At 40.5% G+C, this 72089-nt stretch overlaps 1 pseudogene; it reads right to left on the reverse strand.

Annotated features, from left to right (window-relative positions):
* Positions 1 to 2612: 2612 nt before the first annotated feature.
* Positions 2613 to 17697, reverse strand: LOC130844361 (acireductone dioxygenase-like; annotated as a pseudogene).
* Positions 17698 to 72089: the final 54392 nt, after the last annotated feature.

Here is a 72089-nt window from a genome sequence, read left to right on the forward strand (position 1 = left end):
AACCCGTGTGCCCTGCATTAGCAGGCAGATTCTTTACCACTGCGCCACCTAGGAAGTCCAAGAGTTCTTCTTAATCCTATTCTTTATTATCATTTCACATGGTAATTCCGTTTCCATTTACTTTATCATTATACAAACCCATTGTCTTCAAAGATTCACCCTCAAGGACTCATGTTAACATTTTTTTTTACAGAAATGCTGACCTGTTCCAAACATTGTTTCCTCCATCATTTTCTCAGTGTCCTTCCAGACTCTGTCCTTGGCTCCTGGACAGATGTTCGCACTTGGGTGTCCTGAGTGTGTGACTTTGGCCCCCAGGTTCTGCTGGCCCAGTCTCACCACCATGCTGAGTGGGGTTTCTAAGGAAGGAGCACCTCAGGGCCCAGGAGAAGAGGCCACTGATCACTTGCCTGGATTGTATATCTCAGAGGCCTCAAATAGGTCAGCACAACATAGTAAAATTAAATTACTACCATCAGTAATTTGTGCTCTATTAAACATGTGCTGCCTATTTCCTTCCCCCATGAAAAGGAGTATTCTCTGAGGGAAGAATGTCAAGGTCATAGCACGACATATGCTGATCTTCAAAGCAAAGGAATCATAGGAAACGAAGGCAGTGGCCAGTGAAGTTACTCGTGAGATAGACTAACCAGATAAAGACTTTAAAAATCAGTCCAGCTGCTTTTCTGGTATTGAGTACACCTATTATGTGATTCTGCAGGTGATTCTTTTGGTTTTTAGAAACCAAAACTGTATGTACGGTTTAATATCTATAATTAATCATTGTAAAAACATACAAAGGCATGTACAGTACCTTTATATTTAATATCATAAATAAATACTGTACCTACTTTTATTTTCTCTTACCATCATTTCTTACTGAGAAGGAGGGTAAAGTCAGTTTCCATGGAATTACTAACAATTATAATGAAGTTTAGGCAATCATCAAGCACTGACTTGAATGGAAAAACCAAAACTAATTGAAGAGATCTTTCTTTAATAGCCTTTGAAAATATTTTCTGAAATCCACTGTCTTCTCTCTGGCAACTGATAATAATATAACAATCTAACTGTTATCATCATTAATCAAAACAATATTTATTAAACGTCTATAACTTACTGAGCTGTGGTAGTAAGCATCAGTATGAGCAAAATATAAATTCTCATGTCTCTGTCATCAATTTTACCAAAAAAGTCATGAATAAAATGAAAATATGAAAATGCAATGTAAATATATTTTGATCACATTTTATTGATATTTACCTGTAAATGTCAATGGAATTCAACTCTTGGCTCCTTCTTACTACGTATCAATATTTTTCCAAAATATTCCCTAAAAAATGATTCATGTCAAAAACCCTGAAACAGTAAAAATTAAAGCCAGATCAGTAAAATAGTATTCAGTGAGGGTTTATTGTGCACATAAGAACAGTTCACATGCAAACTGGGAGCTCTCAAATTGAAAACTGCTTTAGAGCTCAGAGGCCTGGCATTGCAGGATGGCTTATAAAGTGAAAATGAGGAAGTTTTTCTCTTTTAGAATGATTAGTTATTAAGATGGAGGTTTCCATATGGCAGGGGATTGGTTAAAAGTGATTATCTGATACTATTTTTAGGATGATGGCCTAAGCTTCTTTTATGATTATCACAGGCATTTACAACAAATAATCTAAGTTAAGTTTCACTTATGTTCATGAAATAAGCTAGATTTTGTTTTGCTAATGTATGTTAAATGGTTTTGCCTGCTTGAGCAATTTCCAATTCTGATCTCCATCTTATTTTATTTCAACATTAATAAATCATTACCATCTTCATATACACAATGGAGAAAATATTCTTAGTATTTTCTACAAATAACCCACTAGATGCTCAAATTCTCTATAATAAATGGAATTCCCACATTCAGATTCATAAAGACCAATCAGTTAAATAATAAAAAATACTTTTTTTCCTTTGTCAAAGGAAAAAATAAATCTATTATGATTAAATAGGAACATATATTACACAACCCGTTAACAGTGAGCTGTGGACCTCACATTCTATAATTACCATATAGACTCTAACCCTTTGTTTTGTTTTTTTAACATTAAGGCAGCTACTTTATTTTGTACAAGAAGGTGGCATAATCCAGCGAGTGTTCCCCTAACACGCCAGCTCGTCCCCACAGCACCCCCCCCATCCAGCTTCCCCCTTGTTTTGGAAGAAAAGCATCTTCTCTCTGGCCAGTCCTGTCATCCACTGTCACCCCTCCACACAGGGCAGGCCTGAACTCGCCTTGGTATCTGCTTAAAGTCCAAGAATCGGGTCCAGGTGAGGCAGCTAAATGGCTGCATTTGGGGAGTTGAAACTCACTGGGTCAGAGCTGAAGGCATGAGTGACACAGAGCCAGTGACCACTGATCCTGAATCAGAGAACATGAACCATCTGCCCAGATTTCCACAGGTGCTTCCATGTACAAACCAGTCCTACAGCTACTTCCATTAAATCATATTTTTATCAAACAATCTTGCAGAGGGAACCTCACCTAGTCTGAAGTCTACAACACAAAAGCAAGGAGAAAAAAACAGGTTTTCTGCTGACATCACGTCTGGGACCTTCGCAAGGGGGCACTGCTAGGCCCCCTGGGCCAGAAACTCCAGGTACTACCCCCTGGGCCTTGAAGTGTTCAGCCGGCTGGTTGTACGCTATCCACACCGGGTTCGGCACAAACAGCCACATGGCCTTCACGTAGTTCTTCTCGTCCAGCGTGAAGCAGTGGTAAATCCCTGCGGGGAGAGTGATCATGTCTCCTTTCTCCGTGAAGATCCGGATCCACCTGTCCTCTTGTTACCGAGTCCAAGCTTGCTCTGCTCGTTGCACGACAGGCCAATGAATCGCAGACAAGGTGTTGAGGCAAGGAATATGACTTTATTTGGCAATCCGGCAGACCAAGAAGATGGCAAACTCGTGTCTGTCAAAAACCCATCTTGCCTGAGTTAGAATTCAGGCTTCTTTTACACTAAAAAGGGAAAGGGGTATTGTTGGTTATTGCAGACTTCCTGGTGCCAGAATCCTTTGTTCTTGCAGCTGTCCACGTAGGTCAGATCACAATGTTCCTGTAAACCTCCAACAAGGCTAATGTTATTCTTTGTTCTGCAACTTTAATGAATGGAAGTGTTATGCCTTTAAAGGTCAGAGGTTCGAGAATGGGCTCTCCTGTATATTTCAGGCTATACAGCAACATTCTAAACTTGTAGCCAAAGCAATAAAATACAAATGTTAATATAAAACAAACAGATCTAACATGGAGTCTGATTAGCTCTTCCCTGTAACACTGAGTCCCTCACTTGGAAGTACCCACTGTCATCTAGGATGTAGCGAATCTCATCATCCAGGTGTAAATGCTGCTCATAAAACATCTTAATCTTTTCTACTCAATGTGGAAGTTTGTCTTTACATATGGTTATGATGTCCACCCAGGAGTAGTTTCTCTCTTTCCTGAAATTTTCTAATTCTGGATCATTCCCATATTGTCATCATCCAGCTTCCAGTAAAGGACTCCGAGCCCGCGCAGCTGCTGCAGGCCTTCCGGGTGCGCAGGGGCTCTGCGTGGTGGGGCCGCCATGGGTCTTGGCGGACTCATCCACGTACCAGGCCTGCCCAACGGCCAGGCTGGGGGTGCTGCCGCCTGACTGCGGACCTGCGCCGTGGCCTGCTCAGGCCTGTGTGAGCACGGGGAGACTAACCCTTTGAATTACATGAAATCTTTTTCTAATTCTCTATTATATACTTATTACTTTAAATGACAATAAAATGAGACTTGCTTTGTAAAAATCTAATCAGTTTGCTCAATTTTTCTCTATTGGCAAAGGCTATCTAACACTAAACTTTAACCACAAAAATAGAGAAACAACACAGACATAAATGTGTGAGGAAATAACAATTCTTTTGGCTAGGGTATGTATAAATGCATACTATGTGAACACATGATAAATTCTGTCTTAATTCTTCATTTTGCAAATATAAATTCCAAAGAGCTCTTAGCTCTGTCCACCTCTCAAGTTTGTCCAAAGGATGAAATGAGAAGTATTAAAGAATATAAAGCATAAAATATTATTGTTAGCAAATCAGAAATCCATTCCAACTTTGATCCTAGAGAAAGAGATGCAGGTATAAGAAAGGGGAGAGGAGAAGGAAGGTCCTTGAACTAGAATCTGAGGTCACCTACTTAAAATGGTTTAAAAAGGCAAAAAAGCAAACCAGGGAAGGGACAACATCACCCCAAAATGATAACCGTGTAAAGTCAGTAATATCACAACTGGATTACCCCCACAGAAATTGGTCTTGAGTGATTGCGATTTTTAGAAAACACAGTTGAGAAACCTTTGTTCTACGCATTCTCCCTCTTTTTATGTGAAGCCACAGATTTCAGGTTTATTGAAAAGTTTCTTGTAACTTTCCAAGAAGCGACATCTCAACCCTCACTCCCGTAGAGCAACTGCCTGGAGTTGGCGCACGCGTGGATGCTCATGGCTCTCCCTGGATGGGTGGAGGGCATCTCATAGCACAGTTCTCATTTGCACACCAGGGCTTTTCTCAATGATGGCATCAGCAATCGGTTATTGAAAGAGTTCACTTGAAATGCAGTCTCCTATTTCTCTTAGTTCATTAGGAGATTTCTCGTTTTGCTGAATAGAAAACTGAGCCTCTGTCAGCTCCAAGTGCTCCCCATGCAAATGGAGTCTCGGTGCTTCCACAGAGAACTCGGGATTACCTGGGCAGACGCTTGGGGACTGGGAACAGCAATCTGCCCTGGGTAGCTCCTGCAGGAAGGCCTTGACACCACCTGTTAGTGGCTGACAACCGCGGCTCCGCTGATCAGAGTGGGGTCGGCTCCGGAAGGCCCCCAGGAACACAGCGGGTTCTGCTGTGTATGAATGAAGCGGGGCACAGAGGGGAGCTGGGGGGTGAGTGCATGTTTGCAGGACCGAGTGGTCTTTTTACACACACCCCCACTCGGGGCTCAAAAATCAAGACAGAGTCTGGAGTCAAGGGGTCAAACAGATTTGAACACTGTGACTCCCCAGGTAGGCAGCTCAGGGCAGGTCCCTCAGTTTCCATACCTGTGTCCTGGGGACACAGTTATTCACTTAATTCACGTACAATACTCAGGACAGGGTCTGACTGTTTAGCGAAGGTGATCCCTCATTACTACCTCAGCCTCTGGCTCACAGTCAGTGAATTACTGTCACTGATGGTGTGAGTCAGACGTGTGCCTCCACCAGGTGTTAGAGTGAAAAGGCCCCAAGTGTCACTGCCTAAGGTGGTACCTCGGTGGATTTCAGAATTTAGTCTCCATCTGTGATGCTCCCCAGCCTTGATGTGCAGAGTAATCTGTGTACCCACAGTCATGGTTCATGGAACGGGAAGATTCCATGATGCGTCTAAGGGCAGCAGTGAGCTCTGCAGTATAACAGCTTCTGTGGGCTGGAGGCGGTGCTGCTTTTAGGGACTTTTCCAGGACCAAAGAGTCAGTGGTCTGTGGGCCGTCTCTCCAGAAGGATCTCCAAAACTTTTGATCTCCAAAACTGTGATTGCTTACTTAATTAGAAACAAAACACACCCTCATATATGTACATCGATTTAGGTGTGTATTACATAAACCAGAGTACAATGTACAAAAGGAAATGCCAAGTATGTATTAGATACAGATGAAAGGATCTGCTGCTAATTACTCGGGCTGTGTACCTAGGTGTACAACAGGCCCTGGGAACGCAGTTCATGGTTTCTGGAATGTTTGTAAATCCATATTTCAGAAATGTTCTTGGCAATGTCTAATTTTTGCTGATCCTAATTGGTCATTGGTTTCACCAGTAACGTGAAGCCCTCGTGGGGGAGCAAGCACTGTCAGCACTGCCGTCCCCTTGTTGCCACCCCCTCCCCTATGTTTGCATCATTGGCCTCTTCCGCCGGCTGGTCCTTGACAGGAAGCTTAAGCCCTGTGTGCATTATGTGAGAGCCCTTTGGTTATAACCGGACACTGTCACCTGTAAATCCACGTAGATGGACACCTGAGACTGGTCGCCGCATACTGAGGGGGTAATTGGAGACCCCACTGTCAGCCTCTCTGAGTTGGGGACACTCCCCACCCCTGGGAACCCTGGTGAGCCACACGGAACTGGTCTGCCAAGGGCCATGGGAGGGGACCACTGTCGTTCTGCCCACTAACACTGAGGAAAGTCAGCAGCGCTGCTTCTTTAATGCACAGAGACAAGTTCCAACCGTCTGCCCCCACCTAAATTGTCTTTATTGCCAGCTCCTGGGGTTTGCACGTGCCTCACAGGAACGACCTCAGGCTTTCTGTTTATCAGGTCAGTAAACAAAACCCTTGGTGCTCCAAAATTATCATGATATATTTTTGTTTTTGGCCAAGTAGAGTCATAAAAATATTTAAAATAAAAGCAAAATATAAAATATTAAACTGTCTTTATTTTGATTTCTTAAAGGAAAGTGAATTTGAATGCAAAATATAAGAAGGGCATCATGCTAGAATTAAGGACAGGCCTTTTTAATTGAACAAATTTGGTTTTGTGAGAAACATATCATATCATCCTTCCTGTTCTCATTTCCCTGAGTCCCAAGACCCACACTACACTGGGACAGGCATCTGGGAACCACTGGGTAGACAGTGTAGCCAGCACCCGCTGGGAGCTGGCTGGGAGCATGTCCTATGTCACATTCTTCATACTCTCCTTCCTGAGATCCCTGTAGCGTCTTCAGGACTTTTGACAGCTGATTGAGGAGTCGAGGACCCTGAAGGGATGAAACACCAGAGATTTCATGAAACCTCCAGGCTTGAGCAGTATGGACGGGGTTAGCTGGGATCACTAGGGATCAGTAGGTGGTACATTGGGCTGCAAGGACCCAATAATGAGTGGAGCAGTAGTCCCAGCCATAGGAGCAGTTACCATCGATTGCTCACCTCTGTCTGCCTGCACTGCCCTCTTTATTTCATACGCTAGCATTTTCCTCCAAATATCCAAATATAATCTCTTTTAACTTACTTGAAGTGAACCAGATACAGAATAGACTATGAGGTATATAGTAACATATCAGAGTCATCAAAGTGACCAAGTCTCATTCACTGTTTGGAAACTCCTTTAAACAATTTGAGTAAGATAGGGCTTTTTTGTGATTTTTTTTTTTTTTTGGCTGGCTGAAAATAGAGAACAGAATTATCCAGCATCATCTGAGTGCATCAGTGATAAATAGCAATAGAGTAATGACACATTTGACAGTCTAACTTACTTTGTATGTTTGCACATAATGTACAATTCTGCAAAATGGACGTCTTTGTTGAACACCGCACATCCCCCCCACCATCACCATGCCACCCGGTCCGCAGGGACGTAATTAATGCTGGTGTTGGATATACTTCAAAGAATAGTGATTTCATTTTCTTACAAAGTCAGAGGAAACTGCATCAATATTTTAAATAAGTGAATCCTTGAGGCATTTTTATTAATTGATAAAATTTTCCTGGAGTGGAAATATTATAATAAATGTAATTGAGTTGGGGGATATAATAAAAATGTTGAGTCCAGGCCTAATTCATTTCACTCTGTGTTGATAAAAGTTCATGATTAAACTTAAAAGTTATAGAAAAATGTACAAAGGACCATGTTTGAAAGCTCAGTGTTTTCTCAGAGAATGTCATTTGTTGCCTTTCCAAGTTTCATAGAAAAAGGAAGAAGATTATTCAAATTTGAATCAGTATCATATCAGGGTGGAAACAGAGAGTGCACATAAAGTGCTTACTGAGGGACCTTTATCAAGGGCTCATGGGGGAGGGGCAGGTCTATGGGGACCCCTGAGGGGTGTGGGCACCCAGGAACCTGGGGACCAGCAACAACAGGAAGACAGCTTACCCCCAAGTCTGCAGGGGCCAGGGAGGGGAAGTCCCAAAGCTTGATCAGAGCCTAATGTGGAAGACTCCTGCTCCACCCAAGTTGTGCGTGTAGAAGAATCCAGCCACTGCCAAGACTGCATCCAAAGAAGACAATGGAAGACAGGGAGTAAGTCCCCTGGGCTCTCCCTGCTCCTGCCCTCCTGTTCCCAACAGCATCTCTCACTGGCCGAAGCTGCATGTAGGATTACTGAGGGGTGGAGCACAGAGAATAGTCAGTCAAACGTCTCGTGCAGAAATATCACAGAGTCCTCAATGTCATATGTGTTCACAAATTAACCTTCTAGTGACTTTCAAATGCTTCCCATTTAACCAAGAAAACTGTAGTATATATCGGTAAGGAAGGCGCTTAGAAACTTTGATGGGGTGCCTTTCTGCAATACAAAGCTTTGCCAGTTTTTCTCCATTTATAGTGCTTTTTTGTGTTTAGAATTTTACCAAGCTCAAGGAGATGAAAACAAACAAACCAACAAACAAAAACTCACCAAGGACAAGAGGAAGCATCTGATGTGGAGACACTGAAAGTTTATGAAAATGAAATGTCATCAAAAGAAGTAAGAAAATTATGCCTGAAAGGAGCAGATTGTCTAGCAGATCAGAAAGATTAAGATGGAGAATTGTTCCTTAGCAAAGTCATTGAAGGGAATTATAAAAAACTAAAAAAGAAGAAAAAAGACAAGAGAAGAAAAACATTCTCATTGACAAAGTCAGTAGAGATAGCAACTAGAACATAGCAAGGAAGGTCTTTCCAATATATGACAAAATTAAACATTAGATCAATAAACTATTTGTTATGGTTGAATTGTGTCCCCCTAAAGATGCTGAAATCCTAATTCAGTACCTGTGAATTGATCTTATTTGGAAACAAGATCTTTGCAGATGATCAAGTTAAGATGGTGGTCATTAAGATAGGCTCTAATCCAATATGGCTGTGTCCTTATTAAAAGAGGATATTTGGATACAGAAACAGACAACCACATGTGAAAATGAAGGTAGAGATCAGAGTGATGCATCTACAAACCAAGCCACACCAAAAATCATGAGCAAAACAGAAGAAAGTAGGAGAGAGGCCTGGAACAGATTCTCCCTCATAGCCCTCACCTTGATCTTAGACTTCCAGCCTCCAGAACTGTGAGACAATGAAATTCTGTTGCTTACTCCACTTAGCCTGAGGTATCTTGTTACAGCAGCCCTAGAAAATGAATTCTCTGCCTTTCCTGAAAAAGAGTCATAGCTAGCAGATGAAATAGCACTCAGCCACTGAAGCACTGGTAGATCTGAAATACCTTTTCTGCCATTCTGTTGCTTTGAAGGTAAAGTTGTAAGACACCCGAGAGAAGTGTTCAATCAGTAGTTAAGTTCCTGGTGAAAACATCCTCTTCACCTGTCAGTACTTGCCAAAATGAAGGATGATGTGTGAAGAACCAGCCAAGACAGAAGACTAACTTAATTTTAATGCTAAAATCCATCTCTTTTGAGCATTGATAATGGTTTGATGTAAGAGTCTACTGATTACTGTCTGCAACAGCCAGTAATCTTTTGCAATAGACACGTCATTATTTCACATACTCTGTGATTACTAACACAGTCGGGGAGTGGGGTCATGGAAACCTTTCAGGGTGAAGCTGGATGTCAGGAAAAGACTCAGTGAAGGTGTGAAAATCTCACAACTTGCTCTCAAAAACACAGCCATGGCAAAAGAAAAATAGTATATTAGTCCAGGTACTAGCTTCATTGACAAACAAGAAATGGTGGGAAAGACTGTGAATTTGAATAAAGTGTCTGATGGTTTTGAAATAATATTCTATTTTCGAGAGCATGCCATTAGTTATTTGGATTACCATGTTTATATTATTTTATTAGTGTTAACACTTTCTTTTTCCTTTATAAACATATGGATAATTTAGCATTGGTAAAATACTTGCTTATTAAAACTTTGTATTCAAATTCTGGGCAGACTTTATACAAAATGTATTGATAATGGCATACACGTAAATTTGTTGGCGTTAGTACAACGTAAAAATGCACAATTGTCATGCAAATGTCTAGCAGAGGAAAGAAAGATTATCACACTATAATGTAATCATATTGATAGTGTATAAAATGAATGAAGCCGAAATTGTTTTAAAAAGAGCTATTTAAGACATGACCTCCATTACAGTGAACTTTAATATGCAGAAACATTTGGTTGTAAACAGTGCTTCAGAAGTTATTCGTCCTGTAACTTTGGGCACAGTAATTAAAACCACACTCAGTCTTACTTCCTTCATCTGTTAATTAGTGACAACATGCAGAATGTATATATGTAAAACCACAAGTCATCATGAGAAAGGAATAAAGCAAATAGCAATAGTGAAAACAGAAAGTAATAGAAAATAGAAAATAATGTCAATTAATATACGACAAATATGTTCTATATTACTAATAATCAGTAAAATTCAAACTAAAACCATGTGATATGATATCTTATTCAGAAAGTGAGCAAGATTTCTAAAATCTGATAATATCAGGATTTGATTTAGACAGAGAAACAGAAACGCTCATATACTGCCCCTTCGGAAGTTAATTGAACAATGCCTATTAAAACTAAAACTACGCGTATGTTACTTCCAGCAATTGTATCTCTGAGTATCTACTTCAGAAGAATTATTTTTGAGAAAAATAATTCTTCGAAGACCTAACAATGTGCTTGTAGATCTTTCTCAAAAAATTAATTTTATACTATTGCAACAAATGGAATGTTTAGTGCCTGGGAAGCATTGCAAGAAATTTCCATCCAAAGAATCATGCTACCTTGCTGATTAATGTTGCTACCAAGCATCCAGCCTGATAGCAAATATAGAAAGCAAAGAATGCATAAAAGAAGCATTAAGAAAGAGAAAATATAATTGACCCTTTGTGGTGTTGAGTTCCAAGCATTTTGACAAATACTTTCAGTCACATATCCAACATCAAAATTATCATAGAGAACAGTTCCATCACCCCCAAAATCTCCTCCTGTTGCCCTTCACACTCTCCTCTTCCCACTCCCAACCCTTGTCAACCACCAAGTTCTCCAACCTAATAATTTCTCAGAATGTCGTATAATTGGAATTCTATGGTATGTAGTTTGGGGGGTTTGGCTTCTTTTGCTTAGCAAATGCTTTCAAGATTCAACCATGTTGCCTGTGTGAGTCAAATCTGTTCTTTTTTAGGGTCAAGTGGCATTATAGTATATGCATGTACCACAGTTTGTTTACATTCATCTACTGAAAGACATTTGGGTTTTCTCCAATTTTTAACAATTATGAATAAAGTTGTTATAAACATTTAGATTCTTTTAAATGACAGAAATAAATCCAAACACATTTAGTATGACACTCAATATTTTGTGGCAAACTCCTCTAGCAGAATATAAGAGTCTGAAGTTGATTTTCACAATTAGGTATAGCCATGAAGTTTTTAAAGGGACTCAGAAGAAAAGAGGTCAAAAAGTTAGAAGTGCTTTGGGATGCAGACAAACGAGAAATCAGTCCTCCCGCATATTTCCCTGCCACAGTCTACTTTGACTTAAAAATGAGTTTTGTTTTCCTGCTTCTTACATATATATGTGCTTTCTATCTTAAAATTTGCACTGCAAGATTTTGTAAAAGATATTCAAATAAGTTCATTGCAGCCTTGAGATAAGACACTAATTAGTAAGAAAAATGCATCTTTGATATCAGAAAAAGGTTATTTCATATGATGAATTTTTATTTGATTTTTCAAGAAAGGTAATAAATTGGAGTCATGGAAATAATCAATGTTAATAGACTCTCATTTTTCATTATCAAGAGGAGAAAAATAATTTTTCTCAAGTTATTAATGGGATTTACTTTAGCATAACTATTGTAATATTAAGGAAGCGTTTGCTTTTTAAAGAGGCTCTGGTAACACTAACAGAAATGTGAAGTATTCAGTAAAAACAGGATGAACAAAGAAGAAAGTCTAGACTGAGTGAATGTAAGTGGACAGTGGGGGAGGTCGGTGTCAGCTAAAGAGCAGAGGGAGGCCTGTGGTATGGGGGAGGGGACAAATAACTCTCATTTTAGGGCAATAGCTCACTCACCCCACAAACTATTTTCTTACTAGAGAAGGGATTCTAACTTCTAACTCTAAACTCACTTCAAACTCTTCACCTCATTTACTTCCACTAATTCTAAATCTCAGTGAGTGACCTGTGTTGATGAAGCTCTTATAACCCAGTCATGTGCAGACACTACAACCTGTTAGAATGGCTGTCAACAAAAGACAAGAGATGGCAAAGGCTGGCAAGGCTGTGGAGAGAGGAGAATCCTTGTGCATCTTCAGACGGGAATGTAAACTGGTGTCACCACTATGGAAAACAGTATGGAGTGTCCTCAAAAAATTAAAAATAGAACTGATTGATCCAGCAATTCCATTTCTGGGTATATAGTCAAAGGAAACAAAAACACTATGTAAAGAAGATATCTGCACCCCTATGTTCATAGCAGCTTTATCCACAACAACCAACATGTAAAAACAACTTTAGTATCGATCAGTAGATGAATAAAGAAAGAAAGAAAATGTGGTGTGTGTGTGTGTATGTGTATGTGTGCGTATATATATATATGGATATATGTATGGATGGATATACATACACACACACACATGTATATACACATCTACCTACGTACATACATACATACACACAATGGAATATTATTCCGCCATTAAAAAAAGGAAATCCTGCTGGTTGCAACAATATGGACGGACCTTGAGGGCATTATGCTAAGTAATAAGTCAGAGAGAGAAAGACAAATACTGTTTAATCTCACTTATATTTGGAATCTAAAAAAAAAAATTTTTTTTAAACAAACTCATAGAAAATGAGATCAGATTTGTTACCAGACTCAAGGGTTGCAGAATTAGATGAAGGTGGTCAAAAGGTACAAACTTCCAGTTGTAAGATAAATAAGTACTGGTTAGTACTGGGGATCTAAGGTACAACATGATGACTATAGTTAACACTTCTGCATGGCAGTTTGAAAGTTGCTGGCAAAACAGATCCTAAATGTTCTATATGAGATTATGGATGTTAACTCAACTTACCATGGTAATCATTTTGAAATATATGTAAGACAAGCCATTGTATTGTACACCTTAAACTTACACAGTGCTGTATGTCAATTATATCTCAATAAAACTGAAGTAAATTTTTAAAATAAAAGAAAGGTAAAAAGGGGTCAAAATGTTGCTTTCACGCATATTTCTAGGTACTTTTTAGGTCCTAGAAATCATTGTGAGTAGATAACTGAAATACTGACAAGTCCTAGCTTGTGATGACTCCATTATGATAGACTTAATAAAAACCCCTCTTTGGACAGTGCAGATACTGTCCACTTAATTCATTCACTCCCTGGTTGAGCTAGAAATATCAGAACGTGTGTTATGTGTCTTATTGAATTTCAAAATGCCTTCTCTTCTTTCCCTGTTTCAACTATCCTACTTGTTGTGTTCTCATTTATTAATTTATGAGGGAAAATAAGTTCACCTAGTAATTCTGGTTATAACTATGGTTTTCCACTTATTACCTTTGTGGGGAAAATAAATTTTCATCAGAAACAAAATGACATCTACTATGCACTAAATCTTCTATCATTTGTTTGTGGCACATGGTCAGAAGAAGCCTCCATGCTCAATGCTCACTGAAGTCAGGTGAGGATCTGGGGGAGTCTGGGGAGATCTGACCACCTCAGTTGTCTCTGTTGGGTCCCTGGGGTGCTCTCCCCTGTAGCTGCCGTCAGAGGCCCCCAACCCTCAGCTCCTTTTTGGGTGGGATGGTGAGAAGGCGCTTGCTCCAGTCCTCTCTGCTCTTACATTTTATTATTTAATTGGTATTTTCTCTCTTGTAGACCCTTTCTCAGTGGTACCACAACCTACTTATACTCACTATTTAATCTGTCCAATATTTATTGAATGCTTACTTTGTGCAAGACAGTGTGTTAAATGCTGTGAATACTAGAGCGAGCAAAATAGACTCACTTCCCTTCTCCCCTCCAGAGGGCTTCATCTAGTGAGGGACTAAGACAGGAATTAGATAGCTGCTCAAGCACAAAGCAACCAACCAGGCTTAGTGTAATAGAGGAAAAGCACCAGATGCAGTAAGAACTTACAGCAAAAGCACCTGATGCAGCCAGTTTGGGGGGAGGGGTGTCAGGAAAGGCCCTGATGGTAGAACAAGTGAAAGGAGATGTGGAGGAGCAGGAGGGAAGGATGGAGGGGACTCTCCCCAGGCAGTACCTCGAATAATAGTATTAGCAACTGACAAAATATTAGTCCGGCTCAACTGGTTCAGTGGCAATCCACAAAGAGTTAAGAACTATGCAAACAGGGGAAGTAGGTTGTGCAGAGTCCCACAGCACATGGGCCCTGAAGTTGTGCATCCTTCCTGGTGTTTATCCTTCTTCCAGCTCCCCCAAAACAGATTGAGCTGATCTTTGGTCCATGTAGCTGCTCCACTGCCGTCTCTGCTTTGCTGATGCTGGCAGTGGCCTCTATTGGTCGTGTCAGGTCAGCATTGCCCATTTCTTGGCCAGCTGGTGTCTTCAGTGTGTCTCTGGCATCCATAGCTCTGGGCAGGAACCACCTTGGGTGACCCAGTGTAACAGAGTCCTTCAGAGAAACAGAACCGATAGGATGTGTGTATATGTACATAAATAGAGAAAATGACTTATTATAAGGAAGTAGCGCATGCAGTCATGGAGGCTCAGAGTCCAAACTGCAGAGGGCCAGCAGGCTTGAAATCCAAGAAAGCCAGTGTTTCAGTTCCAGTCCAAAAGCAGTCTGCTCCAAACCCAGGAGAGCCAATGGTGCAGATGAAATCTGAATGTAGTCTGTTGGAGAATTTCTGAAATTTGGGGAGGCCATTCGTTTTGTTCTATTCTGGCCTTCAACTGATTGGATGAGGCCCACGGACTTTATGGCTAGCAACCAGCTTTACCCACAGTTCACCAATTTAACGTCAGTCTCATCCAAAAATGCCCTCCAAATTGACACATAAAATTAACCATCACACTCAAGATCACATTCTGATTCTTACTCTGGGTCCCTAGAAGAAGAGGCTCTTCTTCCTGAACCAGAAGTGACCACACTCCAGTGCTTGTGGATGAGCTAGCCTTGCAGAGAAGGCAGAACTATCACCAGGGAACAGGGAGCCTGTGCTGTCACATAGTCATTTCTTCCCTCAAGCATGGTTGGGTTTGAAGAAGTCATCATTACTGCATCTCTCAGGTCGAATAACCTATTCTTCCAGCAAAGGGTAGCCTTCGAACATCTCTACTCCTCCTTACCCATGGGATGATGTTCTTGTCTAGAGGCTGGGCGATCATCACAGTTGTTCTCCAGTCATTCTTTATTAAAAGACCCTGCAGAACAGACATAAATTTGTTAGAACTAACCCTGCCAAGAGTGTCATAATTAAAATATTTCCTGCGCACATAAAAATGTAGAGAAAATATCAGAGGAATGTACTCTGTTTCCTCAAATCTAAGAAGTTATCAATTTTAAGACATTCAAACAATTTTATCACAGGGTTGAAGGAGAGAAATGAAACATTACAGTAAATAGATCCTTCCAGTTTAAAACTCATACTGATTGTAGAAAACAGTATAATAGATATGCCTAGCCATTGAAGGTACATGGTAATGGGCTCAACATACAGAACTAATTTAGTAGCATCATAATCAGAGTAGGCTGCACATTTTTAGAACACTTATGAACATGTAGCTCCAGAGGAAAAAAGTAGAGAGAGAAGAATCTGAAATCCCTGTCTCCACAGGAGAATCAGAGGGGATAGATATGATTAGCTGAAGGCATGAGACCTGGGTGTCATATGGAAGTGAGGCCAACCTTGCTCAAGGACACACGTCTAGAACAAGGGGCTGTGGGTTACAAAGTGGGATGTTTGACTCTTCCTCTGCACGTGGGCTTCCCTGAGCCCCTCTCTGCAGGTCTGGGTGGCAGCTGGGGGAAAGGGGACATTATTCACAAGATCCTCTAATGGAAGGAATTAGATGGAGATGCATGAGGAGAAAGGAAATGTGTTTGGAGGGGACTTTGAGGATAGCTTATCTGACACTCTAATATTATAGATGAGGAAGCTGGAGCCCAAGGAGTAGATTCACCACGCAGTTGATATGTGTGGGGCTCTGCTGAAACCCCCAAAAGCCCAAGACAGGACTCGTGTCTGTGCTAGCTAGTGTTCCCAAGGGTCACCACCCCTCCCAGGAGCCTGGATTTCCAGACACAACTTTGCTTTCTCTCAAAAGTGTGTTTTTTGGGAAGCTGGTTCTTGCTCACCGTTCTAGAAATGTCCTCACTGACACATGAGTGTCATTCCTTATTGATTTCGCTGGCACAGAAAATCCACTTTTCATGTTTGTAGGCTCCAGAAAATCCTGCGATCCATGGAATCTTGTTGATTCACATTAACAAAACTTCCTCTAGAAGTTTTATCATTTTCTAGAGGATTTCCCACAAAATGTTATATTCTGTGGAGCATGTAACTTGGCAAGCTAACGCATTTATTTCCATTCCAAACGCCTCCTGGATAGTCATGGAAGCTAATGTCTTTCATACCAAAAGGGACATTTACCTACTGGTTTTCAATTGTGGTGATAATCTCCAAAAAACTCTTTTCTGAATTGCTTATTTCCAGAAGACATTCATTTCTTTAACAATAAATGTGAGCAGTCAGAACATAAAAGAATTCTGGCCTCATGAACAGACGTTATACCCCTGAGCTACTTCACATGCCCACATGGTCAGTACAAAGAAGTCTGGACTATTTATGTCACCTCAGGGTCAGACCAGAATAAACGCTAAAGCAATGGGAAGTTTCAGTCAGTAAAAATGCCCTCTAACAGAATGGGACATGCACACAATATATTTAACAAAGTAGAGGTTCTGGTCTTCTAATATAAGGAAGAAAATGTGCTTAACGTAATTGTGCTTTATTATGAAATTACCCCCTTAGCTTCCTTAAAGTACACTTTAAAAAAGTAACATCACATATTTCAGAAATGAAAACCCACAAGAAATGTATAAAATAAGAGTTTTCTTTGTATTAAAATTTAAAGGAAGTTTTTCTTATATAGACCTATCAATAGAAAATTATTCGCATAACAAATGTCTTCAAAAGCAGCTTCCTAAAAGTCAGAAAAACATTTCTCAAGTAAATGTTTCTCATTGTCCTTGCCATTTACTTAGCTTCCTCTGTCTTGAGTGCCATTAGACAGTTGGACTTGATGTCAACTTAGGAGAAGGGAACCTAAGTAAGATAAATACTCTGAGGTAGGGTAGGCAGGATCAGAGGCCAATTTGGTTTATTTCCTAGTTGCTTCTAAGCCCTTCTGAAAGAAGAGCTTCATAGATGCTTCATTAAGGAGGGTTTGAATGAAGGAAGCAGGGGCTTCAAGCCCCCACCTGGGCCCCAAGGCAGGAAGAGCATCAGCCCCATTTTTGCTCTGGAGTAGCAGAGCTTCAGAGCTGCAAAATGCAGTCCCCAGTCTCTAGAAAGAAGGGATGGGAGCATATAAGAGTTATCGAGGACATTTAATAGGGATGAATCCAAGCTCTTCAAAGTGGCATCATTTGGGTCTTGACTGTAGTTTTTTCAATCATCCCTCAACTAGTTAAACCTCAGCCAGGCTTAGCAGCCTTTTTACCACTGTTATGCTCAGCACGAGATCCTCCTTACTGGCATCTCTCATTGTGCCTTGTGATTTTACACAGATATGAGGGATATTTGACGGGTATCACTCTGCCCACGATGCTCTAATGTGTCAACTTCTGCTAGGTGCCTGGCATCTGAAAATACTTCATAAATATTTCTCTGTAAGGAATAAATGAATCAACTACACATTATCAGCCCTCGTACTTGTGTATCCTTCCTGCCTTTCAAATCCCATGGTCCTTCCCTCACTCTCTTTCTCCTCATAACTGTGCTTCCCCTTCCCATCTTCTCAGTGCTCAAAGCCTCCTAGACATTGCTAGAAGATGAGCTTTCCCAAAACACAGTTCTGTCAGGTCCCTCTTGCGCTCAAAATCTTCCAGAACTCCTCCAAATCTGGAGCTGACTCCCCAGCTTTTAGGTCCTGCAATCCCTGCCCAGCCCTTTCTCCCACATTCTTCTTCCCACACTCCTAGGTGGGCCAGACTGGACCATTCACAGGAACCTCCACACGTGACTGGTGGCGCCTGCACTGCCCACTGGTCATGGCATTCTCGCTCCCTTCAGTCCTCTTCACTGCATGTTACAATTCTATCCAGAGTCAACACCAAATTCTTCTTCCTCCAATAAGCTTTCCTCTACGGCTCCAGCTGCAAATGTGTTTCCTTCTTTGCATTTCCTTGGTGTGTTGTCATTTCTTATTTGCTGCTGCAACAAATTATCACAAGAGGTTTCTTGAAATAACACAAATGTTTTCTACTTGGATCTGGAGATCAGAAGACCAAAATGGGTCTTATTAAACTAAAATCAAGATATTGGCAGGGCTGAGTTCCTTCTGGAGGCTCTGGAGGCAAACATTTCCTCACTTAGTACAACTCCTGAAGATGCTTCTCTTCCTTGGCTTGTGGCCCCTTCCTTCATCTTCAGAATCAAGTCACCAGCATAGCATCTTCAAATCTCTCTGACTCTGATAATTGACTCTCTTTCCTTTCTCTTTCACTTTTAGGGGCTCTTATGATTACATTGAGCCCTCTCAAATAACCCAAGATAATTTTCTCCTCTGAAAATCCTTAACTTAATCACAGCTGTAAAATGCCTTTGCCATGTAAGGTAACATAGGTTGCTTGTATTGGGATGCAGAAATCTTTGGGGGACCACTCGATATCATAGTAATACCTTTCTTATGACTCATAGAACATTCCATTTTCTATTATAGTTACTTTTGTGCATGTTTTACCTCTCCTACAAATTCTTGGAGGACAAGAACCAGGCTGTAGTTCTCTTTATGCTCATGGCAAAGCATGCAGTGTGGAAACTAAACTCCCGGGGCAGAGAGGCTCACAGCCAAGTGAAAGTCTCCTTGCACTGACCTGGAGAATCACGAGTAAATGCAGGACCTGTCTGATGGGTCCTTTGATCCAAAGGCCTGTGCAAGCATCTTTTCTTCATTAGCCACAATTTTCCACCACTGCCATCAACAACCAATGCGTTTAACATGTAATATCTCACAAGAACTAAATAGCTGTAGGAAAGCACATCGTTTTGTAGATTTATCCTCTCAGTTAAACTTTAAGGAGCACCAAACAGGTTTTTCTGCGGTATAGAAAATGTTGACCTTAATGTGCACAGATTATTGTGCACACTGTGGAATATGTAACACAAATGAAAATAAAAAGTGCTTTCTCAAAAAATTTAGAAATAATACTCTTTCAAAATTCAAGAAGTTTCCCTCTCTACGTTTGATTTGCACCCAATTTCTTGGGTACATTAAATGACTCTTCAACATCTAAATTTGTATTCTTTTGATCACAGTGTTTCATTCATAACAAAGATCTTCCTCTGAAAATATGTACTCAGTTGACTCTAAATTATCATGTCATATATTAAAATTTATACCTGGTTACATATTTACATATGAACTTAAAAATAATTTCAGCTTCTTACGGCCAATAGCTAAACATGTTTGATAAACTATTATTTTAATATACTCCCTGTTTTTACACAATTTTATTGCAATTGTGTTCTCTGCTACTTTCATATTTATGGTATTTTGTTCACAATTGCATTAAATACTACTCTAGTGGCTTCTAAAGTCAAATAGGCCTTTTCAATTTTCTAACTTGGAATCAAAGGGTAAATTTTTACTAGATAAATATAATAAATTGTTTTTTGTTTGTACAAGGTGTTTTCCTTTAAGTTAGCAGGTCTTTATTGAGCATTTTAAAAGCCTCTGTTAATTAAAAACAGATTAATTTGTCTAATTTCAAGTGTATGCTATAGAAATTAAAATTATCAAGAAAGTCAAATATTGCATACTTCAAAAGGTAACCAAAGAAATGTACTGCACTGGCACAGAATATACCTGCAGAAAGAGGGCCATCTGCCATCGGCTCTGCCAGAGAGGTCTGTCTACTTCAAAGACAATACTCTTTTCACAGTCTGTTACTTTCCATAGCCCCTAATCAAATACCATATCATTAATGCCATTTTCCCTCAAACAAAGGGCATAAATCAAGAAATCAGTAAATACAGTTTTATGTCCATATCTACCATATATACTTAAAATGTATATACTTAAACCTTATAAAAGCTAATCCCCAGAATAGCCAAAAATATGTTCACTAAACCTTAAAATTATTAGAATGAACTATAAAAACAAAGAAGAAAAACATAGAAATATGTAGAAAATAAAGGAAGACTTTAAACAGAAACCATCAAACAGATAACAGGAATAAAACCAATACATCTGTCATATTAGTACATAAAATAGGATAAATTTGCCTCAAAAGAAAAATTTCTCCAAAGAGATCATAAAGCAAAACCCAACTATACCTGCATAAAACTACCTAAAAGCTATGTGAGTTGGATGATGTCAAAAATAAAAGTACGGGAAATGGTACACCAGAAGGAGGTAAATGGTGACAAATAGAAAACAAACAAAAAACAAAATAAAAATAAACAGCTGTATTAATGTATTAATAATAATACAAGGCACGGTTATAGTCAAGGTAAAAACCAGTCATGAGATAAAGAGGAAAATTTCTTAAAGAAAACCATCACAAGTGGATGCCTAACCAAATCACCCTGAGATCAAATGCTAAACGTGAACAGTAGAGGCAATGTTAGCATTTGTGGGGGTGGATCCAGGATGTCTCCTGGGGCTGCTGGTTGTGAGATCACGAGTGTGTAGTTCCTTGTTGTCCCTTTCTAGGAAATCTGTAGACATCCCATACCCAAGGCTCTTGCTGGAACATTTCAGTTCCCTTATATTTTCTGGCTGCTGCAGTGAAAGTGTTAGAAGAAATCACTTCACAATGCCTTGGTTTCAGGCTCTTGCTGTGAGGACCTGTGACATCTGAGATGGCCTGGAAATTACTAACAAACAGCAACTGGCCTTCCTTGAGCAGAATATTTTGGACTTTCTTCCTTATGATTTTCCTATATTAGTTCCTTTCTTTCTCTACATTCTTTTTGAATGAATTGCTGTGTTAAATTCTGGTTTCTCCTCTATGACATTGAAAGCTATATCCTCTAATTTTGTTCTATTATTGATTACTAGAGGATTTTAACATACTTAAAAATACATACTTAAAAGTCCAAAGGTTAACAATATTTCTACACTCTCCTTAAAAATTATAAAATGCTGAACATAATCCTTTTTCCTTTTATATATTTATAAAAGCTCAAAATTTTAGTTCTTTCTCTTTAAACCTAAACATTCCATTTTTCTAAGCAGTCAATTATTTGCATTTGGATTTCCTTAGTTATACTGGTTCATTTTTCAGGATTATTTCTTGTGTCATATCTCTTCCTTTAGGAATCTTTCCTTCCCCTCCTCTCCAAACCCCCTCCCATCCTTCTTCTTCTTCTTCTTCTCATACTTCCTTTAGAACTTCAATGATGGATTATTGGCACTAAAATCAATTTTTTCCACTCAAATGTTAGCTGTGGATACATTTGTGGGTTTTCAAAATTCTCTGTGGCATTCTGGCCTCTATTGTTGTAAGATGTCTGCCATCAATTTATTTTCTTTGTAGTTAATCTATGTTCTCTTTATGGATACTTTTAAGATGTGTGTTTTACCTTTATTGTTCTCTGAGGCATACCCAGGAGATACTGTAGGTTCAGTTCCAAACCACCTAAATAAGGTGAGTATCACAATAAAGTGAGTAACACAAATTTTCTGCTTTCCCAGGATATATAAAAGTTATGTTTATACTATAGTATAGTCTAAGTGTGTCATAGCATTATGTCTAAAAATATATATACATGCTTTCATTTAAAACTACTTTATTGCCAAAAAATGCTGAAACATTTAAAATAGTAACATTAAAGCTTACTGATCACAGATCACCATAATAAATATAATAATAATGAAAAAATTTGAAATAATGCAAGAAATACCAAAATGATGTGACATAGAGACATGAAGTGAGAAATGCTCTTGGAAAAATGGTACTTGACACAGGTTTGTCACAAAACTTCAATTTGTATTAAAAAAAATAAAAAGCAATATCTGCAAAGCACAACAAGCATAGAGCAATAAAATCAGGCATGCCTATAGTTTCACTATTATATGCCTAGTTGTGACTTCTTTTTGTTTTATCCTGTTTTCATTTCATCATACTTCCAGAATCTAAGGTTATCAAGACTGGGATTGCAGGCTATTGTGCTTAGCATCAGATTATTACAAACAAAGCAATAAAAGAACTTTGCTCTGAACAGACTCAAATATTCATGACAAATCACATGGGAGGTCATCACCAAAACCTCCCACAAGAAGATGAAGAATTTGACTCAATAGTATGTGGAACTTCAATTGATATTTTGTTCCTGATTGTTCAACAGCCTTGTGAAAGTCCCTTAGTAATTCTGATAAGTTTTCTATAGATTCTGTGAGTTATCTTTTTATACAATGACATCATTTTCACAATTCTGAGTAGAAGTGGGAATAGTGGTCATTGTTGTTTCATTCCAAATTTCATATAAAAAATTTTAATATATCACCATTAAATACAACGTTTGCCATGGACTTTTTTTTTTAAGCTCTTTATTGGAATATAATTGCTTTACACTCTTGTACCAGCTTTTGAGGTACACCAAAGTGAATCAGCTGTATTTACACATATATCCCCATATCCCCTCCCTCCCATGACCCCCTCCCACCCTCCCTGTCCTGGCCTTCTAAGACATCACCCATCATAGAGTTGATCTCCCTTTGTTATACAGCAACGTCCTACTAGCTATCTATTTTACAGTTGGTAGTGTATATATGTCTATGCTACTCTCTCACTTCATCCCAGCTTCCCCTTCGCCCCCCGCCCCCCCCAACCCCGTGTCCTCCAGTCCATTCTTTGCATCTGCATCCTTATTCTTGCCCTGTCGCTGGGTTCATCAGTACCATTTTTCTTTTTTCAGATTCCGTATATATGAGTTAGCATACAGTGTTTGATTCTCTCTTTCTGGCTTACTTTGCTTTGTATGACAGACTCTAGGTCTATCCACCTCATTACATATAGCTCAATTTCATTCCTTTTTATGGCTGAGTAATATTCCATTGTATATATATGCCACATCTTCTTTATCCATTCATCTGTTGATAGGCATTTAGGTTGTTTCCATGTCCTGGCTATTGTAAATAGTGCTGCAATGAACAGAATGTTGTGGTACATGTATCTTTTTGAATTATGGTTTTCTCAGGGTATGTGCCCAATGCTGGGATTTCTGGGTCATATGGTACTTCTATTTTTAGTCTTTTAAGGGAGCTCAAGACTATTATCCATAGTGCCTGTATCAATTTACATTCCCACCAACAGTGCAGGAGGGTTTCCTTTTCTCCACAACCTCTCCAGCACTTACTGTTTCTAGATATTTTGATGATGGCCATTTTGACCGATGTGAGGTAGTACCTCATTGTGGTTTTAATTTGCATTTCTCTAATGATTAGTGATGTTGAGCATCTTTTCATGGGTTTGTTGGCAATGTGTATGTCTTCCTTGGAGAAATGTCTATTTAGGTCTTCTGCAAATTTTTGAATTGGGTTTGTTTTTTTGATATTGAGCTGCATGAGCTGCTTGTATATTTTGGAGATTAATCCTTTGTCAGTTGCTTCATTGGCAAATATTTTCTCCCATTCTGAGGGTTGTCTTTTCATCATGTTTGTGGTTTCCTTTGCTGTGCAAAAGCTTTTAAGTTTCATTAGGTACCATTTGTTTATTTTTTATTTCATTGCCATTATTCTGGGAGGTGGGTCAAAAAGGATCTTACTATGGTTTATGCCACAGAGTGTTCTGCCTATGTTTTCCTCTGAGAATTTTATAGTGTCTGGTCTTACATTTAGGTCTTTAATCCATTTTGAGTTTATTTTTGCGTATGGTATTCAGAAGTGTCCTAATTTCATTCTTTTACATGTAGCTGTCCCAGTTTCCCAGTACCACTTATGGAAGAGGCTGTCTTTTCTCCATTGTATATTCTTGCCTCCTTTGTCATAAATTAGGTGACCATATGTGTGTGGGTTTATCTCTGGGCTTTCTATCCTGTACCATTGATCAATATTTCTCCATCTGCTTATATCATCTTTGATTTGTTTCATCAGTGTTTTATACTCTTCTGTGTATAAGTCTTTCATCTCCTTAAGTAGGTTTATGCCTAGGTATTTTATTCTTTTTGTTGCAATGGTAAATGGGATTATTTCCTTAATTTCTCTTTCTGGTTTTTCATTGTTAAGGTGTAGGAATGCAAGATATTTCTGTGCATTAATTTTGTATCCTATAACCTTACCAAATTCACTGATGAGTTCAAGTAATTTTCTGGTGGCATCTTCAGGATTTTCTATATATAGTATCATATCATCTGCAAACAGTGAGGATTTTACTTCTTTTCCAATTTGTATTTCTTTTATTTCTTTTTCTTCTCTGATTGCTGTGGCTAGGACCTCCAAAACTATGTTGAATAAGAGTGGTAAGAGTGGACATCTTTGTCTTGTTCCTGATCTTAGTGGAAATGCTTTCAGTTTTTCACCATTGAGAATAATGTCTGCTGTAGATTTGTAATATATGGCCTTTATTATGTTGAGGTAGGTCCCCTCATGCCCATTTTCTGGAGAGTTTTAATCATAAATGAGTATTAAATTTTGTCAAAAGCTTTTTCTGCATCTGAGATGATCATATGGTTTTTATTCCTTAATTTGTTAATATAGTGTATCACATGGATTTATTTGCATATATTGAAGAATCTTTGCATTCCAGGGAGAAATCCCACTTGATCATGGTGTATGATCCTTTTAATGTGCGGTTGCATTCTGTTTGCTAGTATATGTTGAGGATTTTTGCATCTATAGTCATCAGTGATATTGGTATATAATGTTCCTTTTTTGTGATATCTTTGTCTGGTTTTGGTATCAAGGTGATAGTGGTCTCATAGAATGAATTTGAGAGTGTTCCTCCCTCTGAAATTTTTTGGAAGACTTTGAGAAGGATAGGTGTTAGTATTTTCTAAATGTTTGATAGAATTCACCTGTGAAGCCATCTGGTCCTGGACTTTGGTTTGTAGGAAGATTTTTTATTACAGTTTCAATTTCATTACTTGTGAAAGGTCTGTTTATATTTTCTAATTCTTCCTGTTTCAGTCTTGGAAAATTGTACCTTTCCAAGAATTTGTCTCTTTCTTCAAGGTTGCCCATTTTATTGGCATATACTTGTTTTTAGTAGTCTCTTACAATCCTTTGTATTTCTGTGGTGTCAGTTGTGATTTCTCCTTTTTCATTTCTCATTTTATTGATCTGGGTCCTCTCCCTTTTTTTCTTGATGAGTCTGGCTAAAGATTTATCAATTTTGTTTATCTTCCCAAAGAACCAACTTTTAGTTGTATTCACCTTTGCTATTGTTTTCTTCATTTCTATTTCATTTATTCTTCATCTGATCTTTACAATTTCTTTTCTCCTACTGACTTTGGGTTTTCTTTGTTCTTCTTTCTCTATTGTTTCAGGTGTAAAGTTAGATTGTTTATTTGAGATTTTTCTTGAGGTGAGGTTGAATTGCTATAAACTTCCCTCTTAGAACTGCTTTTGCTGCATCCCATAGGTTTTGGGTCATCTTGTTTTCATTGTCATTTGTTTCTATGTATTTTTTAATTTCTTCTTTGATTTCTTCAGTGACCTCTTGGTTATTTAGTAGTGTACAGTTTAGCCTCCCTGTATGTGTGTTTTTTAGTTTTTTTCCTGTTATTGATTTCTAATCTCATAACATTGTGGTCAGAGAAGATGCTTGATACAATTTCAATTTTCTTAAATTTTCCAAGGCTTGATTTGTGACCCAAAATGTGATCTGTCCTGGAGAATGTTTGTGTGCACTTGAGAAGAAAGTGTATTCTGCCACTTTTGGGTGGAAAGTCCTATAAATATCAATTAAATTTATTTGGTCTATTGCATACTTTAAAGCTTGTATTTCCTTATTTATTTTCACTTTGGAGAATCTGTCCATTAGTGTAAGAGGGTGTTAAAGTCCTCTACTATTATTGTGTTACTGTCAATTTCCGCTTTTATTGCTGTTAGCATTTGCCTTATATATTGAGGTGCTCCTATGTTGGGTGCATAAATATTTATGTAGTTGTTGTATCTTCTTCTTGGATTGACACCTCGATCATTATGTAGTGTCCTTCCTTATCTCTTGTAACAGTCTTTATTTTAAAGTCTATTTTATCTGATATGAATATTGCTACTCCAGCTTTCTTTTGATTTCCACTTGCATGGAATATCTTTTTCCATCCCTTCACTTTCAGTCTGTATGTGTCCCTAGGTCTGAAGTGGGTCTCTAGTAGACAACATATATGTGTGTCTTGTTTTTGTATCCTTTCAGCCAGTCTGTGTCTTTTGGTTGGAGCATTTTTGAATGTCTCAACCTATTTTTATATCTTTTAACACATCTTCCTATTCTTATATTTTTACCTAATTTAATTCTTCTAGATTATCTTTTTTATTGTGTTGATTATTGAATATATTTTGATTATTATTTTTCACATACTATACATTTTAAAATGTTATCTTTTTTATTGGTACTTGTTATGTTAGCCTATTCTTATTTCACATCTGCTTCTTTATGTTTCATATTTTTTCATTTGCATTAGACTTCTTTATAAGTTTAGTAATTTAATTTATAGGCTCATTTGAGCAGAGATCTTCAACCTATGAGCTCTGTGTGTGTGGTGTGTGATATGATTTGTGGGTGTGTGTGTGTGTGTGTGTGTAGAGTGTATGTGGTGTGTGTGTATATGTGTATGTGATGTGAGTATACGTCTGTATATGACTGAGAGTGTGGCTTGAGTGTTTATGGTGTGTGTGTGTGTTTATGTATTGCTGGTTTTTTTGGTTGTTGCCCCAAGGTTTCCAGCCCTCTCAGTCCAGAATCAGGTTCTATAGTGATTCAGAGCTCATGCCCCCTGGGGACATTGGGGACATGGCAGACCAGCTACTCACATCTGTTGTTCCATACAAGCTGTAGGCTCAGATGGCATCAGTAACTGGTCCTTTTCATCTTGTCCCAGGAGTGAAAAGTCCCATCCCATGCTCTGGTTTCAAGTGCTGATCTTTGTCTTATAAAAACCATTCCCCTGTTCCCTGCATGAGTTGACCTGTTGACCAGAAGCTGGCAGGCATTAGCTCCATTACTTTAAGCTCACTCTCTGCTTTTTATCCCCATTCTTTTCCATGGTATTGCAAATTTTGTTTAAGAGTTTATTTATTTCTCTTTGTTTTCTCTTATATATTTTATCCATTAGTGGCATATTGGGAGCCAAGGAGTTGCATCTATGTGTTAATCTATTGTATCTTTTTTCCCTTGGAATTTCCTCTAAACTGTCTAAAAAAATACATCATTATAGTTATAACCTTGCTTAAAATCTCTCAGTGAGTCTGTGTTGTTTTGAATATAAAGATTACATTCAATATAATGTTATAAAAGGGTTTTATGGTTTTATTTTTCAAGAATCTCCTCTAAACTTTTTGTGTCTCATGCTTTAGAAAGCTATTTAAAACAATTAAATCTTTTGAGTATATATAACACATGGCTAGACATAGGAAAATATCTAGAACAATTTCTGGTACATAGTGATCAGTCAATATATGTTAGTGGCTGTTGCTGTTTTCACACCTAGCCAAATTGTATACTCCATCATTTAATCCTAAAGACCTCTCTATTAGCTATAAATCATTATTTTCATTTTGTACCTGATGAAATTGAACTGCCATTTGAAGGGTTTAAATAAATTGCCAATATCCAGAGATAGTATAAGAAAGTTAAGATTTGAATTCGTGTCACTCCTTTTCTTTTTTTCCCACAAAGTACTAGGATATTCTTCTAAATCTGTAAGCAATGATGGTCATAGTATAAATAGATTTCAGCCCCATTTTCAGATACTGGTAGAAAAGTCTCAGTGTTAAATGTTCTTACTTAAGTGCTAGCATTCTTTTCACCTGTCCTCCTGGCAGACATGACTACTCAATCATTGCATTCTTCTCCTTTGAGTTGAAGCTTTAAACAACCACAATGAATCAATCAGATTTTATAAAAGGGATGAAAGAAATTTTCTATCTCTGTCCCAAATATACTACCAAGGACTGACTTCTTTGAAGAAAACAAATGACTTCTTTTCAAGAATTTCTCGCTTTCAGAAAGTTTAAACCTACAGCCTACTTTTAAAAGAACAAACCCTGGAATAATAGATTTTACCAATCAAATTAAAAGTTATACAGTTCAATCATAAATTCTTACTTTGAAAAAATGTCATGTCTAATTTACTGTGTAAAGTTGCCAATTATTTTAAACGTATTTGAAGTGAGTTAATTGGTTCCATTGTCTCCTAAATAATTGTTGAGTGGGAAGCATTGCTTAAGAACAAAAAGTATCCAGATTACTTGGTAATAATGCATCATGAGAAATCAGCACAACCAAAGAACATGTGCAGGTCAGGAGGATCTTTTAGAAAATCAGAATTTTAAGGAAGAGGACACTGCAGAAGGGCAAAACTTTTTTGTTTTTGTGATCACATCAGAAATGTGACCCAGCAGCATGGTATAAATCTCAGCAACAGCTGGCTTACCCAGCTACTCTTAGGACTTTCACCCCTAACTTACATGTGTCCCTTGAATTCATTGAATTACACTTCCTACTAACACAGCTTTATACATTTTGTCTACTTCTAACCCAATATATTCTTTTCTTATAAGTGCTTGCCACTCAGTAGTGATAGAGAGAAATCAGGGAAACATAGAGTATAAAATATGGTTATTACCATCTGAAGCTAAGAAAGTATTCATGCTGTAAATATAAAATAATGTTATTTACAGAAAAGCCAGAAAGTACTCCAGAAGTTAAAAAGAGAAACAGATGCCACTGGCATTAGGAGAGAGTGTTCATGGAGCAGAAAGAATTTGAGGGAGGTGGATAAATTGAGAGATTGGGATTGATATACACACACTGCTATGCATAAAATAGATAACTAATAAGAACCTATGGTATAGCACAAGGAACTCTACTGAATACTCTGTAGTGACCTATATGGGAAAAGAATCTAAAAAAGAGTGGATATATGTATATGTATAACTGAATCACTTTGCTGCACACCTGAAACTAATACAACATTGTAAATCAACTATATGCCAATAAAATTAATTGTAAAAGAAAAAAGAAGAAATCAATAGCAATGAATAAAAATTTTTTTAAAAATATAAGGAATCTGAACTCAGTAACATTGTCTCACTATTATTTTTGTCAGGTCACTAGAGGTGGTCCATGAAGGAGAAGGTCACAGCTCACATCTCTGTACCTCACCTAATACAAAGTAGGTATTATCAGTAAAACTTGGTCATATCTGGAGCACCATTGATGGCTAGACAAGGAGACCAAATGGACACACAAGTGTGGCAGGAGAAGAAACCCAATGTCCATGGACAGATGGAGGAAGACCTCTCATGGCCTTCTAAGCCCTGGCTTGAATTTGTTTTGCTGAGTGTTTCCAGGAGAATCAGTACAAAGGAAATAAGGATATTGATCATTCAGTGGAAAGAAAGGGAGACAGGGAGATGGAATGTCGCTGGAGACAGGTCGCTACACTTTTACTGCCATCCAGAGATTCTTTGTTGACTCTGAACATTACATTTTCACTCTTAATGACTCACATTTTCTTCATGAATTATGGCTCAGGAAGGACTACAGCTTCAAAAAATTCTGGGAATACAGCTGTACAATGCAGATCTTATTATCTGCTTCCGATCTTTCAGTGATTCTTTCTTGTCCACACTTCTTAAAATGTCATCAGAAATTTGCAGAATCTGGCCCCACCTCTCTTTCGGGTCCCTCTGTCTGTCATTGTTCCAATAAATCCCATGCATAGCTTCCAACTGCTCTGGACACACTAGTTTCCCTGTGTTCTGTTTTGCTTGCTCACTTGATTGATTTTTTATGTCCATTTTCCTGAAACGCCACTCCTTACCACCTGGGGTCTCCCACTGCATCTTCATGACTAAGCATCTCCTCTTACCTGAGATGCCTTCTCCAGCCCCTTCAATCAGAGTAAGTGGCTACTTCTTCTGGGGACACTCAGGACTCTGCGGAGAGCTGGGCTTCACCCCTCAGCACATCGTCTGTTCCTGATACCCCAGTTGACTTTGTTCTCACCTCCCATCTCCTCAGCAAATACCATGGGCCAAGCCTATGGGAGTCACCCATTAAATGCACTAAATGAATCAATAAAGGAAGAGATGGACACTTAAATGATATCATGGATCACTTCTAAAATCGTACATTATTTGTGGTCTATCAAAATATCTCTTTCACATCTCTTCTATAACAGTGAAATAAGGTAGATTCCCTGCTCAGCACACCTTTGATCTAGCTTTTAATTTGCATCAAAGGCCCTGAGGAGTGCTCTAAATCCTCCATTCAGAATAGCCAAGTCTTTGTCATTCAGTAATAACTCTTTGATGGTCCTGAAAGTCAGCCTTTAAAACACAACCTGAGCTGGACCTTTACAAGAACACTGTAAAAGCTAAATTTTTTAAAGTGATATAAACCTTAAAATAGATTTGATTTTCTTTTTTTGGAAGACGGTGATATGCACAACAGAATCACATTACAAACAGCATGAACAAATCAGGAGTCAGTGAACTGAAGACATGAAAAATTTGATTAGCCATTTCAACCCAAAATGTCCAAAATGAAATATTATGATATGAAATATTATTTCACTATGTTTGAATATGCTTGAACTTTTTAAAGAAATAACAGTCCTTTGCAGTTTTAGAGAGAATGACTTAAAATAGAATTGTGCAGTGCCATAGTTCTGATTTTGTTATGCTAATAATGAAAATAATAAACCCCCAAATCACAAGTTAGAGAAAAAAAAATTCAGTTCACATTATTACTGTTTTACTTCTTCAAAATATGTTCTCTCAGTTTTGTAAGTCAGAGGTTCAGGAGGACTTGACTGGGCTCTGCTCTCAGTGTCATGAGCTAGAATCAAGGTTTTTTTTTTTATTATTTTTTATTGGCTGTGTTGGGTCTTCATTGCTGTGTGCAGGCTTTCTCTAGTTGCGATGTGGGGGTGCTAACTTTTCATGGTGCGCAGGCCTCTCATTGTGCTGGCTTGTCTTGTTGTGGAGCACCGGCTCTAGGCACACGAGCTTCAGTAGTTGTGGCACACAGGCTCAGTAGTTGTGGATCGCGAGCTCTAGAGCTCAGCCTCAGTAGCTGTGGCGCCTGGGCTTTGTTGCTCCATGGCATGTTGGATCTTCCTGGACCAGGACTCCAACCCGTGTCCCCTGCATTGGCAGGTGGATTCTTAACCACTGTGCCACCAGGGAAGCCCCTAGAATCAAGGTTTTGATGGGTGGGTGCTTACAGGGAGATTCTGGGGAACCATAGGCTTCTAGGCTTATTCAGATTGTTAACAGAACTGGGTTCCTTGTGGTTGTAGGTCTGAGTTCCCCAGCACCTTGCTGGTTGTCAGCTGGCAATCAGACTGCTCTTAGAGTCACTCATATTCCTTCTCATGGGGTTTCCTTCATGTTCAAGGCCAGGGATTGTGAGTCATATCTTTCCAGTTCTTTGAATCTCTAACTTCTCCTTTTGCCTCCTTCTGCTGTGACCAGTTGGAAGAAGTTCTCTGCTTCTAGGGGCTCATGTGATTCAAGCAGGACCACCCAGATAAGCTCCCTATTTTAAGGGTAATTGTACCACACAACAGCATGATCACAGGGCTGCTATCCCATCATGCTCACAGTTTCCAGGGCTTAACATGGAACCTGAGGCCTTTTGCAGACTTCTGCCTACATGTTTAAGTCTCGGGATTAGACCCACAGCAGATCACAGAATGCCAGAATTGAAGGGAAACTTGGAAAATAGTAGCTTCACTTTTCAACTAAAGCATAAATCCTGCACATGTAGCAAAGAGCCTTCATTTAAATATCTAATGACAGAAGACACTTTTTCTCATTTTTTTGGACTCATTTGATGATTAAAAAGCAAGAATTCCTGTGATGACATTTGCTACCAATAATTTTTTAGGATTTATTTTTTATTGACGTATAGTTGATTTAATAATGTTTAATTTTTAAATTTAATCCAATTTTCTTTCTGATATAGAGCAGTTTTTTAAGTTTTCAGTGTTTCAATACCCCTGTGATTTTGTTTATAGACAGTTCACTGTGTTGTTTCAACCTAAAAATACTCAATATCTCTTGCAAAATACAGGCTGACAAGGAATACAATCCTGTATGTGTGGCCTCATTTTATGTAATGTATAGACATCTGTCCAGGTGGTTTTCTCTGCTACTAAGATATTTTTCTTTTTAAGATTGTACTTACTTCAATTTCAGACTTACGTGTTTTCATGAGGAACTTACTTTTCTAAATAGGCTTCTAGAAATTTGAAAAGTCCACTAAGAGTGAAATAAGAAAAAGTATAATTTCTTTTAAAATGGCTTCCTGTGATTGAGTACCACCTTATTATATCATTATTTGAAGAATCATTAACTATTCCAGACAGCATTCAAAGTTCCACAAGGATCCCCTATATTTCAGGCTGTCTTGACACCCTTAAAAGGATACATATATAAGGAAGCAAGCAGAAAGAAAGATGCTGCTTGAGAGAAGGCTGTGAGTCCACATGTGCATGTATGGTTTAAACATCAGCTTACCCAACCATCCAGGAGGCCCTTTGTGGTGATCCCGTGGTGAGCAAAGTGGATTTCTGTGGGCTTGCTGATTTCCCAAAGCAAGAGACAATAACAAAAAGAAAAGGACTGACTACTACTGAAGGACTAATAATCCAGGAAGCTTAAAAGCCTTGAGCACATTTTACCTTTGTTCCTTTGTTCATTCTGGTCATGAGAAAATCTTAAAGTTCATCAGAAATAGTTTTGTCAGGTAAATTATGAGTTGAAATGCCACAGGACAAAATCAGCTTTCTGCTGAAGCCGTGTTCCCCAGCCTGGCAGCTTGCTGGTCTGTGTTGTTGTTTTGGTTACTCACTCAAATACTAGATTACAGTCCTTTTCATAAAAGTTTACTTTTTATAAAATAATGATGATATAGCATCATCATCTGGGGTATTATGACAAATAATTAGTGCCCTATGAACAGCACAATCTTTTTTGGTGAAATCTTTGCAGCACTTAAATAATATTCACCTGAAACGTCCAAACCTGCTTCTAAAATAAATAGCTTTTTCTCTTCATGGAGTTTTTTTGTGATGGAACTGCCTCTGCACAAATGTACTATCTTATATTATGTGAATATGTTAAATCTATTGTAATCTATAATACTTCTAATTCTGGGTTTAATGGGTTATCAAGAAACCTATGTGGGAGACAAAAAGGTATAATTTATTGTCATGTAGGTGAACTTCCTAGAAAGTATAAAAGTTTATGACTCTGGTGATTGGGTATTATACCCTCTCCCAAATCAAGTTGCTCTGAATTCTGCTGTTTTAAACAAATGTCAGCTGATAGGCCATTGATTTTCAACACTGAAGCTGGGAATGAATTAAAACCAATGGAGGGCCCTTGCCATGACAAAATCCTCCTGTCTCATCTGGGTTCTTTAAGTGAATGAAAATTCACTGCACTTAAAGTATTAGGCTGAAAAATATGAAGGGAGTCAATCCTGAACCTTGTCTCGTCCCAGCTGTGAGTGGTATTTATTCACAGTTACATTGACAAACTGAAAAATAAGCCCCAGCCCTTCCATCATATCATGAGATGAATTTTCAGTGAGTTTCACTTTTGTTTCATGCTCCTTTGCGCTATACACTTCACTACTGGATTGGTGGAGCTTGATGTAGTTTTTAAAATAGAAACCTCTCAACCAGCAAGGAAGAGAGACAGACTGCCCAAGGATTGGTCCCTGGGCTTCCTTTTCCACCAACACTGCCACACAGACACCAGGGAGAAAAAGGACAAGATCATTATTAACATGACCACAAAGTACTTTATATGTTAGTAGAAAGGCATCAGCGACTCATTTTGGAAAAGGGATTTGTTTTGTTTTGTTTTCTGTTCTTTTTCAGAGCTTTATTTGAGTATAATTGCTTCACAATGATGTGTTGGTTTCTGCTGTACAATAAAGTGAATCAGCTATATGTATACATATATCCCCATGTCCCCTCCCTCTTAAGCCTTCCTCCCACCCTCCCTATCCCACCCCTCTAGGTCATCACCATGCATCGAGTTGATCTTCCTGTGCTATGCAGCAGCTTCCCACTAGCCATCCATTTTACATTTGGTAGTGTATATGTCAATGCTACACTGTCACTTCGTCCCAATTTCCCCTTCCCTCCCTGTGTCCTCAAGTCCGTTCTCTATGTCTGCATCTTTATTCTTGCCCTGCCACTAGGTTCATCAGTACTGTTTTTTTTAGATTCCATATATATGCATTAGCATACGGCACTTATTTTTCTCTTTCTGGCTTACTTCACTCTGTGTGACAAGACTCTATGTCCATCCACCTCACTACAAATAACTCAATTTCATTCCTTTTTATGGCTGAGTAATATTCCATTGTATATATGTGCCACATTTTCTTTCTCCATTCATCTATTGATGGACATTTAGGTTGCTTCTATGTCCTAGCTATTGTAAATAGTGCTGCAGTGAACATTTTGGTGCATATATCTTTTTGAATTATGGTTTTCTCAGGGTATATGCCAAGTAGTGGGATTGCTGGGTCATATGGTAGTTCTATTTTTAGTTATTAAGGACCCTCCATACTGTTTTCCATAGTCTAAATATCAATTTTCACTCCAACCAACAGTGCACAAAGTTTCCCCTTTCTCCACACCCACTCCAGCATTTATTGTTTTTGGATTTTATGATGATGGTCATTCTGATGGTGTGAGGTGATACCTCATTGTGGTTTTGATTTGCATTTCTCTAATGATTAGTGACGTGAGCATATATTCATATGTTTGCTGGCCATCTGTGTGTCTTCTTTGGAAAAATGTCTGTTTAGGTCTTCTGCCCATTTTTGGATTACGTTGTTTGTTTCTTTGATATTGAGCTGCATAAGCTGCTTGTATATTTTGGAGATTAATCCTTTCTCAGTTGCTTCATTGGCAAATATTTTCTCCCCTTCTGAGGGTTATCTTTGTGTCTTGCTTATGGTTTCCTTTGCTGTGCAAAACTTTTAAGTTTTATTAGGTACCATTTGTTTATTTTTGTTTTTATTTCCATTACTCTAGGAGGTGGGTCAAAAAGGGTTTTGCTGTGATTTATGTCATACAGTGTTCTGCCTATGTTTTCCTCTGAGAATTTTATAGTGTCTGGCCTTACATTTAGGTCTTTAATCCATTTTGAGTTTATTTTTGTGTATAGTGTTCGGAAGTTTTCTAATTTCATCCTTTTACATGTAGTTGGCCAATTTTTTCAGCATCACTTATTGAAGAGTCTGTCTTTTCTCCATAGTATATTCTTGCCTCCTTTGTCAAAGATAAGGTGCCTATATGTGCATGGGTTTATCTCTGGGCTTTCTATCCTGTTCTATTGATCTATATTTCTATTTTTGTGCCAGTACCATACTGTCTTGATTACTGTAGCTTTCTAGTATAGGCTGAAGTCAGGGAGCCAGATTCCTCCAGCTCTGTTTTTCTTTCTCAAGATTGTTTTGGCTATTCGGGGCCTTTTGTGTTTCCATACAAATTGTAAAATTTCTTGTTCTAGTTCTGTGAAAAATGCCATTGGTAATTTGATAGGGATTGCATTGAATCTGTAAATTGCTTTGGATAGGATAGTCATTTTCACAATATTGATTCTTACAATCCAAGAATATGGTATGTCTCTCCATCAGTTTGTATCATCTTTGGTTTCTTTCATCAGTCTCTTATACTGTTTTGCAGACAGGTCTTTTACCTCCTTAGGTAGGTTTGTTCCTAAGTCTTTAATTATTTTTGTTGCAATAGTAAATGAGATTGTTTCATTAATTTCTCTTTCTGATTTTTCACTATTAGTGTATAGGAATGCAAGTGATTTCTGTGCATTAATTTTGTATTGTGCTACTTTACTAAATTCATTGATTAGATCTAGTAGTTTTCTGATGGCATCTTTAGGATTTTCTATGCGTAGTATCATGTCATCTGCAAATAGTGACAGTTTTACTTCTTCTCTTCCAATTTGGATTCCTTTTATTTCTTTTCTTCTCTGATTGCCATGGCTAAAACTTCCAAAACTATGTTGAATAATAGTGGTGACAGTGGGCACCCTCATCTTGTTTCTATTCTTACAGGAAATGCTTTGTTTTCCACCATTGAGAATGATGTTTGCTGTGGGATTGTCATATATGGCTTTTATTTTGTTGAGGTAGGTTCATTCTATGCCCACTTTCTGGAGAGTTTTTATCATAAATGGGTGTTGAATTTTGTCAGAAGCTTTTCCTGCATCTATTGAGATTATCATATGGTTTTTATCCTTCAACTTGTTAATATGGTGTATCACATGGGTTTGTTTACATACATTGAAGAATCCTTGCATTCCAGGGATAAACCCCACTTGATCATGGCCTATGATCTTTTTAATGTGTTGTTGGATTCAGTTTGCTAGTATTTTGTTAAGGATTTTTTGCATCCAAATTCATCAGTGATATTGGTCTATAATTTTCTTTTTTTGTAGTATCTTTGTCTGGTTTTGGTATCAGGGTGATGGTGGCTTCATAGAACGAATTTGGGGGTGTTCCTTCAATAGAAAGATTTTTGATCCTCTTCCTTAGTTCTTCCTTCATTGGGGTTCAGCTTTAGTTTTATCCCCACCTCTGCGTGTGGTCCACCCACAGGAGTCTGGTCCTGAGGCTGCCCTGGAGCTCTTGGGTCTGCCTCAGTGAGCACAGGGCACAGAGGTGGTATGACTGCTTGGATCACAGGCGCCCCAGGAGTGCCAAATGTGCACGGAAGCTGGCAGCCACGGGTGCAAGAGCTGCAGCCCTAGTAAGGACATTTCCTGGCACCCAGTGTAAGTCACGTGAAGGCCAGCCCTGAGGCGGATTTTTCTATTGCTCAGCAACCAGCGTGTGAGAGCCAGCCCTGAGAGGGCTTATTTTATTGTTCATCAGCAGGTGCCAGCGTGTGCAGAAAGAGAGGCTACAATAGTGTCTCCTCCCCCTTCGTGTGACTCAGCAGTGGTGCCCTGCTTCTATGGCAGTCCGGTCTTCCTCTGTAGACATTCCCTGCTGTGGATTTCCTCCCTCCAGTCCCCTCAGTCTGCCTCCCTGCAGCCAACAGCTGTTCCTAGCCATGGCCTATTCTCCAGTCCCCACACACCAACTCCCAGCCCACTTGCACACCTGTGAACACACATCTCAGTTTGGGGCACATAGGGCCATGGCACAGACTGTCTGTTTCTTTCTCACTCTATCCCATCTGCCACAGATTGGCCGCTTCACCCTCTTCCAACAGCCTCAAATGCTTCTCTTCTGTCCCAATTGACTTCCCCATCAGAGAGCAGGTTTCTTCATCAAATAGGGGGTTTCCCCAAGTTCTGGAATTTCTATCCTGCTTCAGCTACCCGACCCCAGGGTGCAACTCCCTTCCTGTTTCCTCTCCTCTGCCTTTTCCCTTCTTTTTTTTTGTCCTAACCAGTTATGCAGAGATCTTTATAGTCCTTTCCATTGTCCACAGTCTTCTGTTAGTGTTCATTGGGTTTTCTGTGAGAATTGTTGCATCTATAGATGTATTCCTAATGCATCCATGGAAAGAGATGAACTCCACATCCTTCTACTCTGCCACCATCTTAAATCCCTGGAAAAGGGATGTTTAATTTAGGTAGTGGGCATATGCTAATATCTTCTCTGCTAATTCCCTTACTGGGAGACTGGATATTGGCCTTGCAAGGACTTAGGAAAGGGCCACCTCTCACCTGGAGGCAATGTATGAAAACTTGGGGCAGAATGTCTAAGTGGACACAAAAATACCTGCTGTCTTGAGGAGCTGTGACAAAATATCATAGACTGATGACTTAAATAACAAACTCTTTTTTATCACAGTTCCAAAGGCTGAGAAGTCCCAGATCAAGGCAGATCTGGTGTTTGGTGAGAAAGCCCACTTTCTTGTTCATAGACTGTCACTTTCTAATTGTGTCCTCACAAAGGGGGGAGAGAAACAAATACCATATGATATTATTTATATGTGGAATCTACAATATGACACAAATGAACCTATCTATGAAACAGAAACACACTCACAGACATAGAGAACAGACTTGTGGTTGCCAAGAGGGATGGGGTTAGGGGAGGGGTCCAGTGGGAGGTTGGGGTTAGCAGATATAAGCTATTATATATAGAATGGATAAGCAAGAAGGTCCTACTGTGTAGCACAGGGAACTATATTCAATATCCTATGATAAACCATAATGGAAAAGAATATAAAAAAGAATGTGTGTATATATATATATATATATATATATATATATATATATGTATAACTGAAACTCTTGGCTGTATAGCAGAAATTAACAAAACATATACTTAAAGAAAGGTACAGAGAGGGAACTCCTGTCCCTTCCCATTTTTTTAAGGCACTAATTACATTATGAGGGCCTCACCCTGATGATCTAATCCAACCCTATCTCCCAAAGAATATCATCGCATCAACATATGTATTTGGGGAGAGGGAGAAGCAAGCATTAGGTCCATAGCTCCTGCCAATATAAACCATAGAGAGATGAGCATCACAGCCTCTGAGTTTCGGCAGCAGTGTCTCCTGGGGGAAGTGGAGCATGTCCTATCATCGTGGATGGCCCCATGAGCCTAGGTAGTTCTATGCTCTTCCCTTCCTCAAAGTCATTCTGGGCTATAAGCTGAGGAAGAACTTTTCTCATGTAGGTTCCACATTCATAACTCAACACCCAAACATTTCAGCCACATCAGCTTCTATGGATGCTCTCCATACACACTGATTCCCCACACTGACTTTTCTCTGTAGCATAGAGGTTTAACAAGAATATGTGTCCTCACCACTATGTTTACCCCTTTTGTTATCTTCATAACGCAATTCACCCTCAAACCTGTGGGATCCCCTTGCTAAACTCTGGGTCGTTGGAGATGTGGGAGGAGAGGGTGGTCAGTCTTTATTGCTCAAGTTGGAGAAGCGAATAAATATAGATGAAAATTACTTTTTAAAAATGTCCTAGGAGGTAAATAAGAGTAACACATGCAAGACATAAATATACTGTGGTCAGTATATTTATCCACACTTTTTTCAATGTATCTACCAGGAGAGAATGCCCTTCAAGTGTCAGCTGCTCGTGGGCTAGTGGCCTACCTCCAAGACAGCATGGAGTTGTGTTTATTGTCATGGCGTGCACAGTACACAAGCATTTAGCACACACACTAAAATCACAGGTTCAGGTCCCAGGTTTTGCAAAATACTTCAAAGTCAATGTGTCTTTCAACTGAAAACAACTGACCGTGTCATTTGTTTCATTACTTCCTCTTGTCAGTGGGTCCTTTTCTAAATTCCAGGAAAGAGGCACTGGTGCTAGATAGATGATGAGAGAAGAGGAAAAGTAAACAGAGGAAATGCAATTTTTTCAGGGAAAATGGGTTTATTTTAAGGTAGGATAAAATCAGACAAAGAAAAGCAGCATTTCTAAAGTGAATGTCTATGACTTCCTTCCATGAGTGTTACAAATACACCCGAAATTATAACATGTCACGTTTTCAAGCACAGGCTGTTTCTGATCTTCTCAAAATAATGTGTGAAATATTTTGACCAGCATGTTTAATTCAAGCAGCCAAACCAGTCATGAGTATGGACAGTGCATCACTCACTGGTATCCATCATCATTGCTGACTTGGGAGGGTCAGTCTTGGGTGTGTTGGAACTGGGAGGGAAGAAGAGCAGGTATGACTTAGGAAGACTCATGCTTTCATTCACTCATTTGATAAATACTTCTGGGTTCCTTTCACCCACTCATAGGCTCTACCAATGTATGCCAAGTAGTAACAGAGAGACCTGGTTGGCACATAGGTGGTGCTCAGAAAATACTTGCTCCTAATGACAAATGGAAATTATAATGAAGTAGTCATAGTCAAGGCATACTAAAGAGTTAGACAGCCATAGAGGATCTGGTCTCAGACACTTCCCTGCACCAAGAGAACTTGAATTCCAAAGTGGAACAAAAGAGAAATGTCAACATTTGGAACACTGACACCAATGGCAGATGCTCCCAGAAAGATCCATCTGATGGAGCAGTTAGAACATTGCCACTCCTTTTTCCACAAGACTGTGGAATGGACATTGACAGTGAGGAATTGTAACAGGGAAGAGTTAAATCAGACACCATGTTCAATCTGTTTCTTTGACTTTAACATTTGCTTTTCATTGCTTTTGTTATTATAATCATACATGATGGCCTGCCCCAGGGAACCCTGCCCCTCTGCCTGAATGTTAAACTAAAGTGCCTCTGTACAGCTCACAGGGAGACAATCTGACCCTCCTCACCTGTAAATGGCTGCAGTAAAGAAGAAATTAGCACATCCCCTCACTGAGGCTGGAGATATTTTGCAAGAATGATAGCTCTTTTTACTTTACTTCCCCATCACCTCTCCCTCTTTATTCTGCCTTTTTAGTTTACTTCCTCACTACCTCTCCCTCTCTGATTCTATAAAAGAAACTGGCATCCAGACCCCAAGAAGATCATTTTTCAGAGACACTAGTGTGCCATCTTCTTGGTCTGCTGGCTTTCCAAATAAAGTTGTATTCCTTGCCTCAACACCTCGTCTCCGATTCATTGGCCTGTCCTGCAGCGAGCAGAGCAAGCTTAGACTCAGTAACATCATCTCATATAGATACATAATTAAAGAAACAGAAAAAAAATTTTTTCCTTGTGATGAGAACTCTTAGGATTTACTCTGTTAACAACTTTCACATATCACATAGAGCAGTGTTAATTATATTTATCACGTTGTACATTGCACCTGTAGTACTTATTTATCTTATAACTGGAAATTTGCACCTTTCGACTGCCTTCATCGATTTTCCCCTCCCCCAACCCCCATCTAAGGTGACCACAAATCTGATCTTTTTTTTAATTTGTTTGTTTTTGAAGTATAATTGACCTATAACATTATGTTAGTTCCTGTTGTACAATATAGTGGTTAAATATTTCTATACATTCCAAACTAATCACCACAACAAGTCAAGTCATGATATGTCACCAAAGATATTACACAGTTATTGACTGTATTCCCCACACTATACATTTCACACCCATGAATCATTTGTTCTGCAACTGGAAATTTGAACCCCTTAATCGCCCTCACCTATTCCTTTCCTTTTTAATTCCAAGTTGTAACACTTGCTTCTTTTATGATCAAAACTCATGGTGGTCCCCAAGTCATCTGGAGGTGGAGGCATTTTATTGGTGAGCATGTCAGGCACCATGGGTCTAGGTTTCTGGGACTGTCCTGGTCTTGGCAAGGAAAATCCTGAAGCCCTCCCTGGGATGTGGAAGTGCTGTTTTTTGGTAATGGGTGGTTGTGGATGTTGGGGGAAAGCTCAAAAGAGAAGGATTGGAAGTATCACTGTGTTTGGTGTCAAATGAAATGGTTGCAGCAAAGATTACGCCCCTGACCACTGGCTGATATCGCCACCATGGTTTGCAGTTCAGGACAGTAGATGGTGTATCACTGCTTTGACCTAAGTGTGCAGCCTCAGTGCTGTAATCCAGAGCACTATGGTTCCTCTGTTTTTCATGTGGATTCATTATTGTGCTTTGATAGTGCTAGTTTAATTTTTAACCTTATGAATAGTGTAAATGTGTTTGCTTCTTCTATTGAAGTCCCCCTAGTAGAATTTTATATTTTATTATTTATAATACAGTGACCTTCAACCTCTAATTGAATCCAGCCCTCTTTAACCTCAATGCCAACAGAAACAGCAAAAAAAAAAATGGATTAAAGCTAAAAATTTGTAAATAAGGGTGTAATAGGTATGCAAATCTGGTAAAAAATAAAATGAAAATGACACACATATTCTCTCATTTAAGAATAAACTCTCCCTACCTCCTGGGAAGGAATATAAAGGAGTCTCATGGGACTGAGCCCTTAACCTGTGGGAGCTGAAACTATCTCTGGGTTAACAGTGTCCGAACTGAACTGAATTGAATTGAAGTGAAGTGAAGTGAAGTGAAGTGAAGTGAAGTGAACTGAATTGAAGAACACCCAGCTGGTGTTAGAGAATTGCTTGGTGGTGTATAAAATACACATACACACACACACACACACACACACAATGAGAGGCTGAGCTATAGATAGAATTATTGACCTTAATACTCAACCTTCTTTATGACCATGCTCTTTCACATTTAAGTTTGCAATTCCTCCCATCAAAGATGGCATGCAGGGACTTCCCTGGTGGTGCAGTGGTTAAGAATCTGCCTGCCAATGCAAGGGACACAGGTTCGAGCCCTGGTCCCAGAAGATCCCACATGCCAAGAAGCAAGTAAGCCCACACGCCACAACTACTGAGCACACATGCTGCAACTATTGAAGCCCAAGTACCTAGAGCCTGTGCTCTGCAATAAGAACAGCCACCACAGTGAGAAGCCCACGCACCACAGCAAGGAGTAGCCCCCACTGGCTTCAACTAGAGAAAGCCCATGTGCAGCAATGAAGACCCAGTACGGCCAAAAAAATAAATACAATACATAAATTATTTTTTAAAAAAGATGGAATGCTTTTCCCCATTTGTCAATGGTTGCTTCAGCCAGGTGACTTGCTTTGATTCCTTCTAGGTCCAGACTCAGTGGTCCCCCATTTTCTGCTTGCCCTCTTGTGTCTCTGCAATAGCCAGATGAAGAGCATGCCCAGACCAGCCTACTAATCAGAGTAAGAAGGCAGATTCTTGGAGGAGATCTTGATACAACCCACAAGTTGCCAAGCAGAGCTAAGCCTGACCTAAATGTGAGAACTCTGGCCAATCTGCTGGAATAGAGGACATGCATGCTTCCTATCTACCCTGAGAGTTGATCCTCCAAAAGAATGATCCTCTGCATTATTTTGCCAGCAGCAAACTGATGTAGGGTAGACTGTGCCAGTCTTCACACAGATTGCCTTCAGATTATTCCTCATCTTTCCTCTGCTCTGCCTCTGGACTGCAGGGGACTGGCTCCTGCAGGCTGCATTTCCCAGATTTAGCCTCTGGATGCTTCCCAGAGTGAAGGCTGAGAAGCAGGAGGAAAGGAGAAGCAGGGGTCCTCCGGCTACTCCTCCAGTGCTCCAGGTCCTGGTGAAGAAGCCCACCTGTAGCTCCAGCTCCCAGCAGTGGTCCTGGTCATCGGGAACACTCCCTCCTGCCTGGGCCCTGCAATCTAGGGGCCAGTAATCCCCTGTTACACATTTCTGCGTGGCCTCAGGATTCCATCTGGTTTTTCAATTTCATCTGTACCCTACCCCTGCAATGACATCTTTTATTTTTTTCTTGCCATGTTTACAAAATGTATTTTATTAATGTCATGCTATATGTTGGGTTTTTGCTTTGGATTTTCTGTTGCTATTATTTTGCAATTATATACAATACTGTTATCTCCCCCATACAACTTAAAATTCTTCTGTGCTAAAGCTGAGTTGGTTTCTAGTTCCTAGTTAGGGCCTTGTTAGGCAGGGTGTGGTGGTATTGGTTGGCATGCAAACAGTCCCTGGAGAGAAAAATAAGGTGCATTATGACGAGCCCAGGTAATTTAGAAAGATAGCCTCAGAATAGGAAAGGAACTGTTGTCCCAGCCTGTTACCCAGAATAGAATTCCCCTGCAGCCTCTATGTACAGGGCCATCAAATGTGGCCTGGGTCCTCGTGGAGACTGAGTGCTTGTGGAGGCAGCACATTTTCTGGTTCTGCTTTCTCAGTCCCTGGTGAGATCTTCCTTAGAGCAGTCAAACCCTTCCCCCTTCTTGCTGCTCTGCACAGGTTCACAGCAGGAAGTTTTGCACTTTCCCTTCTCCTCCCTGCCCCAGTATCTTTTTTTCTTCTCCAACTTTTTATGGAAAGCATACATACCTTCAGCATCATGGTGCAAAGAGCATCTGGAAGTATCTCTTAGATGATTCTTAAGGCCATCTTCCCCTGCCAATGGACTGGTGCAGATTGCAGGGGCCAGGACTTACCTTGACGAATACTTTCATTGGCTGGAGTCTCAGGTTACATTAATGTTTGATGCAGCCACGTTGGCTCACTGGTTTATATGTAAGTATTCAGTTCAACAAAACCCTCGCAGCTTTGGGAAGCCATGAGAGCTTGTCACGTGCAACGCTCAGTAAAATGTTTCCAGGTTGTTGACTTGAAACAAATAGACTGCCAGATATTTCTGCAGCAAAGATGGGCTTATTTGGGATCCACAGAAAATTGCAATTCAGGTTTTGCAGCCATGGTATACCATGTACAAGTCCCCATGCAGCAAAGGAAGGATAACAATGTTTTAGAGATGAAAAGGAATACAAGCAGAGTCCATGGCTTTTCATTGGCTGAGTCCTTGCCAAGAAGAAAGAGGAGTCTTTCTCCTTCCTGTTAAGCTCTGCTAGCTTCACAGGGCATGAGATTCCTCTTCTGGTCTCCCAATTCTATTTAACTGAGGTTTCTATTTATTAATTTTTTATGAAACTTTGGTGTCTCTGATGTGTGTGCAATTTTCTCAACAGAAGGTGTTAGAGCTTCAGTGGTCAGAAGTCATTTGGGGCTGACTTTTCCACTGATCGTTACATCTTTCAAGTCTACCCTCTTTGTGACCACTGTTTCTTTCGGGGGTCTGCATTTTTGTCAATAAATGAATTGCTTTGATGTAGGAGCTCTTAAATTTCCAACATTACATCATCTGGAAGCTTGGACACCTGGCCAGGGTAGTAATGGTCATTAAGTGGACTAACCTTTACAAAGGGTTCCCAAAGAGGCAGGCAAGGTCCCAAACACTGTACAGACATGAGTTGATCCTCTTCATACACCTGTAATGCAGGAAGTATTATTATCTCCACTGTACATGTGAAGAAACTGGCCACTGGAAAATTAATTGGAGTGAGGGCAAGGCTACAGACGAGTTCTGAAGCAGGACTCACCTGAGGCTTCGTCTTGTAACCACTACAGCGAGTGCCTTCCCCCAGTTTTACCAACTCAACAAATGAGTATTGTGCTAAACTGAAGCCAGCTGATAACGTTATCTAAACCTGTGGACAAGCTCATTACTTATGGAATTACATCAACAATGCAATCTAGAAACCTAAAAGTAAGCACATAGTGGTTTTCTTCTTATTCTAAAATTAGTTCTGAGCCTACCTCTTCTAGCGATTTCTACTGTCTTTACAAATTATTGAACTTTATGTTTTCCTAGGCCATTAATAAATGGAACAATAGACAGATTAGAAATGCGTTAGACTGACCATGTCTGATAAGAAATAGATAGCTGTATTTTAATGAAGATGGCATGTCTGGAAATTCCATTTCTAGTGCTCTGGTTTCCCTATCTTTTATACAGATAATAATAATAATAATAATAATAATAACAATAATAATATAGAGCTTTTATTTCCAAACCACTTGGACAAAATGATATTTGTAATTTTTAAGAAATATTATAGAGTTATGATAAATTACTTGGTTGCAAAACAAACATTTGCAATGTTGCCTCAAAAATCAAGATTTTACCCAGTTGATGCAAAAAAGAAAAAACACAACAAAACAACCCAAATATCCCAGTGCATTTCTATAATGTTCCAAGTTGAAAACAAAATCATTTTTAAAAGGACTGCCAATTCATTCAGAATTAAAAACTTCATTCATCTTACCACATGATTTGGTTTCTCCCAGTCAGTTTTTGAGAAAGATTAGATGACAGGTGTTCAACCAGGGCTTTTTGTACCTCTTGTTTGATGATTAATGGGGCCTTGGCCCAAGAGTGGGAATTGAGAAAAGAAATAGGAGATGCTTTGTTGAACAGACATGGAACTTCATTGTACCAGAATGTGAGTATCATTTCAGAAAGGAATGTCTCCCTAAGAAAACACTTTCATGAAAAATAAAACCATTCATGAAAACAAAATCCAAAAGCAATAAAAGAAAGGGAAATTGGGATGCCTCCCACTGAAATCTTAGTTAAGACAATGTCAGCTGTAAAGCCAGGATGAAGTGGGCTGACTAGGGATTGCTGAGACCAAATGGCTAAAAAAAAGCATAAATTGACAAGTCTCTAGTCAACTTAAGCATCAATTAACCATTTACTGCATGTTAAAATTGTGCAGCAAGTCTTTTAAACCTTCAGAAGATAATTTGTTCTGACCCTATTAGAGGCCATGGCAGTACTGTCCAGACTAAGGTTGAGTCACTGAGTAGAAATTTCAGAGGAAAGAAACATGAGATGAAGCTCATGAGATGAAGACTGTCAACCTAAATAACGAGGTAAACTGAGGCAAGCTCATATTACCAGAAATTGAGTTTTTTCTGGAATATCAGGAAAATTGTAATTCAAGAAATGTGTGTGTTAGTGCTACAGGTGAGTCCACTGAGGGCTTGGAGTCAGCTGTATTTATGGGCAAGAAGTGTAAAGAGGAGGATGTCCAGCCAGAGTCCAAGCAGTAAGTTCATTGGCTTGAGGATGGGGAGAGATTCTTGGCAGATGTTCACTGGTCAAGAGATATGTCTAGGTCTTCCGTAAATCAGGCATTTATAGGAAATCAGTCTCTCCATTCTTAAGTTTCATTCTTCTGAGGGTGCATGCATGTGACTCTCCATTTCATATTCTCCAGTTCCATTTCAGATTGAAATCCTTTCACACATCTAAAGGAGAGGTCTAATGCCTGGGACGCTGGTTTTTCTACAGCTTTTGTTTGGAGAATCAAGTCCATCCATCCTCTCAAAATCACTTGGCTCATGTCCTGACACCTGACTGGTCAGCTTACTCTCCTGTGCCTTTATAAACAGCCACCACTTCAGGGAACACTGACCCTACCACCTATTTTCTCACTGTCGTTCCACTGCCTTGAGACCCTATTCCTTTCAGGATGACCCGGGTCTCATCTGGCACTAGACTCACAGAGAAGGATCTGGGCTAGGAAGTGCCACAGGTGAGAAGGACAGCTCCAGCCCCTCCTTGCTGCAGTCCAGTGCCCCAGGCACAGCTCAGGTGAACGAGGTGAGAACAGATGCACTTTGGCTCAAAAGCCCCAGCTCCACGGGAGCCCAACTCTCTCCTACCATCCCCACAGGCCTGGCTGCCTTGCTTCTTACAAGGTACAGTTCCAGGGATGAGTCACCCCAGTCAGGGAGCCACAGCCTCCCCCCAAACATGCCCATGCACTCATGCAGCCCTAAAGCCAGGTGCAATTTAACAGTCAGGGTTATTTCACCACAGTCAGTGCTGCCTGGTGGCACAGCCAACAACCTCCTTTCTCAGGGTTCAGGGAAACAAAACTAGAAAGTCTGCCTGAGGTCAAATATGCCCTCAGAAGAGAGGGTTTTGCCAACCCTCCACCCACAAGGTTACCCGGTATTTTCATCACAAGTGTCCTTCAGAAGAAGGTGATTTCTATTATTGTTTGGTTTGGTTTTGCAGGATAAAACAATAATGGAGATGAGCCCCATGTTTCCCTGAACTGGGATGCATTGTTTTCACCTCTTCCTCATCAGTGTCTAGGTCCACTCTTGTAACTCACATCTTCTTTGCACCTCTCCACATCCCACAACCAAACCCCCCAAATCAAAGAAGCAAACCTGAAGAGATGATACTGGGCCAGGGCACTGCACAGACATCTCTGGGTGAGTCAGCACAGGTTGTGAGTTCCAAACAAATGGAGAGGGTGCGATTCAAATAAAGGACACAAATAAATAATGTTTGGAAGTCTATTGAACAAAGTAATAATATTATTTATGTCTATGGGTGGATAAATAGATCTTTAGCTTTCAACACTACTAATTGCAGTTTTGAATTTTCAACATCTGTATTTCTTTTACAATTCTTTAAAAAAAAAAAAAAGCAGTTATTTGTAATTTATGCTATCCTGATGAGCCCAAGCAAGGATCCTTAAATGGGGAGGGGGTGGGATCCAGGTCACCCATGTCCTGCGTGATTGGCTCACAAGGAGGCAGATGGAGCCCAGCTGAGTGCCCAGTATGAGAACAGCAGGGACCCGTGGGAACTAGAGGTACCCCACCGCCTTGATTCCTTGGGGGGCCTGTTGCCTCTGGTTCCCTGGAATCAGCTCAGGGCTCCTGGCACATTTGAAAGTCTTTGTCTCCCTCTTCTGGGAGGGAGTTCTCACCAGACTTTGTAATCTATTCACACTTGCAATCTCTGCACAGCGACTATTTCCCTCGGTGAAAGCTGAACAGATTCTGTTACACACAGACAGAAGTCAAACACTGAATAATTCATGGCAATTTCAATGCTGATATCCTTGGAACTGATTGCTTATTTCTCAAAGGGACAAACTCCATGAAACAGGAGTCTGAGTGCCTGGAGTGCAGACTATTTCCTTTGGCTGCATCCTTCTCTCCATGGAGGTTCAGAGAATATTCCATTGCTAGCACAACAAGAGATTAAAAACATTTTTAAACTAGTACTTCAAACTACTATCACGCTATTAACCTTCAGCCCAAACTTTGGAGCCCCATACTCATGTTTCTTCTTTGTCTACATAGAAGCCCAGGAGAGACAAAAAGTATCTGTCCTCACACATGTTCACACAGCCCAGACTGCCGGCTCTGCTTGGGGCAGTGATGTTGGAGTGATGCCCATATCAGGTCAGTGTGAAATCCATCAGAGCACTAAGCCTGGGGAACGTGGAAGGTTGAATAATGACTCAAAGGTGTCCTAATCCCCGGGACATGTGACTGTTATCGTAGGTGGCAGGTGTGATTAAGTTAAGGGTCTTGCAGGGAGGCGATCCTGCAGTACCTGGATTGGCCCCATGTAGTCATCAGGGTCCTTATAAGAGAAGGCAGAGGGGAATTTGACTACAGACCGAGGGCACGACCTGACAGAAGCAGAGCGACAGGGAGAAAGAGGTTTGAAGATGCTGTGCTGCTGACCTTGAAGGGGGAAGGGAGCCATGAGTAAAAGGTGTGGGTGGGCTCTGGCATTTGGAGAAGGCAAGGAAACAGAGTGTCCCCTGCAGCCACCAGAGGGAGCACAGCCCTGCCAATGCATTTTAGACTCTGACTTCCACACTGTACGAGGATACATGTGTATGCTTTTAAGCCACTGGATTTGTGGTAATTTGTTACAGCAGCAATCGGAAACTAACAGAGGCATGAAAGGGTTAAATGGTGGACCCTCTGTTTCATGAAGGGAGGGGGAGAGCTGCCTCCCCTTCTCCCCTCCTCAGGGTGTCTCCCTGAAAGCATACTAACAGGCTCAGTAAGAGACCAACATCTCAGTTTTACAGTTCAAGGTCAAAGGCCTTTGATCCTCAGAACTGTAAACACACACACCTCCAAAACAAAGTCAGGGGTCACTCACAAGGGGTGCCAGGGATGACACGAAGGCAGCCGCTTGTGTCTCAAAGAGGAGAGAAGTTTTCACAGTTTTTTCTTCTACTTCCTGTACACATTTGCATGAAATTCTCATCAGACTTTATAATCTATTCACACTTGCTTAATAATAAAGCCTCTCCCTCCATCCGCGTCTCTCTTTCCTACCTCCACCCCTATGCCATATGGGGGATGGGTCTTTTGCCGTTGTTTTCCCCAGCAAGGCCCCCACAGCCATACTGTGTCCATCATTCCTGAAGTTACACAGGGGCTGTCTGAGGCCCGAGCACTCAGCCGCATCACTTTTGGATGCCCAGGTGACAAGATGGTGAGCGTCCTGGACCTTTCTGCTAGAACTCTGACCTGAGGGTCAGGGGACCTCAGTGCCCTTCCAGCCTCTGCCAACCAGAGGAGGACCTTGGGGAATCCACCTTTTTGGGGGTCTCAGTTTCCTAAATTGAGAGAGTTGGGCATCAGCTGACCTCCAGGCTTCTGCAGCTTTCAGATCCTAACAGCAGAGGGTTGAGATGGAGCCAACACCTCTCTCTCTCTCTCTCTCTCTCTCTCTCTCTCTCTCTCGATGCTGGACTGTGACAGTCACCACGTGGCTCCAGTGACTGGATACATTTCTGCCAACAAACCACAGGCCAAGCCCAGAACAGGGGCTGAAAGCCGAGGGGGCTGGTTATCACACACGTCCACTGGTTCCGAAAGCCTGGCCTGAAGGGTAGGGGAGGATGGCAGGCCCAGGGACAAGGTTGAGAAGAATCCACACTGCTCCAGTCGCCCCTGATTTAGACAGATGTGCGGTCAGGACTGTTGTGCTGCCCACGGGCATCTTTGCTTGAAGGTTCCTCACAGGAAGGTCACTGTTCTTGACAATGTTATTCACGGTCAGGTCAGTGTGGCTAATAACAGAGTGACTTTGGAGAAAACACAGTCATTTCAGCCTGTTGGAATCCTGAACGTGCAGGAAGAAAGTAGAAAGACAGTTTCTATTGCCTGTTGGATATAACAGGCTGAGCACCACGCTGAAGGCCATCCCCCAGAGAGTGAACTGAATAGTATTTCTCATTGGTGTTCATTTTCCTAACATCCCCAAACTGTTACCGAAACACAGCTCAAAACACCTCGGTGTTAAGACATTCTGAATACATGTATATGTATAACTGAATCACTTTGTTGTACACCTGAAACTAGCACAACATTGTAAATCAGCTATACTCCAATAAAATTAAAATATTAAAAAAGAAAGAGCCCAGGTACAAATTGCCACTTCTCTCTCTGCCACCATGACTGTGGAAGCACCTGCGAGGACGGGGTTTCCACCCCACCCACGGTGGACACACAGTATCAGCAGAAATACACTTGTGTTGTGTTGAGGCAAAATAAAAAAAAAAGTTCTAAGATATTCTATATTCACATCATTCAGCTTAAGGTAAAGAGCAGATCCAGGGGTGGAAACGTGTCCCAACCTGAGGCATATTTATCTCTTTATTGTGCCTTTTCAATGCACGCATCCCTGAACATAAACCCAAGACCTGCACAAAGAAGATAAGAGAAGAGGCTTTTTAATAAAAGAAATAGGATTCTCAGAGGCAGTTCTCACATCATACAAGGTGGAAGGCAAGCTGTATAATAATGAAGATTAAATACAACCTCACATGTGTAGTGCCATGTCATCTGGCCCAAATCATCAGTTAAACATAAATATTCCTCCAAATTAATTTCTGGATTAGCATCTAATCCCATCTTGTAAAAGTACATCACTACCTTCTTGTCATCATCTCTGTACACACAGATTTGATTTTGAATTTGTCAGGAAGCAACTGTCTACCTTTGACATTTTACTAGAGGACAGTATATGTTGCCAGTTTAAGGTGGATCCAGAGAAGCTTCAATCACAGTGTTTACCTAAGTCCTTATTATAAAACAACTTAAACAGGAGGGATCCCAGTGGCATAACATCCAAAAATTACTTTGAAAACAAGAGTATTTTTAATCAGGTCTGATCCTGTTTTGAATGGTGCCTGGTTGAGGCCAAGGAGGCAGAGCCCCAAGAGTGATCCAACACACCCTCCTGCACGCAGGGGCCCCAGGCAGCCTTATTTGGTGATGATGATGATGGAGGAAGAGGAGGAGGGGGAGAAGGAGGAGGAGAAGACGGTGAAGGTCATGACATCAAATGCGGGAATGTGCCTCATCCATTTGCTGACCCAGCAGTTACCTGTGGCTCACGCACATGAACCAGGTCCTCCCTGGGCTGCATGGGTGATGCAAAGATGACCAAGACAGGCAAGGCCCTCAGTGGGTTCATGTTGCAGGGGAGAGACAGATCACAACGTAGCACAAACAAGATAGTGCTGGGAACTGACAAGGGCTCTGATAGGAATGAGAGGGGGATGGGACAGAGAGAGAAGGAGACCTCCCTTCTTCAGGTTCGATGTCACTTCCTCCATGAAGGCATCGCTGCCCCGCCCAGGCTGGGTCACTGCTGTGTGTTCCCCGTGATGCCACGTGCCAGCCACGGGCCAGGAACATGTCACCCGAGTGCAAATGCTCATCTCTTGGACCCCGTGCCTGGCTACAGGCTGCTGGAGGACAGGGCTGTGCACACGACTCCAAGCACACCAGAGGCCCCCAACAAAGCTTTCTGATCTACAGAACAATTAAGTCCTTGAAGGACTTAACAGTTTGGAGGACACATTCGTGTCCAGTGGACTCTGCCCTTGGAAAGCACAGCATGAAGGCAGAGGCTCAGATGGATCAGGAATGGCAGTGTCTCCAGCAACTTCCCCAGAAGCAGGCCTGAGATGAGGGCTCAGGTGTGAGTGATTTATGAAAGAAGTGAGTCCCCTGGGGACCCTGTAGGCCAGCCATGCATGCGGAAGCTGGAGCCCACACAAGGCTGGGGAGGGGGATCAGAGGACATCTGGGAGGGGCACCAGGTTACAGCTACATTTCACCTTGGAAAGCAAGTTTATGTTCATACTTCCAAGGGTTTCCTTGCTGTCTATCAAATACTGTCTTCCTTCAAGACTTATACATGTAAACAAGTAAGCGTGAACATACCAGGACACAAATGTCTATGAATATGAGGAATGTTTTATAAACAGAGTATATCAAATAGACAAGCCAAGGGAATTTCCTGGCAGTCCAGTGGTTAGAACTCCATGCTTTCACTGCCGAGGGCCTGGGTTCAATCCCTGGTCAGGGAACTCAGATCCCAAACACCCTATAAATATCTTTTTCAGGAGACATAATTCAACCCATAACATCTACTGTATAGTCCAGAAACTGCGTTCCTAGGTACTTATCCAAAATAAATGAAACTATATATATATATATATATATACATATATATATAGTTTATATAATATATATACATATACTACATATTATATATACTATATAATATATATACATATATATTATAAAGGGAACAAGGAAACTTTGGGGATGAGAGATTTGTTCACTGGCTTGATTATGATAATAGTTTCACAGTTTTATATGTATATATGTCAAATATGAAATTGTACGCTTTATAAAAAAAAAAGTAGACAAGCCAAGAAGATGTGGAAATCAAGTAACCATACATAAAATCTAAATTTTGATATCAAAATTCTTTTAACATAAACAGATTGGAAGTTAAAGAAAAGCTGAGGGAGGAAACTGTTGTCTGCACATACAACCAACACAAACGGATCTTGCAGACAACAGAATAACAGAAGGAGTGGCAAAGGAACAGGAAGAAAGCAATTCCCAAATGGAAGAGGAGTCAGCAAGATAGGCTAGGTAAATAATAATCAACTTCCCTATTAATCCAAGAAATGCCATTTTTAAATACCATAAAACTTTTTTCTTAGAGATTAAGAAAGCAAACACTCATATGAAAGTGCAAATTGATTTAAAAAATACTTTTCTAAGAGAAATCTATATACAAAACCTCCAAATTTTGCATTCTCTTCCTCCCAGAAATTCCACTCCTATTAATTTATTGAAATAACTATACTGATTATGTAAATTTAAGTACAGAGATAATTATAGAAATTATAGAAATATTTCAGGGATGTAACTACAAAATGTTTATTGCAGCACAGATAATAATATTGAAAAGATTTTTTAGATGGAATGTACGAACAATTATCCCACCCACAGGGAACTGGCTACATAAATTAGAATAGTTCATATAATGAAATGCTATGTATCCATTAAAATGCAGTGAAATAAAATATAATGATATGGAAGATGCTCAAGATATATTAAGTGAAAGAATGAAGTACAATAGAGCACATCCTATAAGACCTCATTTCTTTAAGTACACCCACACAAGCATATGTGTGTGTGTTTAATTATATGTAGGTATGTACAGAAAATCATTCAGCTTTCAAGTGATTTTTACTTCCTACATCTTGTTAAGTGGAAGGGTTTTTTTGAAAAAAAGTTTGTGTGTACAATTGTGTGTGTGTGTATGAGAATGAGAGATACACATCACTGTGGACTGCTCTCTGATTACTGTGTGACTGTTATTAGCAGGAGGACTATGTGATTATGGCCAATGATCTATACATGACTTTTATTCTATAATTAAATTTGAGTCTGTACAACTTCCCTTAGCTGCGGTTTGTATTATGAGAACATCGGATCACTTCCTGAGAGAAAGCTGTGCCCATTTCCAAGACAGCCCTCTGAAGAATGGTCTGCCCTTCCAGGGAAGAGGTAGGGGTGGGGTAGGGGAGGGGTGGGCCCATCCCACCCCAGGGGCTCGGACCTGACGGCCTTGTTGGTGTCATCGCAGATCTTCATCAATACCTCGTTACCAATAGGTAAGGGAACTTAGTGAGCTAATGAGAGCCTAGGGAAAGACCTCGAGGTTGCCAGGTCCAGATGCTATTTCAGTGCCACATGTTTGGAAGGAACAACCTAATAGTCCTTTGCTGGTACCTGCCGTCACAAGCTGCGGTAAACCAGAGGTGGAATGAAGCCATGACCCTGTGGTTCCTGTCAGCCTGTGAAGAAATCAAAGCTCACCCCAAGGAAAGCAATCACTGAGAGGAGACACCAGGGTTTAAGAATCATACAAGTAATGAAAAGTAAATACAAAACGTCTGGGGTGAGATGAAAGCATACAAGGTAAACTTTTAGGCCTACATTAGTTTGCTAGGGCTGCCATAAGAGAATACTATATTCTGGGGGCTTAAACAATAAACATTTTTGCCTCACAGTTCAGAAGGTTGGAAGCCAAGATCAAGGTGTCTGCAGGGTTGGTTCCGAGGCCTCTCTCCTTGGCTTGCAGATGGCATCTTCTCCCTGAGTCCTCACATGGCCTCTCCTGTGTGTGTGCATTCCTGGACGCTCTTCCTCCCCTTATACGGCCACTAATGCTATCAATGAGGACCCCGCCCTTGACCTCATTTGGGGGCTGAGGCTTCACCATATGGATTTGGGGGACACAAGCCAGTCCTTAACAGGGCCTTTGGTAAATTATGACTTTAAAACACTAAGCCATGGAAGAGATTAAATCAGCTACATTTGTCATTTATGCAATAGTGGATCTTAAACATGTAAAGACATGTATGTCAACTAAGCAGGAGCAGTTGTGGGTCATTTAACAGATAAAGTGACACATGTTTGCACTTCAAAAATATGTCTCGTGAGGACGGCCGCATCCCAATAAGGGGAATCGCGCTCGCCCACCAGGTAACTAATACCCTCTTTCTGTCGTTCTGCCAGAGCTGAGTCACGAGAGGAAAACAGGGTTGACAGCCAGTCACGACGTAAGAGAGCAACTCGAGGGTTAAGTGCTCTCCCCACAGAAAGAGCCACTTCAGTGACCAACTAGAGAGAGGCCAGGTGAGCCCAGGAAAGGTGGCCCAGGGGACCGCCCACCCACCCATCCGAGGACGACCTGCTCCGGCCTCCCTGCCCAGACGCAGGCGCACTCTTCCTTTCGTGCCTTCGGCTGCATCGCAGTTGAGGCCCCGGAGCAGCACAATTTCTTTCGCTGAAATTGTTCTTCTTACAGGGTTTGAAGGAAGTGTGAGGAAGGGAGTGAGACTTGTGGTCCAGAGGCGAAAGGAGAGCTGCGATGGGCGCCTCCAAGCACCGCCCTGGCCGTGGATCCCATCACTCAGAGCGTGGCTCGCGCTGCCCCTCCGTTGGGCACACAAGGCCCTTTCGCTCTCATTCTGCTCTGTGGAGTCCCTGCTCTCAGGAAGTCACGTGAAGGCCAGGGCGGACGGAGAGGAGGGGAGGCTGGGTGAGACTGTGACCAGCTCAAAGGCAGGGATAAGGTAAGAGTAGGCACTGCACCTCACGGCGTTGCAAGATGTGACCCCCACCGCCACTGCCCGTGGCCTCTGGGAAGCCTTGGAGTAAAGTGGGCGTTGGGGCCAAACGTCGGTGCTGGGAGGCTAGCCATAGGCAAATGATTTGCAAAAAAATTAGGGGGATAATGTTGATCTGCAAAGCACTAGGAATTAACGAAGATGGATTATGTCTGCAGAAAATTAAGAAGTAGCCCCAAGATACAAATGAAAAGATTCAAATGATTTGTAAGAACATGTTTTCCAATCTAAATTTATTTCCTCATTTTTCAGCTGAACTACCGGATTAGATATCTAGGGAGTTGATGCAAATGTAAGTACATCCTCCTGTCGTCAAGGTGTTTGTTAGGTATTTTATAACTATGTGGGGAAGATGAAGGATCGTTGGTTAAGACCTGGCGAGGTGATTGATTCAGAACACTCTGAACAGGAGTGCTGAACAAGGGACCCTCTTCGATTCTGCACACCCATCAAAAGAGAGTTTTCCAGCCCTCAGGAGGCCACAGCCTTCAGCTGGCCCTGGGGTGCATATTTTATCAGTGACTTGAATGGAGACATAGGATGCTAGATAAAGAAGCCTCAAAACTCTGTGTGTCTCCTGTGCTAAACAGTAGGAGGCGGAAGGATTACCCTACTGCTGACTTTGGCTACACGGATGAGGGTGTGGGCTCCTAGCCAACAAGGCAAGGGTGCCTCTACTCCTTAAGGAAACCAGCTGGAGAACAATGTGTAGGTCTGGTCATTGCTCGCAGCCAGCCAGCCATACACCAGAGGGCTTCACTTGCAGTGGTGGGATTGGGGAACTGCGCCCTGTGAGGAAGATGGAGAAAATGAGCAGCTTCCCCACATTTGAAGAGCTGATCTGGGTGGACTGTGTTTGCTTCTCAAGAGTAGATCAGGGGAGAAGAAAGAACTACAGATTTGCAATTGGAAGACCTAGAATAAAGACAATGATTCCCTGTATTTAAGTGGTGGCAATTTGGGCTGAACACATGACAGTGTTGATTCCCCATTTTCTCACCAATAAATGGGACAATAGAACCATCAGCACTCTCTTACTCTTTTACACACCAAATGGAAAACATTGATCACCCTTGGGGAGGGAATTGGGATCAAGGAGAGTTAAAGGGGGGGCTTTTGTCTAATATTAAATACCTGGTGTTTTTACAAAGAAAATAGGTTTACATGTTACTTGTAGAATTAAAATTTTACTTAAAATTCAGGAAATGGATGAAGAGACTCACAGTCATGATGACAAACAGGAGTGGTGTTTTTGATCAAATGAAACCAGGTACTAGCTATGAAATTGGTTTTTATAACTTTAAGGCAGTATGTCTAAGAGTTTATGATTCTAAACTCGCACTGTGATTCCGGGGGACAGCCACGACTCAAAATTGTGTTTGCACGTACATGTGCACCTACCTGTGTTCAAATGTGGGTTGTGTCCACCTACACAACACACAACAAAGATATCCTACGGAAATACGCAGCCCCAAATATTGAACTCTGTTTTCACAGACAAATGGTTGTTGGAATGCCAGACAGCCCTCTATATCAGATCTGGGCTAACCTTAACACAATTGCTCCAGAGACTGTTTATTGGTCAAAAGAGAAAAGTCTAAAGAGTTTTCGGAGCACACTTCTGTCTTATAAAATATGTGTAAACAAAGTGTTATTTCCACATTTCACATGTTCAGAGAAAATAAGAAAAAAATTCCTTAGGCCACCCAAGAAGAGCAACACAAAGCAATGTGTGTGGTGCCCCTGTGCTCAAAGCCTGTCTGGGCACAATTTCCCTTTTCTCAGGCCAGCCGGTCACCTGTCAGTCAATCCTTTGCACATTACACCCTGGCCTCAGTCTCTTGCCAAGACATCCTGTCCTGTAAGCACCTGACAGTTAGCTTTTCTGTTTGTGGTATACGTGCCTGACATTGAGTTTTTGATTGCCAAGGCATCCATTCCAAAAACACACATTGCCAGCTATACAGCTAAATAAAATCCAGGCTACCCACTGCCATGAAATTCCCGTTTTAGAAAGCACTGGTAACCTAGATAATTGATCTTTTGATTCACCACTTGCTTTTCTCTTCCTGTGCTTTAATCCCCGCTCTTATGCTTTAAATTTACCAATAATGAGGGAAGTCAAAAAACCCTAGCCACTCCACCCTGAACAGACAGAACCCCAGGCTCTCATTCTCTCTCTCCCCACATGGCCCCAGGCATGCTGGGTAACCTTCTCCTGTGAGGAATACTCTTTGTTTTTTCAAAGTTCCTTGATGGTTGTTGTTGAAGTGGTCTTGTAACCATCATAAGAACCACAAGGGCTGGTCCAGCCACAACACTGGCTCCAGTTGGGGAACTATCTCTGGGGCTGCCACAAGGAGTATGCGCCTAGGTGAGTACTCCTGGCGTTCCTAGTGATCATATCAGTGTCGAAAGGCCAGGACTGACACAAAACACAGCTTGTCTCCCCAGTTGGGTTGTGAGCATGCGGAAGTCAAGGTCTCTTCTCAATTATTTACCTTGTATCTCCCAACACTAATCTTTCTTGACTCTTCCACGCCTTCATTCACTATTCATGATTCCCACCTACCGTGTGCTGTGGATACAGTGCTGAACAAGACAGATAAGGTCCCTGCTCTAATGGAGCTTACGTGCTAGTGTGGGAGACAGAAAATGAGTAAAATACGTAGACAAGATTATTTCACATAAGGATAAGTGCCCTGTAAAGTAAAATAGGGGATGAAAGAGAGTAACTGAGCAGGTAGGATGGGGCGTGGGCCTTGTAGATAAACAAGATGTGTCATTAAAGAAGACACAAGGAAGACAGGGAGGAGTGGAAGAGAGGAGAGAGCAGAGGTCTAAAGGCAGGATCTCAGCAGATCACCTGGAGACAAAGCATCAGTGGGATATTGGAGCCAATGAGGAAACTGCAGGAAGTCAGAGAGGGAGAAGCACCTGTGCAGCTACTCTTGGCTTTCTGTGTCTCTACAGGAGTGGGGAAAACAATGGAGAGTTATTATATCACAGGCTTGTACTAATATACGTTCACACACAGGCCTTTGGAACACAGTGTTAGGAGGAATCTCAATTGCTAAATCCTTCTGATATTACAGTAGCTGACCTATCTTGACAGGGCTCCATGCTTACTAATGTGAAACCAATAATGTTATCAGGGGAATCTGGATGTGAAAGAACACACCCAGGAGTCAAGTCAGCTGGAAGGAGAGAAATCTAGAAGTGTTAAGGCAGGGGCTCCATCTGCCTCTTTGAATCTTCAACAACTGGCCCAATTCCAGGCCAACACTGATTCTGTAATAAATGTTTGTTGATTGAATGAATAATGCAATCAAATGAATTATTAATGAAAAAATTGTCTATTTCTGCATACATCTCATGAAGATAAGATTATGTGCTAAATACCTAGGTGTTGGAGGGCTTTTTATTTGTTTATTGAAGTGTAGTTGACCTATAACTGTGTTAGTTCCAGGTGTACAAAACAGTGATTCGATACTTCTATACATTGCAAAATGATCAGCACAATAAGTCTAGCTACCATCTGTCACCATTCAAAGATACTACAATGTTATCAACTGTATTCCCCATGCTGTACATTTCATCCATGTGACTCATTTATTTTTTAACTGAAAGTTTGTACCTCTTAATCTCCCTCAACCATTCACTCATCCCCCCTCCCCTCTGGCAGCCCACCTGTTTGTTCTCTGATCTATAATTTGCTTCTGTTGTGTCATGCGTGCTCATTTGTTTTTTTTTTTAGATTCTACATATAAGTGAAATCATTTGGTATTTGTCTTTCTCTGTCTGACTTCTTTCACTTTACACTCTAGGTCCATCCATGTTGTTGCAAATGGCAAGATTTCATTCTTTATATGGTTAAGTAATATTCCATCATCTCTATATACCACACCTTCTTTATTTATTCATGCATCAATGGACACTAAGATAGCTCTCAGATCTTGGCTATTGTAAATCATTCTGCAATGAATAGGAGTCATATATCTTTTTGAAACACTGTTTTTATTTTCTTTGGAAAAATATCCAATGGAATGGCTGGATTGTATGGTAGTTCTATTTTTAATTTTTTGAGGAAACTCCATACTGTTTTGCATAGGGCCTACATGAATTTACATTCCCACCAACAGTACACAAATGTTCCCTCTTCTCCACATCTTTGCAAGCACTTGTTATGTTTTCTTTTTGATGAAGCCATCCTGACAGGTGTGAGCTGACATTTCCCTGTGATTTTCGATTTGCATTTTCCAGATAGTTAGTGATATTGAGCATCTTTTCATGTGCCTGTTGGCCATCTGTATGTCTTCTTTGGAAAAATGTCTATTTAGGCACTCTGCCCATTTTTTATTTGGGTTGTTTGTTTTTCTGATCTTGAGTTGTAGGTGTTCTTTGTATATTTGGGTTATTAACCTCCTATCAGATACACTGTTTGGACATATCTTCTACCATTCAGTATCTGGATTTTTTGTATTGTTGATAGTATTTTTCACTGTGCAAAAGCTTTTTAGTTTGGTATAGTCCCATTTATTTTTGCTTTTGCTTCCCTTGCCTGAAGAGACATATCCAAAAAAAAAAAAAAAATTTGCTATGACCAGTGTCAAAGCTCATACTGCCTATGTTTTCTTCTAGAAGTTTTATAGTTTCAGGTCTTTTATTAAAGTCTTTAATTCTTTTTGAGCTTATTTTTGTATATAGTGTGAAAAAGTAGTACATTGTGATTATTTTGCATGTAACTGTCCAGTTTTCTCAACACAATCCATTGAAGAAGCTGTCTTTTCCCAATTGTATATTCTTCTCTCTTTTGTTGTAATTAGTTGACCATATAAATGTGGGTTCACTTCTGGGCTCTTTATTTTGTTCCATTGATCGATGTGTCTGTTTTTGTGCCTATACCATGCTATTTTGATTACTGTAGCTTTGCAGTATAATTTGAAATCAGGGTGCATCATGCCTCCAGCTTTATTCTTCTTTCTCACATTGCTTTGGCTATTTGGGGTCTTTGTGGTTTCATACAAACTTTTGATTTTTTTTTCTATTTATGTGAAAAATACCATAGAAATTTTGATAGAGATTGCATTATATCTGTAAATTGCTTTGAGCAGTATGGCCATTATAACAATATTAATTCTTCCAGTGCATGAGGGTGGTATATCTTTCCATTTGTTTGTGTCATCTCCAGTTTCTTTCAGCGGTATCTTATACTTTTCAGAGTATAGATCTTTTACCTCCTCAGTTGATTTACTCCTCGGTATTTTATTATTTTTGATGCAGTTGTAAATGGGATTGTTTTCTTAATTTCTCTTTCTGGTAGATTGTTATTAGTGTATAGAAATGCAGCTGATTTTTTGTAGATAGATTTTGTATCTTATGTTGCAAATCTAATGAATTTATTAGTTCTAACAGTCTTTTGGTGGAGTCTCTGTAGATCTTTCTACATACGAGGTTGAGGCAAAAATTATCCACACTCTGGCTGTAGAACTTACAGAAGTTTTAATATAACCAGAGTGCAGATAATTTTTGACTCACCTTGTGTAATACCATGTCATCTGCAAATAGAAACATTTTTACTTCTTCCTTTCCAACTTGGATTCTTTTCATTTCTTTTCTTTTGCCTAATTTCTGGTTAGGTATTCCAGTAGTATTGGGTTGGCCAAAAAGTTCGTTCAGGTTTTTCTGTAAAATGTTATGGAAAAAAAGAACTGAACTTTTCGGCCAGCCCAATGTGTTGAATAAAAATGGTGCAAGTAGGCATCCTTGTGTTGTTCATGTTCTTAGAAGAAAATCTTTCATTTTTTTTTTCACCATTGAGTATGATGTTAGCTGTGCGGTTGTCATATATGGCCTTTATTATGTTGAGGTACCTTCCCTCTATACCTACTTCATTGAGAGTTCTCATCATCAATGGGTATTGAATTTTGTCAAATTTTTATCTGTATCTATTGAGATGATCATATGATTTTTACCCTGCGTTTTCTTAATGTGGTGTATCCCATGGATTGGTTTATTGATTTGTGTATATTAACCATCTTTGCAGCCTGTTTTACTGTTTGTTTGTTTGTTTGCTTGTTTGTTTGTTTTTTAAGGCTCAGAGGTCCAGAGCATAAAGCAGATCCTTCTCAGCTACTTGTTCCAGCTTTTGCTGTTCAGGCCACTCAAAGCCAAGCCTGCATTCTCACTATTCCTCCTAGACAAGTAAGGGAAGAACCCACCTGGAGATGAAAGAAAGGAAGGGGCAGTAAGCTGTGAAGCAGGGCTGAGGTCCTCTCTGTGTGAAATGCTGTGGTCTGATCATGTTCCTGGCATCACCTTTTTAGAAATCCCTTTACTGTCCACAAAAAAATGAAAGACAATAGGCTTGTCATGTGCTTCTGAATATCTGGTGACTGGTTCCCCTAATATTAGGAAAAATGATATTTACCAAGATGAGATATCAGAACAAAAAAAGGATGAGCATTATTCCGTAGCAAATGTTGAAATCACAAAATTAAATGTTAGCAAGAATGATACAATGAGAAACTATTTCATTCTCAAATTTTCTTCCAAAGTAAATTTGATTGGTCAACATATCTCTAACTTTTATTATCATTTAGAAGCTCTGTAAGTGTAAAGTACACAAACCAGATTTCAAAGACTTAGGACACCAAATAGAAGAATAAATATCTTGTTAGTATATAAAGTATCTCATTGAAATGATAATATTTGGATATACTGGGTTAAATAAAATATATTATTAAAATTAATCTCACCTGTTTATTGTCTTAAGTATGGCTACTAGGAAATTTAAAATTATATATGTATTCACATTCAAGGCTTGCACTGTACTTTTCCTGCACAGCTCTGGTCTAAATGGACCCCAAAGACCCTCCCAGCTCTACCACCCTAAGGTTCTATTGTGCTATTGTGATAAGACATGTCTCAGTCTGCTGAGGCAGCCATATCAAAGCACCAGAGGCTTAAATAACAAAAATTCACTGTCTCACAGTTCTGGAGGCCAGAAGTCCAAACTCCAGGTATAGATAGGATTGATGCCTCTGGGGGCTGAAGAGAAGGATGTGTTTTAGGCCTCCCTTCTTGGCTTGTAGATGGCCATCTTCTTCCTGGGTCTTCATTTTCCTCTATGTGTGTGTCAGTGTCCAAATTTCCCCTTTTTATAAAGACGCCAGTCATATTGGAATAGGGCCCACCCTAATGACCTGACTTTAACTTAGTAACCTCTGTAAAGAACTTTCTTCCCAATAAGGTCACATTCTGCGTTACTGGGGGTTAGGACTTCAACATATTAATGTAGGGGGGGGACACAATCCACCCCATAACAGGACATGACTGGAGAATTCCCTCTGGATGACTAGTAAAATTTGTCAATCAATAGGAATAACAGAATTCTACTACACTGCTTATAAGATAGCATCCTCTGATTGCCAAATCCTAGTACATTTACAGATCCAGCTGGTTTATACAGCTCTCCAATTACTATGACAGGGAACTCTACTCTGATGTGACTCAAAGGTTCAATTTATTTTATATCTTCTCCTAAAGGCTCAAACTTAACTTTTTCTGAACAATCTTTAGATTTTTCTGGAAAAGGAACCAACTTTATCAATGTACAATTGAGTATGGGTGTCATTGTCGAAGTGTTTAAGCTTAAAATGACACTATATCATAAAGTTATTTTTATTACACCTGCTACAACTTTTTTCATTTCTTTCTCAGTTAAAAATTACAAAATGGTTTTGAATTTTAAAACCCCAATTTGAAAATTCACTGTTTATTTTTTTGAAAGAGCTGACACCATTATAAATGTACAAAAGTTGGTGAGTTTAGAATTTTTGAGATTCTACAAATGCATGTTCCAGAAGGGCATAAGAGCTTAAAAAAAAACAAAATAAGGGTTTAAAAAAGTTTTTTTAGGAAGTCTTGTCCTTTGATGCTTTGCTGTGGAGGCAAGACTGAAGGAGTTTGTAGAAACTAGAGATATTTTGCAAAAAATTACAAGAATTTCTGCCTTCTGATTTGAAGTCACATCTGACCCACACCAACTCGATTCTATAGCTGACGTGTCCATGCCTACATGTAGGTGGCTGCAGGAACACTGCAAATCTCAGGAATTCCTCCGGAACTGGAACCAGCTCAAAAGTATGAAGCCAGAGCTAAGGGGCTGGATGTATGCACGCTCACAGCAAGGCTCCTTGAGGGCAGAACCAGCTCACCCTTACCTCTTGCATCACATTGGGGACAGTTTCGGCATCAGGACCACTGAATGTGTGTTTACAAGTGACCAGGGCCAAAGATGGCAAAAAGCAGATTCATAGCAGTGGCTTCCAGGAAGATTGGATTGATCCTTCCTTATCTGAGACTCAGAGCAACTGAAATTAACAGGACATTTCATGGGGTTCAGTACACACGGAAGGAGAAGCACGCAGGGTAGATTTGTGCACAGGTGCATGGGCCCTTCAGCGCGAAGATTCTGTGATCTTACCAAATCTTGCCTTGAAATCCCCAGTATTTAGCTTTTTGTCCTTTCAAACACATATTTAATAAGCAGTAACTAGTTTAACTTTGAAACGGCTGATTGCTCCTTATCCTTAAGTAAGCCATTATTAAGAGATTAAGTGATTTTCACAGAGGGGAGCAGAGGAGACGGGTAAAAGCCATCTCTGCCCAGAGGTATCACTGAATTATTTTTCTATTTCATAAAATGGTTCTACCCATATTACTATCCTAACGATCTTTTGTTTGAAAGCAATAAACATCCACTCAGAGTGACTTAATCCAAAATGGGAGAGACTTTCTGATGGCATCATTCTAATAGCATGGAAGCTTCCAGAAGAGCCAGAACCAGAAGCTGGAAGAGCTCAGGGTCTGATCCAGCCGCTGTAAGTAAATCTCCCTTCTAGTCACTGACTTCTCCTCCCAGCTCCTCTCCCTACCTGGTTTTGCTGTTCTTTACAGACTGGATCTATCTGCTTTTCTAAGCATTTTGCAAATGCGGCAGCCCAGAGTGTCCAATTTTAAATATTCTAAATTAAAGTAATCCACAGCGATGGAATGGCATATCCCAATCCCAATTCCCAAGTTTTGGAGACAGAATGTGGTTGGCCCAGTTAGGGATAGCTGTTCCCCTTTCCATCCCACCTCGGCTAACACAGGATAAAGTTATACAAATATGGCCCACCTGGAGGTGGAGGTGGGGCAGGCCTCAGTGATAGGAACTTGGCACAGAGCAAACATACCAGACGTACTTACTACAATTATCTCGTTCCACTCCAGCCCTTCTTTTGGGAGGGAGGGGCTGATGTGTAGTAAAGAGCAACTGACTGAAAATGTGGAAAGCTCTTATCTCTTAGATGGAGGGAAGGAAAATTAACCATCATTTCATGTCTGTGGTCCTCAGAGCCCTTCCTTTGTAGTTAATTAGAAAGCTCATCCTTTCATGAACAAACAGTTGGTGACCTGTCTGCCAAAGCAGGGGGGGAAGCAGCAGGCAGGGTCACTGCCATCCCAGTAACTAGACCCCACCCCCACCCCCACCCATCTAGTTAGCGGTCCCCACACACTTGCTTCTTCATGGTAAAACTACTCTGCTACTCCCTTTCCCACACTCAGTCTTTTCTTTGACTCAGGACCTCCTGTCTCTTCCCAATTTGATGGAGATGGTTAAGACTTCAGGCTTCTAAAAGTTAGTAAAATAGAATCCAACTTAAAGCCTACATAAAAACCACACCTTTTGAAATTTAGCACTAAATTCACAACGTGCATCCGCCAGGTGTTTTATACGTGGAAAGTGAGCCATAATATCATTATTTCCCTTGAAGGGAAAAGTATAATCATTTCAAAAGAAATGAGAACGTGTTTGCTGTGGAAGAGCAAGCAAAGATTCCCGATAACCGTGGGTCCTGGGGCAAAGTTTGTTCTCAACCCCCGTGGGGATTTTTACCGCCAACGGTTGAGTTCTAAATCTCAGCACTAGCAATGGAAACAATAATATGCCAGGAACAGGAGTTTGAAACAGATACAAAATATTTTACAGACTGGCATTTTGTGTCTGCAGAGATGAGAGCAGAAGAAAACAGTCATTCTTGTAACACTTTCAATGTTTAGCGGTGTGACTCATCTCCAGCACAGCATCTGACCTATTAAAAATGGAAGTGGGAGAAAAGCCAGCTTTTATGTTCAAGGTGTTAGCAAACAAATGCAACAAAAAAACAAAAAAACCTCACATTTTATTAATGGGTGAAAATTTAAGGAAAGGCAAAAGTAAAATACGGGATAATGAAATAAACACATGTGGTAATGCCTAGTAGCAGATTTATAGTGAACCAATTTATTTGGGGAAAATTATGAAAACCTCCATTCCGAAGACTATGTTTGATACTGTCATAAACCTAACTTCCTCATTCTGTTCAGTTCCTTTATTTCTTTGTGTCATGAATAATTTTCAGGAAAAAAAAATGCCATTGGAGTTCAATGTTTCTTTTTCTGAAACTGATATCTTAAATACCAGGGAACCATAGGAATGTTCCTGGATTTTCAGAAAACAGATATGGCAGTGAACATGGACTATTTTGAACATGGATAACAGTTGCAATTTAAACCTGCTCTAGCAAGAGAGGAATCTCATGCTCAATAACAAGTTTCAGGTATAGCTCTATCAAGGAGACAACACACTATCTTGGATAGGGTCTTACCCTCTCTTTCCCTGCCTTCCTTGGTTTGGCTTCATTTTCTTCTGCTTTTACAGTGACTGTTTTCTTATTTTCTTTGGGTTGGTATTTCATAGTTCCTGTTCATTTTGTAGATAAGGTCCCGGGGGGGCCATGATTGGGAGCGAACATCTCTCTCCTGAGCCCAGGTGAAAATCCCATTTCCCTGGAAGTGGATGTGGATTTGGACAACAGGATCCTAGCTCTGGGTGTTATGTGGAGAGTTTAGGCTACACAGGCTTTCCATTAGAGTGAGGGAAGATGGCTTTCCTCTTTTCAGAGTGTGGAAGCTTTCTGACTCATGGGTGTCATGAGGTGCCTGCAGGTACTTCCCTTTTCTAACCTGAGTCACCTTCCTCCTACAGCATCCACCTCTCTCCCACTATTCACAGGCAAAACGTCTTGAAGAATTCCTCATTTCCTCTCCTTCCACTCACCACTCCACTCACTCCCATTGGACTTCTGGGCCCCCCACTCCACTAAACAGCCCTCACAAGGGTGTCCTTGGCCTTGCTCTTGCCATTCCCAGTAGATAGATTCCAGACGCCATTGTGCTTGACTTCTCTGCAGCAGGGACAATTGTGACAGCTCACTCCTTCTTAAAGGAAAAATATTCCAACTCCCACAGACCACAGAGCCAAAGTTCCCTATGGAACTCAGTCCTGGGCTCACGCTCCATCCACACCCTTGCCTAGTCCCCTCCTCTGTATACAGAAGACACAGGCACTCTATAAATGTGAGTCCGAGGAGCAGCTGGATGAATGAATAAGGAATGAATGAACAAGCTTCCAGGCACTCCAGGACCCTGGGCAACTCTTCCAAGCCTGGTGGACATTGACCTCTGCAGGACCACTCAGGAGACCCCACCTCAGGGAGCTCCCCTGGGCATGGCTTTGTCCCTCTGGGCCTGGAGAACCAATTCCCAAAGCTTGTCTAAATCTGCACATCATCGCAGAGGTGGGTTAATGAAGAAAGCCTCACCCCCATTGTCTTGTGCTTCCTGGGTACTTGCAGAGACCCATTCTTCCCACATTCTTCCTCCATTGACCCATTGACAGAGTGAGAAGAACTTTGTTTGAGAAACAAAGCCAACTCATTCCTTCCCACACAAGTATCAGAGCTTTCAGTCCTGGCCCCAGACGGGTATCAAAACAATGCTATCAGTGGTCCCCACAGCCAGAGAAGGACAGCACCCATCATTCATTCCCTATTCATGGAAATGACACCTAAGAACCTAATTTTGCTTGACTGCTTTAATAACTGCTTAGAATTCTCACGGACATATATAGCATTTTCCTTAAAAATAAACACCAGAAAAATGTGTTTGAGTTTTGGGGGTTATTTTTAACATAAAAATACAAGCAAATGGATACAAATAAAATCTATTCAGAGCAAAGGCTTTTTGAGTTTTGTATGACAATGTAACAATACTAACATGATAGAACTTTCAAAAGCCATTTTGACATGTAATTTTACCTTTCCTGATAGTTCAAGTAATCAGCAACTGCCTAGACAAAATAAATAAGTAAATAAACGTCATTGCTACTTTTTTGGTAGCTGAGGAAAAGAAAGAAATATACGTGGAAAAATCAAATGCTGTTTTATGACCAAAGAGGTCATTGTTTCCTGCTGTATCTACAACAGTAAGATTCATGTATTTATGTGTGTATACATATATGTGTGTCCTTTGATTTTAGATAGCACTGAATTCTCCTTTTAATATAATTTTTATATACTGTGCATATACTTTACGTGGAACCTGAAACTACAAATATTAAACATTAACAAAGAACAATGAATAACTACTACTGGGATAATTGATTTTTATCTTCATTTTTTGTCTTGAGTGTTTTGGTCATATTTACTGCTCTAGAGCTTTAACATGGACATATTCATAGGTGCCCACTTCCACAGAATCCCAATTTGTTTTCATGTTTTCAAAAGAATCTCTTCAGAATCTAGACCCAGCGTGCCCTTTGTAACACCGCCACCTAGTGGCTAAATGTTTCTTCACACAAAAACCCCAAATTACATTCATACTCAATATTAAAGACAAGGTCTTTGAAAAAATCATTAACAACCATTGAAGCAATTCATACTCAATATTAAAGACAAGGTCTTTGAAAAAAATCATTAGCAACCATTGAAGCAACCCCATAAGCAAAGATACCGGGACTAGGATATTTACATATTTATCACACATCAAATACATTTTAATATTTTGTGGTGTGTGAATCTTTACATTCCTGAACAATCTAAAGCACTCCATGTCCTGAAGTTAAATTCTGACAGGCTTTTCAAAGAATATTAATGAAGTCACACAGGAAACCATCAAATACCTCTTAATATCCCCGCCAACTGCTTTCCCAAGACTCATGGGATGCTGTATGTGGTGTTTTAATCACTGTTTTTTGGTTTATAAAGCTATACATATTCATTTGAGAAAATTTTAAAATTACAGAATTTTATTCTTCTGGTTCCAAATCCACTGGGAGCATTTTCTGTACGGGTGGTAGTGGGAAGGGATGATTTCAGGACGCCCTGGACCCTGGCTTTCCTCCTACACATGTGGGTCCCAGGCCCTGGTTGGGCAGAGGGGACTGGAAATGCTCCCCGCCACCCCAACCCCTCCGGGTCACAGAACCCTCTGAGAGGGGATTATGAGAGCTTCAGGGCCTAACCCGCCGGGGGGAAGGGCAGAAGATTTGGGAAGGTGATCTAAAGCTTAAAAACTCCTTCTTCCTTTAAGATTGATTCTTGCAACTCCCCTTTGTCATCTTGATTGTAAACTAAGGGCTGGGTCAAGAAATTTTAAATTCTGATGAATATCATGACCCTCCCAGGCACAATCAATCCTTAATCCTCGGGCTAAAGTCATTGTTTTTAGTAATCAATCTACTGCTGTTGTAAATTCCTATTGTTAGAGGTAACTCCAGCAAACTAGGAGGTGGGGTTATAATTAACTCCTCTTTTTAGGATATATAAGACGCGTGTACGACTCCATCGTGGGTCTCTCCACCCCCTCCTGGTGTCTGTGCCAGAAGCAATTGTACTTTCTCTCCTTAATAAACTGTTACTCTGCTACTTAAAGCTGAGCAGTGGCTTGTTATTGATCCCGAGGAGAAATTCTTTTCCTTCGGAGATCACGAATCCGCACCCCCAGAGGGATTTCATGGCATCACCTCCACACTACCCTCTGCCTTCCCTCCTGCACCTGAGCCTCAACTGGGCTCTTAATAAATGAGGAGGGAGGGTGACTTCCAAAGCACAGAGGAGAAGCTGTTCCAAATTTAGCCAGTGGGCCCCAGACTCAGACCCCTCAGTCTATGCAGAACTCAGAGCAGAAAGACACAGGCCACTAGACCAGAGCTGGCAAGAAGCTGAAATGGGATTCATTCACTTGTTCAACAAATGTTTGCTGAGTTCTGGCCAAACTGTGTCTAAGATACAAGTGGATAAGACAGTTTGGGGTCTAGAGTTGCAATCACTAAGGTCGTTCGATGATAATTAACCGCAAGCCATCAGAGATAAAGTGAACACTAACATATAACAAAGTAGAAAGAAGAAGAAATATAAACTTCCTATTTATCTGTGAAAGTACTATTATTTGGTGATTTGTGACCTTACCATGGGAGGGTCTAATTGTCATGAAGCATAGCAATTACTATGCACACCTACGCCTTTACTCACTCCAAATTTAATTTTGCTAAAATGAATGCACAATGAATATTTCATTCATGTCTGCTCAGGCTTTACTGTGTCATATTCACAGGGTGTCATTGTCTTCTCCAAGTTAAAGGAGAGCTAAAGCTGCCACCAGTGCTATTCCTGGGAGCACAGGAAATTAAAACATTTGAGTAGCAGTCAAGAAAATAATATCTCACAGTAGACCTTAAGAGTGAAAATACAGTTTATGTCAAAGATGATGTTACTGGATCTACAACGGTCATAGCCCCATGTGCCTTGGCAAACAGGCTGCCAGTACTCTTCATATGGCTTAGGATTTCAAAAAGCCATGCTTACAATTATTGCCTGGGTAACCTAAGATCTCCCTGAGACCAGCTCTTGGAGAGGATGCAGTGAGGTCCCCAGTGAGATCACACAGGCAGTAGAAATGATTTCCAAGTTTGGAGATTTCTGGGTCCAGCCACAGACAGGCTATGCTAACACATTCCTATGCTGAACAGCCCCTGGATAGCCAGCTTTTAAACACACAGCTGAGCTAGAAAGAGAGCAGAGGCAGCCACCCAGCCCAGGTGGCAAAGGGAGGTTAGGTGACCACATACTCTGCTGACTAAACAAAATTTCACTGAGCACAAAATTCCTTCCTGTGGGAAGACAGAATAGCAAAGGAATAAGTAAAGCACATAAATGTTGATGGTGAGTTCTACGAAGAAAACGAGGCAGGGAGGGGTAGATACGCAGTGAGGATTGGGAGTCAAAATAGAATGCTTGGCAAAAGTGGCTGAAAACTGACGGAAATCACAAAAGGAGTAAGGAAAGGGTGCAGTGGTGGCCTGCAGAGTGTGCCAGGAAGGTCACAGCAGGGATAAGTGCTCAGGGGGGCTCCCAGGAGCAGGAAGGGGCCTGGGGCTGACAGCTGGCAAGGGCGAGATGCAGGGCATGGAGCTGGGGAGGAAAGTGTGCCAGGCCATGCTCGGCCTCGAAGATCCCCAGGAGGATGCTGGCTGTTCCCCATTGAGAGGAGAGGCCCCCGGAGGGCTCTCAGCAGGGCATGTGACTCAGGTTTATCAGGCTCCCTGTGGCTGCCATGAGAAGGGATTCGATCACCTCTGATCACCCCATTGATGGGGGTAGGGGCGGGGGAGGATTCCCGCCCTGCACACATGACACCCAATACTGGACAGATGGGTGGTCAGCAGGTTATTAGTCACATTGAAACCAAGCAAGACCTTGCAGGGCCCTCCCGGGTACAAAAGCCTTTCCGTGTTCCTGTTTCTTGTTTGAGCGAAAAAAGCTTCAGCATCCTAGACCTTCTCTGAGTTCCAAAGGGCAGATTCAAACACTTACTAACTAGGGAGGGTGGGAATGCTGAAATACTGGAGGAGCTGTCAAGAAACAACAGTGCAGTGATGAAGCAGGGTCCCTGTTCCTCCTCAAGGGATAGAGGTAACAATGTATCTTTGAGTTCTGCTGCAGGAACAAGGGCCCCCACCCAGGTAGAGGATAGTTACCTTCAGGCTGAGCACAAGATTTCTGGAATACCACCCTCTTACCTAACCACCAACCAAAGTCACACACCCGGCAGCCCTCACCCCAAATTTTGCCTGTAAAAATTCTTCCCTGAAACCATTGGGGAGTTAGAGTCTTTTGAGCATGAGCCACATGTTCTCCTTCTTTGGTTCTGCAACAAACCTTTTTCTGCTT

Source organism: Hippopotamus amphibius, chromosome 2 (genome assembly GCF_030028045.1).
Source record: "Hippopotamus amphibius kiboko isolate mHipAmp2 chromosome 2, mHipAmp2.hap2, whole genome shotgun sequence".
NCBI lineage: Eukaryota > Metazoa > Chordata > Mammalia > Artiodactyla > Hippopotamidae > Hippopotamus > Hippopotamus amphibius.